This window comes from Malus sylvestris, chromosome 14 (genome assembly GCF_916048215.2).
Source record: "Malus sylvestris chromosome 14, drMalSylv7.2, whole genome shotgun sequence".
In the NCBI taxonomy this organism is placed as follows: Eukaryota; Viridiplantae; Streptophyta; class Magnoliopsida; order Rosales; family Rosaceae; genus Malus; species Malus sylvestris.
Window position 1 is genome coordinate 6,880,767 of NC_062273.1, and position 58,378 is coordinate 6,939,144.

The 58,378-nt window shown below is 35.8% G+C and overlaps 3 protein-coding genes, 1 long non-coding RNA gene and 2 pseudogenes across 4 annotated transcripts; 2 read left to right on the forward strand and 4 right to left on the reverse strand.

Annotated features, from left to right (window-relative positions):
- Positions 1-588: 588 nt before the first annotated feature.
- On the reverse strand, positions 589-5,970 carry LOC126598977 (AP2-like ethylene-responsive transcription factor PLT2). Its single transcript, XM_050265372.1, has 6 exons — positions 5,678-5,970; positions 5,462-5,578; positions 3,014-3,089; positions 2,838-2,911; positions 1,659-1,714; positions 589-1,424 (listed from the first exon to the last, which is right to left on the reverse strand). Exons 1-6 carry the CDS (start codon positions 5,968-5,970, stop codon positions 589-591), a joined length of 1,452 nt encoding a protein of 483 aa, XP_050121329.1.
- Positions 5,971-17,635: 11,665 nt separating this feature from the next.
- LOC126598978 (uncharacterized) lies at positions 17,636-19,021 on the reverse strand (annotated as a pseudogene).
- Positions 19,022-29,371: 10,350 nt separating this feature from the next.
- LOC126600630 (probably inactive leucine-rich repeat receptor-like protein kinase At5g06940) lies at positions 29,372-33,059 on the reverse strand. The gene is made up of 3 exons (XM_050267230.1): positions 32,341-33,059; positions 30,294-32,042; positions 29,372-29,966 (listed from the first exon to the last, which is right to left on the reverse strand). Exons 1-3 carry the CDS (start codon positions 32,882-32,884, stop codon positions 29,608-29,610), a joined length of 2,652 nt encoding a protein of 883 aa, XP_050123187.1. The 5' UTR covers positions 32,885-33,059; the 3' UTR covers positions 29,372-29,607.
- Positions 33,060-43,253: 10,194 nt separating this feature from the next.
- LOC126599351 (uncharacterized) lies at positions 43,254-44,220 on the forward strand. Its single transcript, XR_007615075.1, has 2 exons — positions 43,254-43,677; positions 43,816-44,220. It is a non-coding gene; the product is annotated as an uncharacterized LOC126599351 (long non-coding RNA).
- A 2,477-nt stretch (positions 44,221-46,697) lies between these two features.
- LOC126599349 (zinc finger A20 and AN1 domain-containing stress-associated protein 8-like) lies at positions 46,698-48,930 on the reverse strand (annotated as a pseudogene).
- A 3,122-nt stretch (positions 48,931-52,052) lies between these two features.
- LOC126599346 (chaperone protein dnaJ 6-like) lies at positions 52,053-55,063 on the forward strand. Its single transcript, XM_050265712.1, has 8 exons — positions 52,053-52,397; positions 52,557-52,655; positions 52,739-52,840; positions 53,100-53,159; positions 53,252-53,358; positions 53,445-53,527; positions 54,369-54,459; positions 54,557-55,063. The coding sequence occupies exons 1-8, from the start codon at positions 52,257-52,259 to the stop codon at positions 54,759-54,761; spliced, it is 888 nt and encodes a 295-aa protein (XP_050121669.1). The 5' UTR covers positions 52,053-52,256; the 3' UTR covers positions 54,762-55,063.
- The last annotated feature ends 3,315 nt before the right edge of the window (positions 55,064-58,378 follow it).

The window sequence follows — 58,378 nt, forward strand, 5'->3', positions numbered from 1 at the left end:
TATCTGTTACAAAGAGCTTTCATGGCTTCATCATCGTCATCTAGTGCTGCAGGTATGTATTTTACTTCATCTTTACAGTTACAAAATTATTCTTGACTTTTGTAGTTCAATGGCATCTCTATGATCTATAACATGATATGTGAATATACATCATACAAACAAATCCCCATCAACTTGATAACAAATCGACTATAATTGACAAAAAAAAAAGAAGGCATATAGCTCGAATGGTTGAGTAAGAGCGGAACCAATCATTTAGTGGCAAAATTGACCTACCTTTTATGGGGAGGCAATATCATTATTTGTATACAAATTCCAATGTAATTAAGCAATATAATTTCATAAATAAAAAATTGAATCAATTCCAAGGATCCACGTAGGTGGAATATGGAACTGAGTTCAACTGACATACAATGCAAACCCTATCTTTTTCTTCGCAATCACAAGTTAAATATCAAAAATTGAGTTGCATTGACACACAATGGAAACTAAAATGCAGTTTGTAATCCAATGTTTAGATTGAAACTAAAGTTTCCGCAAAAGCAACAGAGAGTGATTTCTAAGTTGCTTTTGTTTATGCACCTAATTTCATGCATTACATTTAGAACCTTCAAAGTTCATCAAGAACACCTCCAGCGTAGAAGAAAAACTACTCTCTGATCCACCTGACGCGTCTTCCATTCCAAAGTCTTCAAAAACATTTCCATTTGCTGCATTTCCTGGTATAATGGTTGAGTTTCCATTTCCTACATTACCAGTTACTGGAATCATTTCATTGATGATGTCATTGCCAAGACTCTCGTCCAAACTCACCTCAGGAACCTGACTACCCAGGCTCTCGTTTGTCTCCGCTAATATTGTTTCCAAGTCCCAAGAAACCACTTGACTGCCATGGTTCTCGCTAATCTCTGCCAGCATCGTGTCCAAGCTCACCTCAGGAACTTGACTGGCCGAGGATTCTCCAATATAGCTAGGGCCTGGATCAACGTTAGTCAATCCAGGAAGGAAAGTAGGGTTAATTGTTTGAGGATAAATAGGAAATTGGGTGTTTTGAAGACTATAGGAGGAGCTAAAGTTTGGGAAATTATCAGTATTCTCGAAGGCATGGAGGAAGGGGTCTACATATTGGTTGGCGTTCGAATTATTAGCAAATGGTGATATGGTATGATAACTTCTTGGTTCGAATGACGGTGATGGTTGTACCATAGGAGTTTTCTGTTCAGTATTGTTTCTTCTGCTTTCCAGGACATCATCAGCTGAAGACCACCTTAACATCTTTGAAGCACCCTTTCCAATAGGAATCATTGGGCTCTCAAGAATTCTTTTCACATCATACTGATTTCGATCAAAATTTGTAACAGATTTTGTGCCTTTCGTCTTTATCAGTGCAACATCATAAGCTCTGGCTGCTTCCTCTTCAGTATCTGGATATAATTAGTTCAATGTGAGACAAATAATTAAGTTCTTCAAGTAGTTTGTATAAACTGAGGCATAAAGGATCTTAGGACTTACCAAATGTGCCTAGATAAAAGCCTTTGAACCCTGCACCTTTCCCTATTTTAGCTTGCCATTTCTTACTATTCGAGTTCCTGTTTCAACGGTTGACTATGAGAGAGAGAGAGAGAGAGAGAGAGAGATGGAAGGGGCTTGGTGGTTACAATACCTTGAAACTCCACGATAAATTGACACGCCCTTGCCGAAGCTAGCACTGCCTCTGAAATTTGACAAGGTATAGATACAAGAAATCAATGGATCTGGGATGACAAAATTGATTTGTTTTATTTCTATTTTACATTTTTATATAATTGTTAATAAAAAAATTTCAAAAAGACTAAAAAATGGTAATAATTAGGTACTCACTAGTGAGTTTTTTTTTTTTTTTTTTTTTTTTTTTTTTTTTTTTTTTTTTTTGAGGAAACAACATTATTTACACTAAGGGGGTGAGCTTAGCTTCGCAATAAGCTAGTAATAATGTAGTTTAAATTCATTTTTGGAGAGCGAATTTGAACCATATTATTATGGCTAGCCCAGTATGAGGCTTAGGGCTGGTTTGGTATTGCTGTGCTTTGAAAAAAAGCTGCTGTGAGAATAAGCGGCTGTGCTGTGAGAATAAGAGGCTGTGAAATAAAGCCAGTAGAGTGTTTGGTAAACTTTTTTGTGAAAGTGCTTTTGGAAAAAAAGCAGGATGATAGTGTGTCTTTTCATTAAAGGAGCACTGTAGCTCCGTGTGCTTTGAAAAAACTGGCTTTTTTTCAAAGCAGCAAATAGCAGCTTCAGCTTTTCCTTTGATTTTCAGCTTATTCTCACAGCAGCTTCCAAAATAAGCCCTTTTTTTTCAGTTTACCAAACACAAAAATGACCCTCAGCTTTTTTTCACAGTGGCTTTTTTTAAAATCACCTCAATCCCAAACGGGGCCTTAACCCACTCTTTCACCTCCTTAGTATAAGTTTGCTAAAAAAAATGTAAATACTCATACTAAGTACTCAAGTATTTTCTAAAGATAAAAAGTAAGCAGCCCTGTTGTGGGTATAATTTTTTGCTAACATGGCATAAATGTTTGCAGCCATGTTAGCAAAAAAATGGGAGCCATGTGGATAACTATCATCATTTAACATGAGTTATGTGGCATTCTGCTACGTAGAGAAAAGTTCAGGAGCTTCAATGCATAAACATTCATTTGTTCAAGGTAACCATGCACATTTATAGAAGTCTAAGTGGTATATGTGCAAATTTCTCTACAATATGCCAGATCACTAGCAAGTACCAAAACATTATAAGAAGAACAATTCTCTTTCTATGGAATATATGAGTTCAATTTGTTAATTAACATTGTTACCTTCTAAGCCGCAGCAAATAGTCATCATAGGTCATGTTCTTCATCTCCTCCAAATCTTTGGTGTACATCTCCAACTACGATATATAAAGATATGCAAGATTAGTTCCGTAAGTCCCTGTACGGGGGAATATATATAATCTTAAAGTAACGATAAGCAAATCATAATTTTAACATACTGGGAAGTTCAATCCAGCAGACTTTCCCCATAACTTTAAAGCAAGAAGATCATGAGCTCTAGCCGCATCCTCTTCTCTATCAAATCCACCTGCCAATATTGAGAACTCCACACATAACTTCTCTTTTTCATTGCAATATATTTTTTTATTACAAATGATTTCACTACTCTAAATACCACATTAAAGGGACAAAATATGTAGCTATTACTCTAAATATACACTACACTAACAGATATCATTCACCTACCATTTTTTTTTTAATATAACGACATATTTATACTAATGAGTGGCACTTAGGCTATTCCAATCAACCATAATAATTTGGCTTGAACTCACTATCTACGAAAGTCGAACTTAAGATTTATCATTCAAAAGGGGCGAGAATACTACTAGCTTGTAATATTAAATAGCTTAATTGCAGTAATTTTTATGATTCAATAGTTATCTCCTTTTTATAAGGTTGAGGATCATAAAAATTTAGTTTATCTTTAATATAGGCTATGAATTATTAAAATTATCTATATCCTTTTTTATTTTTCGCTGTGTGCCTCATTAAAAATGTAATTTCAAGTTCAAAACGAAAGAGTTATACAAGAAATTCACTCACCAACATAAACTGCCGAACGTGCGTTGATGGAAGGAACAACAAGAGAAAACCAAAGATTAAGTTAGCGAATAATTAAAATGTTGCATCATTAGTTACAAAAGAAGGGAAATGGAAAATAAAATAATTTTACCTGTTTTTTTGTTTTCTTGTATAGTGCTATCCCATATGAATGCTTCAAAACGTCCGTTTGGGTACCTATAATATAGCAAGTTCATCTTTTTTATTTTTCTTTTTATTTTTCTTTTTAAAGGACCAGTTGGTGGCTTCGCCACGATAATCTATACTTCCAGAGGCCGGAAGAGTCACATAGGCATTTCAGCATATTATCTACATTAAGATAAAATTTTGTAATGAATGCTAAAATTGTGCAATAAATGTTGGGAAAAGGGTTTGGGGGGTAAGGGAATATTTTTGCTCACCACATGGTGATGTTCACCACTTTATTTATCAATATAAGATAAATTTAAATTTCGAGATCTGTGTATTGGATATACACAAATTTCAAAATTTAAACTCATCTAACGGTGATAAATAGCTACATAGATCTCGAAATTTAAACTCATTTTACAGTAATAAATAGGGTGGTGAACATCACCATCACTTAAGAATGGTGAACAAAAGTGCACCCGGGAACAAACCGTCCATCCTTCATGGGTTTGGTTTTCCCATCTCTAAGATCTATCACAAATTTTGTTTTAAAAAAAATTATTACATTTTTTTCCCCACAATTTCAAATTTTGGATTAACCAAACATGGGTAAGAAATGATTTATCATTCCCAAGTCTCATTTTGCACATATCAAACACAACCTAAAAAGTGGGGGAGTGAGCTAAACCTCATAATTGGCTAATTATAATAATGGGGTGTGATATCCACACACCCCTTTTTACTTCTCACACACCCTTTGTTAATTTCTGTCTGTTGATCTTCTTCAATTCATTCGATTTGAATGCCGAAAATTAGAAGGGTGTGTGAGAAGTAAAAAAGGGTGTGTGGATATCACATCCCATAATAATTTGGTATGAATTCGCCTTTATTGAAAATCGAATTTAATATCTCTCGCTTACAAGTAAAAGAATAATACCATCAAATCGTAGTACTAAGTGACAATATAAGTAGTTTATTTGAATGATGGGATTGTATGTTATAAAATTCGTGAAATTTCCTTTGTGGCTAACTTGAGAATTAGGATTAATAATGTTAGAACCTAGCTCCACATCTTCTACAATTGCACAGAGAGATAGTAACAGAACAACAATATCATTTCATTCCCCCCCTTCCTTCTCTTACAATGTACTATTTATACTCGTGCTCAACTCTAACTATCACCACAAGATGATGCCATCTGGCATCCTAACAAATAAGAACGAAATTTAATGTTTATCTTCTTAGAGTCATCAATCTATAAATAAGTGATGTGTTGCTGGTGTCATGTGCACATTGCATGCGCATAACTTTTCATGAACAATACATAACCATACATATTTGAAAGTTCAAATTTCCCTGTGCAATTTTTGGACAATAAATGGTCAAAAATTAGCCTTTAGGTAGCACATTGGAACAAAATTCTTATAGAGGTCGCAATCTTCACTTATTTTTATTATTGTGTCTTTGATGTAGTTGAAATATGGGCCTTGAGTGATTCAATACAATCTTGTAATCTATTAATTCCTTTGTGTCGATACAAAATCTTGTTAGAGATTTAGGAATCAAGTAAACTCATTGGGGCATTGAATTGTGGGGAGGGAAAATGAATTTAGGTGCAAAGGAAGATGACACTAATCTAGCTAATTAGACATTGAATGTATTTATTTATTTATAACAATACAAGAAAGGCATACCTTGAAACTCCGCGAAAATGAGAGCTTCTCTCAGAAAATTTGCGTTCAGAGATTTTGCGACGCCGTTTACATTTCTTCAGACTTTTTCCACTCAAACTATCATTCTCTTCTTGATTGCTGTAATGGGAAACAATCATAGTTAAACAATACTTAAATAGTAACACAACTCTTTGATGTATAGTACTGACGTTAAAAAAAAAAGTAAGTTTTGGTTACCTCAAAGATTTCTCTTCAGAAACGTTTACACAACTCTTGATATTATTGTTGTCACCAACAAACCCCTTAACACTTTCTACAGGCAGTGATGATAACGATGGATCGTTCGAAAAGAGAGAAGTATTCTGAGTAGGCACTTCAAATGAGTTCCCAACTGTTGATATTTGAGTATTGGGTTGCAAAGGGTGCTGATTTGCTTCTGAAGTGTTGTTTTCATAATTAGTGAATGTCTCGTCTAGTTCATTAGCAAAAATATGTGACTGCTGAGAAAGTGATAGACCATCACTTTGCATTTGATGAAGGAACGAGCTCCTCAGTTTAGAGCTACTTGAATGACTTGAAAAGTGATAAGGAAAAAGAAAGTTATCACTTGAGTGCATAGTGCACACTCGATGGTGAAATAGCTGAGAATATTGTCCTGCATAAACAATACTTAAGAATTGATGAGAACTAGCTTAGCATATCTAATAAAAATTACTAAATAATAACAAGCACAACAAATGATTGAACAACTACGTTTATAATAGTTCTTGAATAGGTAGGAAACAACAAGAGGATCAAGATTATATCCAAAGACTTGACTCGAATTGGAGAATGCAATGAAATAAGGAAATAATGGAAACCAAAAATATACATATACATAAACAAAGTAGATATCAAGCATGACTTGTAATGCAACTCTACAAAAGTTTAAATAAAACTTGCTATCAAACAATGAGAGGATCACTTTAGGCCTAAAAATGAAATATAAAAAAAAAAAAACAAAACAATAGCTAGATTGGGGCCGTGAGAATTCTTGAACGAAGTTGGTCGGGTTTCACAATTATGTTATTCCACTCCAACAGAAGTTACTACATAAACAAATCCAACAAGAACCACTCGTTTGGACCCGCTCCATAAACTGATCTCATGATTTGAATCCTTTGTTTTAAGTCATCGTTATAAAATCACCCGTTGCAAAATTCTCCAGAATCAAATCTCGTATAAGCCATTTGACTATTATTGTAAACCAAACGTTCAATAACTATTAGAACATTAAACAATTTATATGATTAATTTGATTGAGTTTTAAAGAAGAATGATTTTTCGACGACCTAAATATTGATCATCCAAATCATGAGAAATGTTGTTGAGTGGACTCAAATGTTGACTTACTGATTGGTTAGATCTTGAAAACTACCTACTCAAATTCAGAGACATTTTGATATATAACCATACATAATAAATATAAGTAGACTGAAAACATGTAAAACGAAAACATTAAGCTGAATGAAATACCACAAATTCTGATTGAACAAAACTTACCCGCGATCGGAGTTTGTAAATATCAACGTGATAATGCGAGATTGTTACTCGTTCTCTTCTGTAACTTATTACTTCAGTGTTTTTTAGTTTTTTGATCAATTTTCAAGGAGAGGAAATAATTGATTATAGCTTTTTCTCATTTCTATGCAAAATGCATTGTGAACTTTTAGATATGGATAGTAATCAAGTGAAATAATAAGCACCCAAAACCAAATTATCAAACAGTTGGTAGGACATCACAAGTTAGGAAATATATCTAAATGAATGCAACAAATTAGGGAAAATATTCAACTACGAAAACAAGCAAGAGCGCAATTGATATCTATACTATATACAAATATCATAAGTTTTCTATGTGGATGATCTTTGAGTAAGACCTAAAAAATAGATGATTTACATCATTGAAATATAACATATAGAATGTGTGCTACATCCTAACTCATAATCAACCCTAGTGTGTCTGCACACCCAAATAAAAGGTTGTTCACGTCTCCTGATTCTTTTTTTATTTATTCATTCCAAATACTACAAGTGAGGAAGGCAAAATGGGACAGTGAAAATCATTTTCTTTCAACGATGTGGTCATGGTTAATGAAGAGTGACCAATTAAAAAGAAAACAGCACTCTAGCTATCACCTTAGTTTGTTAAAGAGGGAGTGAATTGTAGGTAATATAGATTTGGAAATGCTTTCATACATTAAATCAAAAATTAGTGATTGTAGGACACCACATAATAAATATCATTGAGCAAAAATGAAGGCAATGCTGATAATTTTTCATTGTCCTCAAAAGAGCTAACTTAAAAGCAGCTAATCTGATTTAAGATGATGAAAATGTATATAGACAATGCATCATCTAAAGGAAACAAGATACATATCACATTAAGTAATAAACTACTTGTTCTTCGTACGTGACCTGAATGTTTATGAAAAGTACCTGAGTTTCTTCTTTTGTGGCTGAGATCTCTTCAAAGCAAACTAAAACGTTCACAATCCTATACAGATATATTGTAATTAAACCCAAATCTAGAATTTTGATAAATGTTTCGCCGAGATGGATAGTGATGGATAGCGTACATGAAGAACAAAACGGAGAAGGGAAAGTGAACCAAGACAAGATAGAAAAGAGGAAAGTGAAGCAAAATTTAAAGGCATTACCACCAACTTACAAGTGTAAGCGTTTTAGTCCCAAATTGCTTTGCATGCGCAACAGGGTTTTAAGCATATGTCTTAAAAGGGGCTACGTTTTATGGTCTCTAAATTGCAATCCTTAGTGATAATATTAGTAGAAGTTGATGAGATATTGGCTACTATATTTAATAAAATTAAATTCTAAAATCATATATTTTTGCAAAATTAAGGTGGATGTCCAGATGCATTAACACTCAAGCTTGTCAACTTTTTGTAGAAAACATGGGTCTCGTGTCAAGAAGATGCTCATTAGTCATCTGCTACCACTTTTAAAAATTGCTTACAGCTATATTCAAAATCGTTTCATTTTGGATTCCTTTCTCTGTCGAAGTATCGTTTTTAGATAATTATCAAGATTTTAGTAATTAAATGGAAATTAAGTTAATTAATCTGTTGAGATGACTGTATTAAGATTTAGAAACTGCCTCGTATCAAATGCACAAATATCTGCAAATTAATAGTGGTTTTACAATGAAGCATGCCACTTGTCTAATTTGGAAGAGATAATGTTGTCACTGTATGCATGAAAGAAAATTTGGCTGTGTTGCCTTGAATGCTTGGAATTTATTGTCCGATGGCGCCAACAAATTTGTATTATTCACAAAACTCCAGCAACTTTTTTTTTTCTTTTGAAAAGCATGAACATAAGATATATTGGACGAAAATATTATTGAAAGTATAGAAATACTTTGTCGTACTTTTTTTTATTTGTTAACCATTCTGTTTTTTATTTTTAGTAAATTACCGATTTAGTTCATGAATTATTATCTGAGTGAAAATCAAGTCCATAATATTATTATTTTGGTAAAATAATTTCAAAAAAAAATATCAATTCATTCCTACTAAAAAATTCAAAGTTGTTTTATCCAATTTGCGGTCAAGCTATGTCACGTAACTCACTCGCGACACACTTTAAGGAGTAATATGGTCATTTTCTTGCCCTTAAGCCTATAAAGATGCATATAGCTAGGTTGCAAATCTAACGGCCAATTTACTCTTTAAAAATAACTCAATACATTTTTTTTTCTTTTGAGTTTAGAATATATAAGTTCTTAAACCTGTTAAAAAATCTTAATCATTCCTCAAGATATTATCTAGCTATTTGGTAGCATTCTTGCCTCCAAAAAAACGTTTTAAGAAAAATTAATAAAAAAAAAGGGTTTCTGTTGTAGGCATAATTTACTGAACAATTATAGAAGCTAGAGAGAGGAAAGGTGCGGCATAGAGAGAGAAGAGAGAGATGTGTAATTGTGGAGGTGTGTTCTATTCCACTCCATTGTGCCTTTATTTATAGTAATAGGGAAGGTTAATTCCTTACCCTTTTAGGATTACAACTCTAATAGGAATATAAGAGATATTCCAAGATATACTAGGATTTACACAATCACATTCCTAATCTAATAGGACTGCAATACTCCCCCTTGAGTGTGTAAATACTCAAGTAAATGGCGCATCAGGTCTTCAGTGATGAAGTAAGTACAGTTGATGAAGTCTTTGGCACAATGAGCAAATGCGGTCTCAAATCAACGGAAGAATGCATAAAAAGTAAAACTCACAAAACCTCGCTATGGTAAAACCCAAGGTGGGAGAAAAACCCATAGACTAAGGAGAAAAGTGAAAAGTTGCATTAAGTCAAAACTATACGTCTTTTGGATGCAAGTAAAAGAGCTCCCAAGTGTATGATCATCCTAGGATAGGTGCCTCGTTAAAACCTAGTTAGGTAGCAAAAACCCAGTGAGAAAAATGCTCCTAATCGTAAGGAAAAAGAGTACATTAAGATCAAGTGAGTATACTTCTGGATACTCTCTCTGAGTTTGACATAACTTCCAAATAAGAACTACAAGCATTGTATATGATAGTTAGGCATACCAATTCCTCGGACAAGCTTCTGGAAGGTTGACTTCGGTAGTGACGTCATGCAGAGGTCGGCAAGGTTGTCTGGGATCGGCTTGCATGACTTCAATCTCCTGATGCTTTGCTGATGTAGACGCAATATGTCTTGGCGTTGACTTTGTTGATGTATTGTGTCTTGGTCGGGTGAATAAATGCGGCATAATCTTCATGGATCGTCATTGGGACTCAACGATGGATGAAAATAGCAAGTACTTTGAATATGCTCAACAAGAACTCCTAACCATGTCTCACTTGTGGTGTAGTGAAGTAAGGTGAATCTTGGAACGACTCAAAGATTTCGCAACTAAGTTCATGATGTGATAAAAGTTAAGCACACAAATTAAACCCTCTTTTTATCAATTGTAGTAAGGAATGTAAGTATGGATCGTTCTAGGCCGGGGATTAGGAGGGATTGCTAAATCACTTAAAAACTGACTCAAAAACGTAAAAACAAAGTTTAAAACACTAAACTAGACTCCAAGAATGCAAAACTAAACTATAAAACACCAAAACAAACCAAAAGACTCAAAACAGCACCTAAACACTCAAAACTGCCTTAAAAACACAATCTGGGCAGTTTTGAACACCTAACACAAATTTGGACAAAATTAAGTTATTACTTGACTCAAGACACTTAAAAACTCAAACTAAATTGATTTCTAACTAATCTAACACTTCAAAGTAAAAGGGGATTGGGTTTTGGATGAAAATAAAGTAAAACAAACAAATTAAAGACTAAAACAGATTTTGGACGAAAATTGGGAAATTGGATGGGTGGAAGGCTAGCTAAGGGGTTCTTCTCCACACATGCCACACTTGCATACAAAACGATTTCCAATTGCTTTTCGATAAACCATGAATTCCCAACACCCCAGATTAACCGTGAATTGCACTAATTAACCCTCAGATTTTCCTTAAGTTATTGAATTGGATGAATTGCATACGACAACCCAAAGCATTCCCCACAAGTTCCCTACATGAATTGCATAATAGAGATACAAGCAAGAATCATTAAGTTCTATGAAAATCATAAGCATTGGCGAAGCACTCGTTACTATGAATTGCATGAAACTTATGCCAAGAATTTACTTAACACGATTGTGATCAACAACCTTTACTACTTGTGAATTTAAGTTCATAACGATTAGGTGAAACTCCCTTATATCCTAGCATCAAACTTATGCATGAAAATTAAGCGTGCACTCTCAACCAACATACACAAATCAGTTTTAATTCATGTAGATAAGTAAATTGAATTCACAACTTATGAAACGCAATTAGAAGTAATCAAATCATATAGCAAGCATAAACATGGTTTCGAATCCCCTCTAGCCAAGGGGGGTTTAGTTCCTCATACGTACAAAACAAAGAGTATAGAATTTAAACATTGAAATCAAAGGAAAGGAAACACCTAAAACTTCCAACAACTCGGACTTGAAGGGCATGCACGTTCCAAGGTTCCTCCTCCTCCTCTTTGTCACGGCTCAAGGACTAAGGTCAGGTTTAGGGACTTAGGTATATGGATGAATGAGTATGGAAGGGGGTAATACTGTTTATGGTGGATGGGAGGGTGCAGCAATGGTGTTTTAGGGTCAGGAATTATGGACTTTGGTGATGAATGGGTGCGGCAATGGACAAGGATGAATTTCTGATGTGAATTGTGAATTATGGTGAGTGGTGTGTGCGGCAAAGGCTGAAAACATGTATATATAGGCCCCAAAAACCCTAGCAAATCAGATTAGGACTTGTATAATTAAAACCCATCAGGAAAAGGCTTAAAACAATCAGATTTTGAATGGGAAAAGGCCTCCTAGGTGCGGCAGGTAAGGGATAGGGTGGATAAGGCTTCTAGAAAGCCTTGCAAGGCAAGGAAATCAGATTTTCTAGAAGGCTAGGTGCGGCAAGGAGAGGATAAGGCTGATTGTGAAGGGATAGGGCTTCTAGAAGGAATAAGGTGTCCTAAAGTGTTTAGGACTCCTCTTTGGAGCTGAAATCTTTGTACATTAGGATTAGGAAAGTTTGTCTTTGTCAATTCTTTTTCATCTTGGATTCCTTTTCCTTCTTGGACTTGGAAAACTTCTTTGTTGCTGAAACTTGATGCCATTTGGATTTAACTTTCCTACTTCAAGTAGGAAACCTTGTTTGAGTAGGAATCTTCATCTTCTAGGAATCCCAATTCCACTAGGAAACCTATTTCAACTAGGAATCCTAATTCAACTAGGATTCCATCTTCAATTAGGGACTTTCCTACTTCAACTAGGAAACCTTGTTCAAGTAGGAAACATCATCTTCAAATCTTCAATTTCGTCCATCCTCTTGGCTCCAAGCATATGATGTCCATTCCAAGCTCTAATTTGCTCCAAAAGGCTCCAAAATGCATCCTTTTGCATACTTTGCCCTTAGAACCTGAAAACACATAAAACTAGCTTAAAAGACTACTTTAACTAAGGAAAAACAATGTAAATGCACAAGAACAAGCTAACTACGGTGCATAAATATGCCCCTATCAGTTCATACCGTGGACCTCCAAGATATTGCAATATCCCTTAACGGTAAAGACATAACCATTTGGGGATTTTTCCTTGTGTGGGTTTGATAAGTAACCAGCGTCAGAATAACAAGCAAGGCAAGCATCATTCCGAGGATCAGGGGGTTGGATCCGCTTGAGATGCGTTTGGGATTTGCCCACGTAGTACCTTCATGGTACGTCTTTAATACCAATTCAGTGGTTGCGTGTAGGCGTGGTGCTGCATCTTTACCAAGATCAACAGCGAATGAGATGTCTTGTCTAAAAATAATGAGCTAAGTACAACGAAGTGCAAAGTTGAACTTAGATATGGAATTTTGGATTCCATAACCTCTTCAGGGTCTCATTTGCATATAACGTATGGAAGATCATAGGTAAACTCAAAGGTGACACATTCGAGGTGTAGTTCGACTGGTAGACCGAAATACCGTCAGAACAATGCTTTGAACTTCAGGTCAAGGCATAAACGAGTTTTCCCAAGATCCTTCATCTCAAATTCCATCTTTATGTGCGAGGTAGTTTTCTCAAGCTCTTCCGAAGTCTTAGTGAGATTCGTGTTAATGATATAAACTGTAACTCTAGTAATTTGGAATAAAACTTCATAGTTTAAAACACAAGGGCATAATTCATCCCTGACTGATCAAATAATCACTTAGACGGGTATACCACATCCGTCGGATTGTAAGTGAACGCCTCAAATAAATTAAGAGGGTGTTCAATGGTTTGGAACTATTTGAACCAGTCCATGTAATTCTTCGAGAACATATATGTAAATCTCCGTATCTATTTCCCTATGGAGAAAACACTAACCACATTTCATAATGCTACTATCAATCACAGGACGTTTTGAGAGAAACCTTACACCGTAAAGCGTGCATCATATCGCACTATTTCATTCATCTCATAACACTTCCTTTCCCACTTGTAACACAACAAGGTTACCTTGGGCAGTGTAGGAACGACAGGTCCAATACACACTTTGGTAAGAAATTTCACCTGGATTGTTATTTTAGTTGTCCAATTAGCTCTACATTGTCACTTAATCAACGAAACACGGTTCGATATTGTCACTTTTCATTTATGTTGGTAGCTACCATATAAGTGAAAACATCATCAATGGTAATCTCATTTCAATTCCATTTAGCTCATCCAAACTAGTATACTGGACCAAGAATTTCAAGTCTTGGGAGTAATCCCGATTAATCTCATGAGATGGAAATGATTTGAGACAGCGATTGAGTTAAGATTCTTTATTGTGTCGTGTCTTCCTCTTCTAGGGAAGTGAATCCTACGAACATAGTGATATGTTGTGCTCCAGGCCAGGATAGATTGAATGGCTATTCGCCAATGTACCAGACCGTCCAATAGGGGTGTCCAAATCGTCCAACAGGGGTGGCACACCTTCCAGGGATGTTGACTAGACATTCGTTAAGTACATCTATCCTTGCAGGCATGTTTGCAACTGGTATATAATCTCGTCACTTTAGCTAGATCAGAGGAATGCATCTGGAGCAACATTTTGAAAGCTAGAATTCATTGCATTTGCTTATCATACTTGTGCAGTATGGAGATCAAGATGAGACATAGTGGGCAACGTCCACGCAAATTCGCGCCATTCTCCAGGAACGTTGACGTTCTTATCTCCCCCTAACGGCGGGAAAACTGTCTCATTAAAATGACAATCCATAAATGAGCGGTAAAGAGATCGCGTGCAAGGGCTCAAAGAGAGCTAGTGTGAAGGAGAATCATGATCGACAAAGATTCATATCCTTCTTTGAGGACCCATATTGGTACGTTACGGCGGCACAACTTGAAATATGGAATGCTTACCCAAATGCGTAAATACGAAAATCGTCAAGTTCGTACCCAGTAACCAACTGTAACTCATATAGGTTGGGTGGCAATGGGCCTCAAGGCGGACCAACATAGTTGTGTACAAGATTGCATAGCCTTAGGCAAAAATCGAAAACTTGGTACGTTTACCAAAATTCGGGTGATCATTTAAATTGCACTTTATGATAACTAGGCAAGGCTATTTGGGGTGAACATGGGAATTCGATGTTCAATTATAAACCCAAAATACATGCAATACTTTATCGAAAACCATCAATATAAACTCTCCGACATTATCCAGTCTTTCGGACCTTAAAGGATAAGTAAAATGGTGAACCCTTAATCGGCCAGGGGGTTTAACAATAATGTGTGTGGACAAACATGTGACCAGTTTGTCGATTCATCAACCAAAATCATAAGTATTTATAATTTTGGATGGATTAGTCCACATATATTCCCTTGAATCCACTGTGAAAAGAGAGTCGTTTCGTATCTTTGCGAGGGATGATATAAAAATCAAACTTCCCAAACGAGCGGGCTTTGGCAAGTGTGATTATAGGCACAAGATCCTTGCTTCGAGTAAGGAGATGCTTCGTAGCATCATTGTTCGACCTAAGTATCCCAAAAGTTCATGCCAAAGCAAGTAAATGGCTCAATCACCAGGCTCCAGGCCGGCCACATGTGGTGTATTCCCAGTTGGGAGACAACCCATTGGTTCCAAATCAAAGCTTCAGGCTCATTTTTGGAGGTGGTGCAAAGATATTTCACTTTATTTTCTTTAGTGATTTCATTAATGATCATTGTTCTCTCGAATATCCTTACAAACTCAACGACATGGAGAATTTAAAGTCCCTTAAATGGTAATTCAATACCATTCATACAACGAGGAGCGTGCCAAATGCTCTTAATCAGGTTAGATAGACCTGAAGTGGTTGTTAGAGATGTGATTTAGGTGTAAAGTTAGTGTGCGTAGTACACATTCATCGAGACAACTAACTTTCCCACAATTCTACCTAATCACATGTTTAATTGAATTGAGTCACATGTATTAAGAAACATGATTCAATTAACTCATATTCAAGGACAATATCAATAAGATTATCTATAAGTTAAACACACACCAAACTTAAATCCAAGAACATGGAAAAATGTTCACAAAGTAAATGGTTTACTAAGGGGATTCGGCCATCAAGGCCATTCATGTCAATATTCTGCTCTTCCAACGATGTTCGGTGAAGCAAAATCAATCTGACATATTGACTACTAGAATGGTACTCCTCAACGACATTGGTAGGGGCACGAACAGGTGCATAACCAATGATTTATTCCATCAAGACGGAAGTAGATTCTACAGGGTTAAGGTTTGGAAATATTATCCCTTATTCTTGAAGTTTTAGGTCTTAAGTGCCAAAGATCATGCTTCAAGCATGATGCCACAACTTGGCAGACCCTGATTCTACCATATGTTTGTGGTAGTAATCAGATCCAATAATTTGGTAAACTTTTGCTTTCTACACTGCTGCTTCAGGGGCGAGTTAGAAACATGGAAGGAAAAGAAAAGTATTCTCCAGTCAAAATTTGATCGGATTTATGAACTTCAGAATTGTACTTATTTATGGACATAATCATAGTGTGTTTCAAGCAATGTCTTTCATGATCAGACGGTCCATAGGAGTGAGCCAAAGAGCCATGGAATCCACGTTCGGGAGGTATTTCCGTTTGTAATGCTTCAGGCATAAGTCTTTGAATGAAGATCATGGCGAAGGCTTATTCAGCTCTTCCTTACTATTGTTGGCTACAATGGTTTCTCATCTTCTTGATAGTCAAGTGGAGATTCACGTCCTGTATCCCACATAAAATGGTTTCTATAAGAAACGTCCAAATCAGGAAAATCGGACTTGTGACAGTTCGACAATCCACTACTACAAAAGGGGACATCATTGGCGCTTTAAAATCGACAAGAAACACCAGTTAATGTCAGATATTTGGCAAAAATTCAACATTAAATCGTACAATGTCAGATATAGTAACCGACACCAATACTACCATCACAAAAGGGTAATGACGTCGGTTAGACCCCCTTAATTCGCCACCAAGAAGTCAAGTAATATAAAATTAAAATAAACAGCAGCGTCGCTTAAAAGCGACATATGTTCTTATGTCGCTTTTAAGCGACATTAAAATGTGACATTATGTCGGTTAAAATCGACATTACATAACAAATAAATAATTAAAAATCACACTTACTGTCAGTCCAAACCGACATCATGTGAATTAAAAAAATAAAATACTCTAGTTACTGTTGTCCATAAAGCGACACCACCTATATTATAAATAATAAAATTTAACGTTCTCCCTCAATTTTCAGTTAATACAATTACAACAAATTATAGGAAAATAATTTCAACTATATTTCATTTATAAGCCAAGGCAACCATTAACAAAAACTCATAACAAATATTTTATATTGCACATAACATACAAAAACTTATCCGTCATAACAAACATTAAATCCAACATTACAAATTCAACATACAAAAAAAAGAAGTAGACTATAAATGCTTGCACAAGTGTCATACATATCCGACAAGAAAGCGAACCACATAAACTACTCAGCAGAAGCGAAGCCCGAATGTGACCCAGTTCCTTGCCTAGATCCTTCTTTAGATCCTCCTTGTGATCCAAAAACGCTCCCCATGCCAACATCTAAAGGAGCACCTGCAAGCATTCCCGAAAACCCTCTTATTGGAATATCATCAGAAGAAGGCATCTCAAGTCGATATGCAGGCATTTGATATGGCAGCTGTTGAATGTATGGCATGGGTTGTGTCGGATACATCGGATGTGAAGGAGGTTGCTGATGATAGCATGTATACGGATATACAGGTGCAGCAAGAGGCTGACTTTGGGCTGACTATTGGGTTCTTTGTGGGCATGAATATGGAGGAGGCTGACTTTGGACTGACTACTGGGTTCCCGGGCTATATGGTGGTGGCAGCTGAAATTTTTGCGAAAATGCCGCAAACAACTGATTATTTACCTATTGCTGGCTGTGTGTTTCTTCAAGCTTAACCTCTAGGTCTACCACCCGTTTAGCAATAACTTCTTCATTCCTTCTCAATTCATTATTCTCAGTCATCAACACTGCCACTGAACTCCTGGATGATCTTCTAGAAGTTGAAGAAGATGCATATGACACCATATCTGGAGTCACACCATGTCCATACCCTCGTACTCTATTATAACGCTCAGGACCCATAGTCTCTACATAAACCCGGGTCCTAAGGTCATCATTATCCTCTTACCCAGACTCAATCATAGTTTGAATATGCCTCTCCATAGTTGCCTTGCAATAAAAATTTTAAAAATAAAAATTCAACTACATATAATAACAATAATATACTGCCACAAAAAAAAAAAAATTACCCCAGTAAGCTCAGATGTTTCATCAATCCAAGAGTTATCCTTCCAAGTATGACAATAACGAAAAAACGAAACTGGATCCGCCTCCTTCCCATGCTTTTTCAGCTATAATTATAAGTCAATAAAAAAAAAAACCAATTTTCAGCAACCATCAAAATAAAAATAAATTTCTACCAATTATATACTAAATTTAAAATTATCTACAATTCTTCAAAATGTACAACCCTTACAAGTTCTGCCCGTATTCTTGCATAAGATTTTGCACCCGTTATGTGATTCATTGTTTTCAATTGTCAATTATGCTTATTTTTTTAGGCAATCTCCTGAAGAAAAAAAAAATTATTAATCAAATTTTTATGCCACCAAAGTTTTTGAAGCAATCTCCTAAAAAAAAATTATTAAACATTTACCTTTGTTTTTTCCTTATTCCAATATGTCACCAAATTAGCCCACTGTTGTGGATCCACATTAGAAGAAGTCTTCTGGTGCTCCTCAACTGGTTTATAAGTATAATATTTTTTTAATTTATTTCTATATTCTTTATGTGCATGCTCCGCAATATGAAGTGTTATATGACGGATCACTGGCATTTTCACAATATCTTCTTCTTGAAAAATAATAGTTTCCTACACTCATCATAAAACTCAGACAAATTAACAATTACTATAAATATTGACTTATTCTACTCTCTTCAAGTAACAAAAAAAAATTATACCTTTATTCTATTCCAAAAAGCTTCCCTGCCATCTTCCTTGATCTTACGCCAATCACTCACCAATGGCATATTTCTATAATCTCTAACATTTGCCGCTATATGTTTTGAAAAAGCACTAGAATCTTCCTAATGCATTTCCCAGAAGCATCAAAAGAACAAGGTTGTTCCTTCCAATTGGGAATTGAAGGTCCCCGACCTCCTTGAGTTGTTCCTTATAAATACCAAGGAACAAAAATCATTTTTCAATGTAGGTAACATACTAGCCAGAATACAAAACCAAAAACAAAAATTAATAACAATAATAAATTAAAAATGAACCACCTTCAACTTCTTCCCTGTCAGCATGTTCATCTTCAAAATGATAATCCATAGCAACAGCTTCTGGAAGGGGAAATACAAAAACTGAAAAGGGAGAAGAAATGGAGGTAAAAACGAAATTGTGAAGGAGAAGGGGAGAAAGAAATTAGGGAAGAAACGAGAGCACGTATGAAATGGGGAAACAAGCGGTTTAAATATGGAAACTGAGTTGGCGTCGGTTAAAACCAACATTAAGTCACTGACGTCGAATTAAAAAACACGGGTGTCGAAATAACTTGGCCTTGGTGTCGGTTAAACACCAATAATTGACACACATCTAATCAAACCACTTCTGACAAAATTAATTAAGCTGAAAGAGGTGTCGCTTTAATTGAACTATGTGTCAGTTTAAACCGACAGCAACTTCTGACAAAATTTATTAAGTGTGAATGAGGCGTCGCTTTAATTGCACTTAGTGTCGGTTTAAACCGACACCAACTTCTAACATCTTTACTGACATACGCCCTTAGCCAACTACTTCTGCCAAAATTTATTAACATTCAAGTGGCGTCGGTTTAATTGCACTTGGTGTCGGTTGAAACCGACACTACCTTCTGACATACTATACTGACACACGTTGCATTAAACAAACCACACGTCGCATTAAATCAAACCACCAGACACAGTTTCACAAACTCATGTGGCGTTAGTTTAGTTAACCTTGGTGTCGATTATAACCGACACCAAGTTCTGCTTAGCTTTCCTGACATGCACGTTGCGTCGAATTAAATGTAATTGGCACCGGTGAAAACCGACACTGACTCGTGCAAAACCAGCGGGAAAGTTCCCGCCTAGTGCATTTCAAATTATTTGCCCAGTACCGTCGCCTAAAACCGACAGGAAAATAGTTTTTAAAAAAATGTTTAACCCATACAAAAAAAAATAACAATTTTTTTTTTGTTATCTCATATAACATTTTAAGATTTTAATAAATAAAATTCGTAATAAAAAAAAAAAAAATAGTCTAATTAATACTTAAAACACATAAAACAATTAATATATTTATTTCATATCTTCATCTGCTGTGTCGTCATCAACATTGGCATAACTAGCGAACTGTGTAGGCCATGGTAATAATTCATGAAAAGAAGTCTCTTCCAGGGCAACCCTTGTATGGAAATTTTCATGATCGAGTATCTGATCATCCAAATTTGGTATGGCATAATCATCAATTGCATCATTATCCTTTAATACGTCAAACAAATCCCTTGGTTGCGTTCGAACAACTACGTGCCAATCTTTTTCAATTGTGTCCTCGACGTAAAATGCTTGTAATGCTTGTGATGCTAATATGAAAGGATCATCTTTAAATCCTAATCGATTGAAGTTCACCATAGTAAATCCATATTGATCAGTCTTCATTCCTCGAGGACTTTCACTATGAACCCATTTGCACTTAAATAACATCACAGCACGACCACTATCTCCCGCCTTAGCATGACCACAATATTTAACCTCAAACATATCTACAACTCTGGCATAACAATTCACTTGCCCAATTTCACCAGGAACATTTGCAAGTACAAAGACACCACAATTTTGATTCTTATACTTATCATCCGCAGATTTTATACGAAATCTGAACCCATGAACAATGTGACTTTTATATCTAACCACAACCCTGCTAGGATAATTAGCTAGCCAATGCAAGTCTTGAGATATCAATGTGTTATTAGGATGACATCTTGAATTCATCTGTAATAAGAATGAAGATAAAAGTTGACATGATAACTATAAACATGTAATAATTAAAATATAAAAATATAAATAAATAATGTGACTGTTGTATCAACTCATATGTTGCTTGAACCATTCTGGAAATTCTTTCTTGCTTAGCTCCTTGATTTGTCGCATAGTTAACCTCTCTCGATGATGTTTAGTTTTCAAGAATTCCTCATGCTGCCTGGCATTTATGTCCAAATTTAGATAATTAATTTTTCAAAGTTAAGCAAACCAATAAAACATTAAGGCATATGATTAAACGTTATTACCTTCTAAATGGGTTAACTTCATCACAATTATTTAGAATATATCTATGGCACTGATCAATAACATTTAGATCGAGCTCCACATTTTGTCTTGAACCCATATAACATCCTTTGGAGTCAAAAATTGATAACCCACCAGACACTCCACGTCCAATACCATCTTCATTTCGGCCTCTACGGGTGCGACTAGACTCGACATCTCTAAGATAAATGGAACAGAAGGACAAGCACTCATCCACCAAATATGCTTCAACAATAGAACCTTCAAGACGACCCTTATTACGAACATAGTGCTTCAATTTTTGCAAATACCTATAATTATAAACAAAACACAAATTATTATAATTATAAATTAAAGTTATGACTACAATTGTAAAAAATTTATAAAAAAATTATTAATTACCGTTCAATTGGATACATCCATATATATTGAACAGGCCCTGCAAGAGCTGCTTCATCTTCCAAGTGAACTGGAAGGTGCACCATTATATCAAAAAATGCAGGAGGGAATATTTTTCAAGTTGACATAATGTCAAGGCAATTCTTGAATTTAGTTGCTTGAATCCTTCCTCAGACTCCTTACTACACAACTGTCTAAAAATTGCACTCAACTCTAATAATACCATAGTAACAGCTTTAGGCAAAATCGGGCGTATTGCAAGCAGGAGTAACTGTTGCATTAAAACATGGAAATCATGACTTTTCAACCCATGTATTTTTCTTTCATTCACGTGCACACATCGCAATAAATTTGATGAATATCCATCGGAGACTCGAATAGTAGACAACACTTTGCAAAACACAGTTTTTTCTTCTCTTTTCAACATGAACAAAGCTGGAGGTAGAAATGTTCTATTTCCTTCCCTACGTGGGTGTTGACTACGTCTTATGTTCAAGACTTCAACATCTGCACGTGCAGCCAATCCATCTTTAGACTTTTCTATATCTAGCAATGTCCCCACCACACTGTCACATATATTCTTCTCGATATGCATAACATCAAGATTGTGTCTAATCAACAGAAGCCTCCAATAAGGTAGTTCATAAAAAATAGATTTCCTTTTCCACGGACTATTACTACCTGTACTATTAGAAATTCTTTTTCTGCGTTGCCCAACTGAAGCATTTTTCTTTAGTTTTCCAAAAGTAAATCTCAATGTAGAAAGTTCTTCGAGGCATTGTAAACCAGTCCACTGATGCTCTCGACGACCATTAAAAGTTGTGGTTTGCCATCGAAACCTATGATTATCTTCAAGAAAGCGTCGATGCCCCACACAACAAATCATACGACTCGCCGGCAAGTAAATAGATTCTTTATCATGCATGCAATGTGGACAGGCTTTATAGCCATGTGTACTCCATCCTGACAACATTCCATAAGTCGGAAAATCACTTATAGTCCATAAGACGGCAGCCTTCATCGTAAAACTTCAGTTGAAATACACATCATAAGTGGGAGTGCCCACCTCCCACAACTCATTCAACTCGTTAATCAGTGGACGCATGTATACATCAATCTTTTTACCAAGACTGCGTGGTCCTGGTATTAATAGAGACAACAACAAATTTGGTTGCTTCATGCACATCCAGGGCGGCAAATTGTAAACAGAAAGCACCACAAGCCATGTGCTATGGTCATTCCTCATTTTCCCAAAAGGATTAAATCCATCACTGGCTAACCCTAATCGAACATTTCAAATTTCTGATGCAAAATCCAGATATAAATTATCCAAATGCTTCCATGCTGAAGAATCTAAAGGATGTCTTATAAACTCATCCTTAGAACATTCAGTTGCGTGCCACCTCATAGGTTCAGCTGTATGCTTCGACATAAAAAAATCGTTGCAATCGTGGTTTTAAAGGAAAATACCACATAACCTTAGCTGCAATCTTTTTTCTCGACCTATCCTCTGCGTTGGTAATTTTATATCTTAATTCACCACAAATCGAGCACACAGTCAAATTCAAAGTATCTTTCCAATAAATCATGCAATCATTGGGACATGCATCAATTTTCACATATGTCAGACCCAAGTCATTTATAAATTTTTTTGTCTTGTAACTGGATTCACGCAAACAATCTCCTTCAGGCAACATTCTTTTAATTAACTCCAGTAAAGTGGTGAAGATCTCGTCTAACATTCTCGCTAAACACTTGATTTGATACAGTTTTACAACTGCTTCCAATTTCTTAAACTCCTTACAACCTAGCCACAAATCTTGATCTGCCTCTTCAAGCAACCTAAAAAAAGTCTCCACCTCTTATGGACGCCTTTCCCCAATAGGGGGTTCATTAGACGGCCCAACACCTTCTTCTATTAATGGTTGGACAAATACATCATTAAGAAAATCATGCATACCAGCCACCTCATCTCCTGTTTCTCTTCTCCGATTGCCACATTTTGCTCTCCAATGTTTTTCTCACCATGATGTCGCCACCAAACGTTTTTATAATCTTTATCTATATCATACAATATGAGATGTTCAACAACAGTGTTCCTAACAAAAGTATATCGATTACAACATCTTTTGCAAGGACATCTAAACTTATCAGGGCCAACACCATTTGCAACTGCTTGGTCGAAAAACAAATTAATTCTAGTTGTATAAGCTTCCAAATTTCGAGCTATCGTCAACCAACTCATGTCCATGTTTTACCACTTTACGAGGGCAAAATATTACGTTGACACTAAGACGCCTACAATCTTTCAATCCCTATCATGTAGTCATAACTATTAGAATTTTCAATTTCTATCTTTCAACCCTCAAACTCTATCATGATTGCAATCTTTTAATTTTCAACACCTATTATAGTAAAAACAAATTAAAATAACAATAAACAGTTATCAAAATTATGCTCATCGAATCCATTCTAGTAAATAACAACCAAAAGTTATCAAAGTTATCAAAATAACAACAAAAACAAATTAAAATAACAATTAGAGTGCAAAACAAATTAATTTAACATAATATATTCTTATATTACTAAATATTATAAGTTTATGTTATATTTAATATGTCAATTTCAAATAAATGCTTATAAATATTATTCATTTCCATTTTCTCAAACAATTCAAGTGACAAAATTAATTAATTCGACTAAATATTTATTAATTTAATAAAAATAGTAAAAATTTATCTAAGTACTTAAATTAGAACTTTTAAATAAATAAACTTGTGTATTATACAATTTAAAAATTAAAGAATTTAGTGATAGTAACCTGAATTATGGAAGAATTCCGTCGTCGATCAAATCTTTATGTAGTTAACCAGCTCAAATAAATTCCCTACAAAAATAAATTATAAATAAAAATTAAACATAAGTGGAGAAAATAAAAATATTAGAAACAAAGAAGCAAGAAAAACTTACTGTTGTGAAGAAGGAACAAATGAAGTAGGAAGAACAAATAAGAAAGGTGCAAGAGAGTAAACACGGGGAGGGTTTGAAATTGGAAGAACGAATAAGAAAAATGCAAGAGAGGAAGAAGAAAACACGGGGGAGGAAGAAGAAAACACGAGGGAAAGTATATAAAGACCATTATTCTGTCCCTTACAACCGACACCGAGTTTTAAAATATTTAAAAAAAAAACTAAAATTTATGTCGCTCAAAACCGACGCAGGCTTTAAAATATTAAAAACAATAAGGACAAGTTTGTGTGGCGTCGAAATAAGGACAAGTTTGCGTCAGTTAAAACCGACGTGTCCCTAACAATCTTGACAGTCGTAGCAGTGGCCTCGAAATAGGACAAGTTTGCGTCGGTTCAAACTGACGTTATGCCTCTACACTAATACTTTATGTCGCTTAAAAGTGACACCAGTGTTTAAAAATATTAAAATGTATGTTTACGTCGGTTTAAAAGCGACACCATTATTTAAAAATATTAAAATGTATGTTTACGTCGGTTTAAAAGTGACACCAGTATTTTATGACGCTTATAAGCGACAGTAAATCCGACGTCATGTTCAGTTAGTGTCGCAACTGTCTTATCCGCCATTATATTAGATTAAACCGACACCACCCACTAACACTATAAGACCATTTTGTAGTAGTGATCCACTGAATTGGAGGGAACAAGATTGTGATTGGTACTATGGGAATGAATCATCCATAAGCATCAAAGTTAGAACATTCGAGTTCTAAGACATGGTTTTCATGGGTGTATTGTTTTATGAAAACTTCGGGTTTCAAAGGCACTAAATTTGAAACTACAGGTTCAATTTAGTTTATGAATGTTTAGTTCATAAAAGAGAGGTTCCTGAAAGAACACATAATGCAATATGCTGATTTAAGTGTAGTGGATTTGAGGTTCTTCGAGAACTCAAGTGTGAGAGCTTCGTTACTACGAAAGTATGTCAACAGTTCAAAGTATAAAAATAAATTATTCAATCGTTAATGTCCAAAAGTGATCTTCTAGTCAATAATTTTGGATTCATTATCAGATTAACGGATTGCATGTCACTTTTAATTAATTCAATAAATTGGGCTATACAGGGTCGATTGTAGAAGCAAAGATAATAATAACATTCGAGTTCAAATTATTTGAAGTGCCAAAACAAAATAGCATTGGGTCGAAAAAGAATGCAGCCCAACACACTTTGGTTGGTTGCAATATACGACCCTGAAAAAATTGGAAGCCTTTAGGCTCGGGGTAGGCTGCACAAGGGCCAGCCTATGCAAAAAGGCAAGCTGCAATTACAGCAGGAGGGGGGCCGAGACTTGGGCATGACCCAACAAGCAGCACGGGGTGGGCTCGGGTAAAGTTGCGGCAGGCAGCCCAACATCCTGCAAAAAACAAGTTAGCAGACTTGCTTACTGTCACGGGCCGAGAAAGAAAATTCACAAGCAGGAGCCTAGAAAAGGGAGTCGGGCCATGCTTGTCATGGACTCGGGGGTGGACCGAGGGCTGAAAGCCCTTGGGTTAGTCAACCCAGGGTGGGTTTCGAGAAAATATGAAGCCCAACGTGTGGGTTTTGGTTTTGTGCATAGAAAAAACCCAAAAATGAGTTACTATGCAACGGCCAAGGTTCTAAAAAACGCTAGGCGCTAGTCGGGCGGTGAGCTGGGGCATAGGCGGATTGAAGTATATTTATTATAAATTAATTAAATTTACCATATGATATAAAAACAAACATGAAAAATATGTTATTTCTTTTAAAAAAATGGTATATGTGATGTAAGAGTTTTAAGCATAGTACGGTGTGGTCTTAAAGAGAGGAAAGTCTCAAAAAATCCCCCTCTCTATTTAGGATTTCCAAAACAAAACAATTTAATTTTCAAGAATAAAATAATAAAATAAGATATTTTGAATAAAATTAGTATTTATTGTTTTTTTAAATCCCTCCACCCAACCTCCTCCACATCATCCAAGGTTCCAATCCGTGGAACCACACCAAAAGATTCATCCCATGGTTCCCAACCTCTCTCACATAACCTAACCCCCAATCTATGTCAGACATAATGTGAAAAAATTAAAAGCAATTGAATGATAAGTGTCAGGACACACACACCAACACATTTGATGCATTAGAAAGCTGAAAGCCTTTTTTTTTCTTTTTTTTTTTTAGCCTTTCTTCTTCCTCCTCTCTCACTTCTTCATCTTCTATCTTTCTTTTGCTATGTAAATTCCCTCCTCCGATGTGGTGCAAGTTTTCACCTTAACTGTTCTCTCTCTCCCATCCTCCCTCTTCTCTTTAGATCTTTCATTTTCTGCTAAAGATACAACATCGATTGGAAACGAAAGATACGACGCCGACAACCATCGAAGACCAGAGAGTCAATTCACTAGAAAAAAAAAAAAAAAAAAACTACTGCCTTGGCCACCGCCTAGGTCGCCGTCTAGGCCACCTAGACCGCTTAGAGAGCGTCTAGGCGGGCGCCTAATTCCTACCCGATTTAGCTGGACGATTTGGCCCAAATCCCAGCGGCACTCCATCGCCTAGGTCGATTTTTATAACATTGGCAGCGGCTCACAGTTTCGGCGCAAGCACGAGCGCAGCTTCAAGCCGTGGCTTTTTTTACAAACCCTAGATTTGGTTCTAATTTATTTTATATACATTGACTCACAATTCCACATAGCAAAAATTGCGTAATGCATGAATCAAATATATATATATATATATTGACAAAATATATGAAACATATACAATATATATATCGGAAGGTAAATATAAATGTAGGGGGTTCATGCATCATGGGGAATGTTTTCATGCTTCAAGGTCGTTTCAAATATCTTACTTTATTTTAAGCGTACCTGATTGGCAGAAAACAACAAAGCCTTTGAATTTGTAGAAGATCCTTCTCATAAAGCCAGAATTGCATCTCCAATGCGTTGTATCACGTTCAACACTTAAATTGAATCAATATCATGTAGATCAATTCAATAAAATAATTAAATTAATCATAAAAAGAATGATTAAAACGTAATACTCCCCTGATTGAAGAATAAACTCTTGTTAATGCAGCGTCAAGAGCGTGTTGATAACGTGTTGTGGGCATAATTTATTGAACAATTATGGAGGCCAGAGAGAGAGGGAAGGTGCAGCATAGAGAGAGAAGAGAGAGATGTGTAATTGTGGGTGTGTATTCTATTCCACCTCATTGTGCCTTTATTTATAGTAGTAGTAAAGGTTAATTACTTACCCTTTTAGGATTACAACTCTAATAGAATATTAACTACTAATAGGAATATAAGAGATATTCCAATATATACTATGATTTACACAATCACATTTCTAATCTAATAGGACTGAAACAGTTTCAACATTTTGAATCATAACAAAACACATCCTAATAATTTTATTTAATTGTTAGGACAAAACCAAACATTAAATAGCCCAATAAAACTGACCCAATAAGAACATCTCTAAAGAAGATGTCAATTTTTAAACATAAGATTTAAATTTGAAGTCTTATGTGGCACATTGATTTTTTTTTATAAAAAAAAATGTTCTCAAACCGATATGTTAAATTTAAACTATTATTTATTACCTTATTTACTTTTATAATTTTAATTAGTATTTTTAAAACAAAAAATAAAAATAAAAATTATGAAAGACATTTATTAACTACTAAAAATAGATTTGAAGCTGCTGTCAAATTTGACAACAACTTTCACCATTTCATATCATTCCACATAAAAATTGATATTTCGGTTGAAAAACACAGATGATGCCTTTGAATATGCTCTAAGACTGTCATTTTCTTCTCTCTACCTCTCTCATTTTCCACCCGACCCCATCCCCTCTCTCTTTCTCTCTCTCCTCCTCTCCTCCTCTCCTCATCTCCTCCCATCCATCTTTTTTTTTTTCTCTCTCCCCTCTATCCTCTTCCACCCGGCCTCACCCCCTCTTTCTCTCGCTCCTCTCTCTTTCCGTCCACCTCTATCTTCCCTCTCCTTTTCCATATAGCCTCACCCCTCTTTTTCTTTCTCTCTTCTTTCCTCCCGTCGACTTCCTCTCTCCTTACACACACACACATATATATATCTTAAATGATTTTTCATAAAATTTTATTCATGAAAACATTTAATTGTTTTTTTTTAAAGAACAATTTTGTAAATTATTTAAAAAAATAATAATGTCACTGTCTAAAAATGATGACATGATGGTGGTAGCTTCTTATTCGGATTCAGCGATTAAGCTAAAGATGAGAGAGTCCCATTCACAAAAAAAATAAAAATAAAAAGGAAAAGATTATGAAAAAGGTAGAAAAGAGAGAGAGAGAGAGAGAGAGAGAGAGAGAGAGAGAGAGATAGGTGAGGCGAGGGAGAGAATGCAAATTGCAATTTGCTTATTTAGATTTTCGTTCTTTTACGAACAGGTAATGCTAAGAAAATCAAAATTTTAAATCAAATTGTGTAAATTAAATGATGTGATTGTTGATGATTTGATTATTAACCAAGTGTCGATTAACGTGTTTATTTCTTATTGGTGATACATCATTTGGTTTGCAAATTTGATTAAAAAATTTGATCTCTGTAGCATTATCCTTTACGAAATAATGAATCTCTAGCCGCTATACGTGGATGCTATTAGCTAATTAGGAATGTGTCATAGCAGTCAGCGATCCGTTGTTAGTGATAGTGGCCGGCATTGTTTGAGGTGTGGTGGGGGTGGTGTTGGTCGTGCGAGTTGGTGGGTGCGGTGTGTTGTGTTTAGGGCAGTTTGAAAATAAATATGGTATTCTTAGAAAAAAAAAGTTGAAAATTATATATTCAGCTATGTGTACATAGAAATTATGGTGAACTTAGACAGCAAGTGGTGTTCAAATGTCAAAAATAAAAATGAACATGGATGTGCACGAGGAGAAAATGGGCCTCGGATAACACTTTACTTGATTATTGAAGGTTTGGTTTAATGGAGTGTAATTGACAATCCATGATTGTCCATAGAATTAGGAACCCATCTTTAATTTGTCCAGGGGTTGGATTTGGTTACCATCTACAACAAAACTCAAGCCTCTCTCAAACCAGAACACATATTTATGGCATTCATATTATACTGTAAAAATCCCTTTACTGTTAACCAAATCCCAAATCCCAAATCATCTTCTGTTGATCAACAGACACAAAAAACCATGCCCAACCCTATCTTTTTTCCCCCATCACACGTGAATCCGTGAAGTTTAATTTAATTTTCATACAAAGCAACTAAAAATTGCAGCATTTGTAACTCAATGTTCAGACTGAAGCAGCGAAGCTCAATGTTCCTCAAAGGAAGAGAAGTCGATAACTGCCCCGTGGGTCCTCGAGTCCAGGGACTGAAGTGATCTCACGACTTCAGACATGGAAGGTCTTTTCTCCGGCATCACAGAAGTGCAACAGAGAGCGATTTCTAAAGCTCCTAGTATCTCTTGCTGGGAAGAATTTTTTATTTTGGGATCGAGAACTTGGACAGCGCCATTTGTAATGTTGACCTTCCGTCGCACCCACTTTACAATGTCAAGAGACTCGGATGGCTCCGCTTGCTCAGCTGGCCGGCCTGTCACGAGCTCCAATAGTACAACACCGTAGCTGTAAACATCCATTTGTTCAGTTACTTTCTTAGTGTACTTGCATTCTGCAATCAACAAATATATGTCATAAGAGAGTGAACAAATCTTTCGGTATATATTTGGCAACATGTCAGCATGTCACGAGTCTTTAGCAAATTTTGATTACTATCAGAATAATTCAATGATCAAGAAAATATTCAAAGACCACATATATGATGTTAATCTAAGACACATTTCTATGCAACATAAGATGCAGAAGAGTAGCTAGCAATGGTTCCAGCGAAAACATTAGTACGAGGATAACCAAATTTTTGCAATGGTTCCAGCGAAAACAATATCACGAGTCTTTAGAATTTTTGCATGCAGTTCGTTTCAGTTCGCAATTCTCTTACCTGGCGCATTGTAACAGGATAAAGTAGATTCTGAAGCCAAGGTTGATTGAAAGGCAGCTTCTCCCACAATTCTGTCGAGAGCAAAATCTGTGAGCTTTGGTTCAAACTCTGCATCCAGAAGGATATTGTTTGACTTGAGATTTCTATGAAGCAAATGAGGAACATAATCCTTGTGGAGGTATGCCAGTCCTTGCGCAATGCCAATGGCAATTCTCAATCTAACACTCCACTGCAAATTAAAATCAGGTCTGCAGATCAAGTCCCCCAAGCTCCCTTTCTGTTGGAACTCATATATCAGAAATATTGAATCATCGGAATAGCAGAATCCCAGAACTTTTACAATGTTCTTATGCCTTATCTTGGCCAAGGTCTTGATCTCAGCCTTCAAAGTTTTCGAAGACTGGATCCCGAAATTCACAAGCTTCTTCACAGCAACAAGTTCACCACTTGGTAAACTTACAATGTAAACTCTACCAAACACCCCACCACACCCTGCAGCAGATTTCTCATCCATTCCCATCATCAAGTCATGCTCAGTGACTCTGAGAGGATAAAAGAACACCGAACGCCAAAGGCCAACTTGAGCTCGCTGCTTATAATATCGATGATAAAAAATAAATCCACCAGCAATAATCAGAGCTCCAACAGCAAAAGCTAAAGATATCAAGGCACTTGTCAATGTCGTAAGATCAGAAGAATGGTGTCTTGGCTGGTCATCAGAACAAGAGTCGAGTAATCCTGGACCGCAAAGGTCAGGATTTCCTTGAAGAAATGAAGCTGGGAGGCCTGCGATAAGAGAGTAGGGGACTCTACCAGATAGCTGATTAAAGGAAACATTGAAGAGTGCAAGCTTCAAGTTCTGAAGCGCCTGTGGAAGGGGACCGGTTAGCTTATTGTCAGAAAGATCAAGGTAAGTTAGCACTGGTAATTCACCAAGAGATTCTGGGATACTCCCACTAAGATTGTTGTCTGCCAAAGACAATGACACTAGCTTCCTGCAATTCTTAACCTCCGGAATTTGACCCAAGAGCGCATTGTGGGAGAGATTCACTATACTCATAACAGGGGAGTCACAGAAGTTTGTTGGGAGTTCACCATATAAACCATTAAGAGAAGCCGAGAATCTATATAAACTCTTGACTAACCCAAGACCATGAGGAATTTTGCCAGTGAAGCTGTTGTTATCTATTTGAACCTGCTCCAACTGACCAGCCATTGATACTGAATCAGGTATTTCTCCCGAAAACCGGTTATTCTCAGCTCTTAAGAGCTTAATTTTGGGCAATGACCATAGCCCAACTGGGAAATCCCCAGAAAACAAATTGTTTTGAACTTCAAACACCTCAAGCCTTGAGCATTCACTAATGGAGTTCGGTATTGTACCATTGAACACATTTGTGTGAAGGCTGAGGTTTATAAGGTATTTTCCGTTACAGATGCCATTTGGGAAAAACCCAGAAAGCCTATTCTCTGAAACATCAAAGGACACCAAGTTTTTGAGAGAAAACCCTAGTATCTGAGGAACCCTACCTGTTAAGTTATTTTGGGAAAAGTCCAAAACACTCAAACTTTGTAGACCCACCAAAGAATTAGGAATTACACCATGAAAACCAGAGCTTTGCAAGAACAACTTCTCAAGCTTCACAAGCTTCCCAATGTCTGTAGGAATCTCACTCACCAAGTACGTATTTTGGGACAGATCAAGAACAACTAGCTCAGTCAAATTCGCAAAAATAGAGGGCACACTACCTGAAAATAAAAAATTCGCTTTTGATCAATAAATAATTTCATATTCCGTCATGACACTTTATTTTCTAATTAACATAGTCAATAGAAAAAAATTTCCTCTTCAATTAAGGTCAATATCCAAAGCAAAAAATATATTGATTGATTTAATTCTAATAGCAATTTTTTTTAACCTCAAACGAAATACTCTACTTGAAAGCAAGTTGCTTTCCAACCAAGATCAAATATCGAAAGCATATAATGTTGATTGACTTAATCCTAATATCGAAAATACTTTGTGACCGCAAACGAAATACCCTACCCGTAAGCAAGTTGCTTCCCAAGTTGAGAAATTGGAGGCTGTGGAGTGCACCAATGGCTTGCGGGATGTTTCCTTCAACACGGTTTTTGCTCAAGTCGAGAACTTTCAAGTTACCAAACTGAGAAATCTGGTTCAAGATTGTACCCCAGATTAAATTGTTGCTGAGATTCAAAGTCTCCAGAGAAGTGCACTGAGAGAGGTGGAGAGGGATGGGCTGGTTGAAGAAGTTGCCTGCAAGGTTGAGCTCTGACAGATAAGGGAGCCCACAGATTGCGGGTGAGATGTCACCTGAAAGATTGAAGCTTTGGAGGTTGAGGGAGGTGACGGAGAGTGTGGTGGTGGTGGTGGCAGTGCAGTTGATTCCAGCCCATTGGCAGTGGTGGGTGCCCGAGGTGTTGGACCAGGTTGAGAGTGAGTTTTGGGGGTCTTTAATGGAGGCCTTGAAGGTGAGAAGAATGTCTGGTTCTGATAATAATGCTGAAGTGAGAAGGAAAAATGTGGAGATTAGAGAGAGAAGTAAAGGATGTTTGCAGGAAGTAGCCATTGGAGGAGGAGAAGGAAGAAATCTGAGAGAGAGAGCTATCAGTGAAGTGGGGAGAGACAGAGTGAGAGTCAGAAGTGAGAGGAGTTGGGGATTTGCTGGGTTTGTTTGATGAGATCAAGGGCATATCAGCAAAAAGATATAACATCAGAACTTTTGACGATTGCAAAAGGTTGAGGTACAAACAGTGCATTCATTTAAAATTCCATTAAACTAATATATATTTTTGTACCCTTTGATCCGAAACTGAATGAGCAGTCCAACTGACATGCACAAGAATAAAAAAATGGAAATTTACTTAATTCCAGAATATAATATATATATATATATGTATGTATGTATTATTCAAAAAAATAAGAATAATGTTGATTAAACAAAAATGTTTAAAATGTTAAAAAAGACGTGTGAAATTACATCTTTAATAACGTTTATAGAATCAAACATTCAATTAATTAGTTTATTATAGAAGTTTACCATTTTTATGGGCCATTGTTAACATTATTATGATCAGCAAGCATATCTTGTAGAAAATTGCCCCTGCATATTCAGCACTGCACATAACAAATACTTTTTAATTTTTTTTTCTTTTTAGTCAAATATACAGGAGTTATTATTTTTCACACAAACATATGTATCCACTTCTTTGGACTACAAATAAATACATATGTTCTGATAACTCAATAACTTGTGATTCTTTTTAACATCATGTATTTTCTATACTAATACAGAAAAGTCTTTCAAGATCAATTTCATGGTTTACAATTATTTAGGTTTGTGCGACTCATATCTCGTGACCACGAAAAAACTTCAATGGGGCAGCATCCCCTTCTCTAATCCTACACTTGCTCACACATCATCTTCTATGTTGTGTTGTAGCAACTTTTAATTAATTTGCCCTGCATATCTGACCACATCTCATATAATCAAAGCTCTCATAGAGTTCAACTACAACCGGTGAAATTAGCATTTCAATAGAAATCAGCTACCAAATTAGGCTAAAAAAGATTAATCATGACCACATCAAACTTAATCATGAACTGACTAATATTTTAATTAATTCCTGCATTGTAGTCTTTTTGCTTTTCTTTTCTTTTTTTTTTTAACTGCATTGCAGTCACGGGTAATAGTTATTGTAATATTCAAAATTTCTAACACAGAAAAGCCCAAAAAGCTAGAACGTTTTAATAACTTGTAAAGTTGAAATTTAGCAAGAAAATGCTGTCTCCAATCTCAGCACCACCTCCACCTATATTTTCTGTGTTTTTTTCCTTTACAAAATTATCAGTAGATTGTTTCAAAAAAAAAAATATCAGTGGATGAAAAGAATCCTAAGAAACATATATTATATATATAATACACAATGAGGACAAGATTTGACCTTCCACCAACCACACAGAAACCCTTGTTGGAACGGAAATCTTCATTCATTATCGCATGCATTTTACCTTTTTCTCGTGTAACTAGAAAAAATCTTACATACACTGATATATGCATCCAAAATGATATCGTAAAATCTCGTACTTATAAATAGTAGCTCGAGTCTGTGTTTTAGTTTAGAGGCAATTTGAACAGGTGTAGGTAAGTTGTTTCTCTGTAAATAGTATCTCCAGTAAATAGTAACCTAAAAACAGGAATGTGAAGTGTGATGTGAAGTTGTGAACTATCCAATCCAAATACTGGAGCTTTTTCTTGCTGTATACTTCGAAGGGTATATGAGGTAAATAAAACTGTGAACTGTAAAAAGGGTGTTAAAAGTCAGAGGGAAGTAAACAAGAAAGAAGAGCAGCGGTCAGCGGGCCTTTTGTTGTTTGGTTTGGTTTGGCCCTCGTGAACTTGGAGTGCGGAACTTGGAATCTCAAAGTGACGACAAATTGGGACAGAGAGCAAGAAACAAAAGTCCACTTCGCACGTGACAACCGGGAGCTTGGATTAGATCATAGATGCCGCACGGCACACGACACATTTCTATTCTCTTTTTAATAGAATTCTACGGTGTATTAATGTATTGTGTACATTGTATATTATAAAGTGGATCAGTACACTAATATGATGACGTTACATGTCATTGTCTATTAACATGAGACGTCGTTGAGAGAGTGTAGTATCATACAAGTTCATCTCCTCTTTGAGAGTTTAGGATTTAATTACTAAGTGTTTAGGGTTAAAGGAGTGGGTTTAAGATTAATTTTTAGAGTTTAATATCATAATTAGTAGTGGAATGCGGTATATATTTTTACATATCTCTAGCTTTACATGTACCATGTACCACTCGATGACCACTATAGTTTAAGCCTAGTAGGTGATAATTTAACCAAACTCGATTAATATTAAAAACGCTTTAAAAAAACACTGTTTGGTTCCTTATATTCGGTAATTTAACCAAACTCGATGATCACTTGTTGCCTTCTACATTATTTTCAAACCCGCCCTTTTAATTCAAGAAAAGTCTTCGTATTACATACTAAGAAGCCTACAAAACCATAATACGTATTGCAAGACTAGAGTCTGCAGCAAAAGGTCGTCCTCCCTGGTAAAATTTCAATGGTCTGTAAAAAGGTGAGAAATCACTGAGGTGGTCGGTGAAAAAACAGTCCCCAGCAGGTGAAAACGTCAATGTGAAGCTCCATTTCATCGCAAGTTGACTTTTCAGATTGAAGGCGAAAGGAAGTAAAAGGTTGAAGGAAGGACGAGTACCATAATTGCACTGCTCTGGCAAAATTCTAGTGCAAATTTCCTTGTCGTTTGTCAGCTGTAAGAATACCAGGAAACGACGGAGTACAAAGCCATGGGCTTTAGCCGGAGCCAGTTTCTATTCCTGGCTACGTTTTTGGACGGATGGAAAGTTTGGACTGAGACCAGAAAATATAAGAAATAAAAATGGCACTGTGTAACGTGTGCTTCTTAATTCAGCGTGTGGCTTGTTATTTTGATCGTATTTGTTATCAACGTTTTTTCGTTAAACCAACTTTGTAGCAGACGCTTTTGCTTTATTGAGACATAATTTAGATAAGAGTCCAAGTTTGGTTACACACCTTCCCTCATGATTTGAAAAATACCTCATAGCTTTCATTGATAACTACAAAATCAGATATAACCACAGAAGCACGGGGACCAAACCCATTAACTAAAACATTTGCCAACAAGTAAATTTGATGTGAGGTTCGAAGGTTTCTCAAACTCGGTACAACAGTTCTTAGAAAAAAAAAAAAAAAAGAGAAGCGAGATATACAATATGCAAAATCATTAACTTGACAACACACATGGGTAGCAGTTAGTGATCACACTAAACAGTATCTTCTATAGTAATCTCAACTAAGGTTCTAAAAGACGCTAGGCGCTAGTCCGACGGCGGGTTGGAGCCAAGCACCTAGGCGGCTAGACGGAGCTTAGGCGGATTTAAGTAAATCTATTGTATTTCGTGTAAATAAGTGTCTGTTTATACTTAAAATATATATAATTTCATCATAAACTAGAAAATAGAATGACATATATATTATGAAGTATTGGAACATAATGAAAACATGGAAAGCAAACATATAATGTGTGTTTATTTAAGTGATCAATAAGTCTGTGTTTATTTAAGTGATCAATAAGTCTCTTACAATTTATTGGAAGCAATAAAATGCAAAAGAAAAATTATCTATTTTCTATCTAAGTAAGTTGTCATCTAGGCAGGTCTAGGCGAGCTAGGCGGGTTGCCTAGGCAATCTAGATGGTCTAGACGGGGTCATCAGCAGGTCTAGGCGCTATTTTTAATTTTCAAACGCCTAGGCATTAATTAGGACGGTGGTCAGTCGCCTAGCGCCTAGACGGGGCCTAAGCGGCACTAGGTGGGGATTTTAAAACAGTGATCCCAACAGTAGACCAATTAATAGAAATGGGTTTTTCTTTGTAATTTCTTCTTTTTGCAGTTTTTTTTAAATAAAAAAAAAACTATTTTGAATATCACATTTTTTTTTCTAGTCAATAGTGTCCACACATGCAATTAATTCCACATCAACCATTTAAATTTGAAAGGAAAGACAATAAAATAAACACAATAATTCGGGCTAGGTAAAGTAAAGACCTAAATTCAAGCAAAATGAATTAGCGCACTCTTGTACCATGTCAAGATTTCAAGCACCCTACTACTAATCGCACCAATATAAACATACCTACATATACTGTTAAGGGGAAAAAAACATCGAATGACATCTATTCAAAAGTTAACAAATTTTTACCAAATTGTAAAGTCCAACTCTGAAAATTCCTAGATAACATCAATTTCGAAAATTCTAAGAACTCTGAACATTCCGAAATTATTTGGAAATTGGAAGGAAAACTGGATTTCGAAATTTTTTTAATGTTAAAATTTGATCTAATGAAATTGACTTATTTTGGTTGAAAAATGGCCTCTTTCCTCCCTTCTGGTGGTGCTCTTTCTAGTTTCTATGTATTTGGTATTGCCTTCTCAATCAACAACAATAAAAAGTAAATTTAAGGAAACTTTAACGAAAAGCTCCTGGTACTGTTCACTTTAACGAAAAACCACATTTTTACACTAAAAAGTCAATCCTGGTACTATTCACTTTACCCTTTATTTTGTCCTTATCATTAAAACTCAAAGTTTTCAAACCCTTTTCATTAGTTTTCCTTAAATTTAATTGGTTCCATTAACAACTACTAACAATGTCCAATCGATTACTTACTTCGAACATCCAGCTGTAAGACAAAAAAAACAAAAAACATAATTATTAATGCATTTGAAGCAAATACAACCTGCAGCTTGTAAGATAAGTTTGATGGAAACATTGAGTTGAGGGGAGGACATTACCTCACTAATGTTTCATCATAAGAGATGCCTCCCGATGTGCACTAAATTCAGCATTCTCATTATTTTGCCTTTTGACACTGACTAGGAAAAGAAAAAGAAAGGCCATCACTCATACTTTTGAATTATGTAGATATATTTTCAGGATTTTCTACGTAAACATTATATTCATGATTTTGTTATGCTTTATATAGTTTCATCATACCTTCTTCTTTTTTTTAATGAAAAGGTGATAATGAATTAGGTGAGTCGAACTACATATAAGGTTTTGTCATTAGACTATAATGGTAGCCTGATTCTCTTAATCTGCACAAGACTGTTAGAAAGCCAGGATTACTTATCATTTACAAAGTAGGCTACTTCCTTTCCGATCAAAGTGATTAGAAAGAGTTAGTTCCCCAATAGAACGATGCCACCCTCCCCTTGAGAGCGGCATACTTGTTAGTTGGTGGAGCAAGTCGTTAAAGTTCAGTTGTATGTTATTTCCTATTTAAGAGGTTTGTAACTTAAGTCGTAAGAGCATTCCTTGATCTAAGGTTTTAGGTATGAATCCTCCATCCCCCAATATAAAAGAAAAACCATGTGATTGTATTTCTATTGCTACAAAGAAAATAAGAAACTTGGCCACAGGGTAAATAGACCTAGCTTCTCCCAGTTTGTTTAAATAAGATTACTAATCTAAATGACTATCTTTTTACCCATGAAACAAGATTTGAACTCAAAATCTCATTTAACATTAGGAAAAAAATATTACTAGACCATACTATTTTGAGTGCAATGGTAAGATTACAAACCACTAACATTTCAAGTAAAATATAATCAAAAGAAGGGTAGGAAAAGCATGCAAAAATGGCTAGAAAACATTATGCCAAAATAGTAGAACTAGGTGGATGCTACTAATAATTCTGCATTAAAATGGTCAATGTGCCATGATACAAACCACGAGGAGATCCAAAAAAGTGGTGGCACATATTGCCATTCCTAATCATCCAATCCTAACCTTCCCCCACACACAATCATACCTAGAAACTGAGATCCAGAACTACTACAAACTTAAAAGCAAGCAAACAGCTGTAAATTCTACTGTTTGGTATATTACCATTTTATTTATCCTCAACCTCTCGTTCCACTCCAAACCATGGATAATGACTTGCACGAAACAGTCATATCATTACGTGACATTTTAGTTTGATAATATCGTATCGTGTAAAAAAATACATATAATATGTCATTATTAGAGTGAGATATTGCAGTGACGGTGAACCTACAAATTCAAACCATCAATCTGTGTTATCTACGTATATACATAGATCATGGTGTTCGAACTCATGAATTCCTCTATATTGAGGGCCTAAAATCTTATTTCATAACATATTTTAATCAAGAAATTTACCATTTTGCATTGGCTTGTGACTCGGAGCTGAGAACGTCAATCAATAAAAAGATGTCTGTCTGACTATTCACTCTTCTTCCATGAAAAAAGATCGCAACCTAATCTTATGAATTGACTAATAAATAGTATATTGAGATGCGGATTAAACAATAATGCATGTTCTCCTCCTAAAAAGCGTCTTAGCTTTTTGAGCATCCAAAGATCGACAATAACACAGATGCTATGTAATTATTTTCATTTGGTACATAAATGTGAGAGTTGGAGCAAAATATTACCCTTGACTGCAGAGACAGAAAGAAGCGGATATATTACCGTTACACGGTCGAATATCTTAAAAAAAAAATGATAGAATTTTGCACTCAAGTGACGATAGAGTTACAGAAATGAGATTATATACGAATATATACTATCACGATTTCAAAGTGGGTCACTGATCCACTACTAAACACACAAGTATTATTCTAACTTACCACCTCCACACTTCCGTCAAGTGTTAAATTTTAGGAAATTGTTAGTAACACTCCAAAAATCTCATTCTACACTCCTCACAAGTGTATTTTTCTTTCTAATTATAGAAAGTTTGGAGTGCTAATTGAAATTTTTGGAGTGCTAATAGAAATTCTCAAATTTTATTACAAAAATTCTTGATACAATTTTGCGTGGAACCATTCAACAATAAGGTAAAATTTATTCTGTAAATATTTTTTTGTCGAACTCTATTCTCCTACAATCGATTGCAGAGTAAAATTCCATGGCAGAGAAAGGGGCTACTTGCATGTAGTTTTCCCTAAACAGAAACCCCAAGTCCCAAAAAAGGATTTGAACCTTGGAGGGTGGCCCTTTTGTCTTTGATGAAGAAAACAACGGAACAAGCATGGGGGTGGTGGGGAGAGTGAAAGCTAAAGCTATTAGGAGCCACGGGTAAAAACCAAGCAATAATGCACACTACTCCATAGCCTATACTATTGCTTTTCAGCAGACGGTGGAAAGTAAGTACAATTTTCACCAAAATATTGTTTGCTTATATAAACACAAGGAGAACAACTTATATGACATTATGTATATTGTTACGTTGTGTATGTGTTTTTATTTTATTAACATAAGAAGGTATCGTAATTGTATACTCATGTCATATAAGTCTTCAAATTATAGGCCTACAATCAACAAAATACTATAATTTTTTCTTTTTATTTAATATTGAAACGACAATTAGTTACCTGTCACACACCCTCTTAATTTTCGACCCTTGAATCAAATGTGTTCAACAATGTGATTAATTTTGGGTCTATACAACTTTTTTTTTTTTTTTTGTCAATAACATTTCTATTCATAAAAACATGAAGAACGAGATGGGCGCGAGCCAACAACAGGAACATTGACACTCTCAATCACTATCTCATCACATAGCAATTGTTCATTTGAACATGCACTTATTAAACACATGACGAGCGGTTGTTTGATACTAATGCCAATATAACACTAAAACTCGATTGCATGAGATAACCTCTCCTAGAGGACTGGTGACTAATGCTATCATGAGCACAATTGCTTTTATCTTCGTCTAATGGACTGAAAAAATCCTGTCAAAAATTTATGCCAGCAGACCAACCTAATGTCTGGTTAACATTTGAGAAATAATTTCCAAACGCTCATTTTCTTCCTTATAAGCCCGTATTTATTTTGTCCTTTTTTTTTTACGAAGCCCTCTGTAGTCAATATGGTATAACTGGTAACCACACCATCCAGGATTATTTGGTACCGATTTTTCCAAGGAATAAGAATACTGGAAGCACAAGGACTCCAATAAATCCATAAACTCTAGATAGCAGCTATTGTTAGAGGATCCATATCCAAAAAATAGACGCCAATATTGAGGACCTTAAGGGTATGTTCGGGCTAAGGAATTCAAACCGCATTACTGAAAAATGTAGTACAAAATAGACCTGGGCAAAAAATACTGAGAATCGAACCGAATCTGGTCGGTTTGGTTTTTTTTTTCTTTAGTTTATCCAGTATGGGTACAAGATCGGTTCAGTTCGGTGCTTAGTTGTTCGGTTTCAGTTCTATGTTCGATACCAAACCATACCGAATCAGTTTTTCAATTAAAATCATCGTCCACATGGTTTGTTTTTATTAGTGCTTATCCGAGTTCACAAGGACTTGGTCACACCAGAATGGATAATCTGTTTGAATGTTTTAATCAGGTTGTGTGAATATAGGAGAAGTAGTCTATGTATGCTTTAATCAAGTTGTGTGAATATAGGATAATCTGTGGAACATATTCAGTGCTTCTATGAATGTTATTGTGTATGCTAGATTGACTTGTAATTGTAATCGTAATTGATATTTTTGTACTGCTTGGATGTAGGCTTTGAACCGTGTAAATTCTGTAGAGGATGCAATTGATTTGGAATATGAATCAGAGAGAAGCAAAAGTGAGACCGAAAGTGAAGGAGATCAGGAGGAGGTAAGTGGCTCCCAACTCCTACAAGGTAAATTTAGTAAGGTTTGGGAGCACTTTAGGCCTTATCAAGTTAAGACCCTAGTAACCCTCAAGGATCGAGAGGGGAATGTTGTAAAAGATGGAAATAATAAACTGGTATTGGTTCCATGTAAGACTTAGGGTTAAATGTGTCTATTGCTCGGACATACAAATGATGGTGACTATGATGCCGATTCAAGCATTGGTACATCCGGAATGAGAAAACATCTTAATCGACAATGTAAATTTTATCCGGCCAATTGGAGGAAAAATAAAAAACTTCTTTATGAGGATAAGAAAAGGGGTTAAAACTTTGGTTACTAGGGAGTTCAACCAATCCAATTGTTTGGAAGCATGTGTCGAGATGATTGTTCTTGATGAGGTACCCTTTAGTACCGTTGAGAAGATCGGGTTCAATAGATTTTGTAGTGTTGCATGTCCATTGTTTCGTGTGCCTTCTAGGAGGACTTTTGTTAGAACTTGCTTAGAATGCATGCCCATTCTAGGGATAGTTTGAAAAAGGAATTGCATGCACACCGAATTTCTCTTACCATTGACACTTGGACAAGCACTCAAAATATCAATTATATGGTCCTCACCGCACACTTTATTGAAGATGAATGGAATATGCGTAAGAGGATCATTAATTTTTGTCTTATTGTTAACCACTCGGGAGCCACAATAGCTAAGTTGATTGAAAATTGTTTATTAGAATGTGGCATAGATAAAGTACTCACCATCACGGTAGACAATGCTTCCGCAAATAAAGTTTCATTGGATCAACTTAGGTCAACTATGAATAGGTGGGAAAATTTACAAGCCATTTTGCATGAGGAGTATTTACATGTAAGGTGTACCATTCACATAACCAATTTAATTGTGGGTCAAGGGATGAATAGTCTAACCAATGGCTTCTTAACCATAAGAAATTGTGTGAGACTTGTGAGGAGCTCTCCACAAAGGTTAGAGTATTTCAAGCAAGTTGTGTTTATGGAGAAGTTAACATGCAAAACAAGTGTTTGCTTAGATTGCCCCACAAGGTGGAATTCCACATTTCGTATGATGGAAGTTGCCATAAAGTTTAAGAAGGCCTTTGCTAGGATGGGAGAGGAAAGTGATACTCCTTTTAGCATGTACTTCAAAGAATTTGAAGAAGAAAATGATGAAGATGGAATAGTTGCTATTAAAGGTCAAAGAAGGGTTGGACCACTAACAGGAAAAGATTGGGAAAAGGCGGATGTGTATGTTTGGTTTTTAAGGGTTTTCTATGAGGTGACATTGTGGGTGAGTCATTCTTTGATCCCTACGGTTCATACCGCTCACCATGATGTCATCAAAATAAAGATGGCTATCAAGAATTTGGTTCCCCTACCCAATGTGCAAACCAGTTCACCAACAGAGGTACTTTTGAATCAAATGGCAAACGACATGAGAGCAAAGTATGACAAATATTCTGGCTCTTACCTTCAATTGAACAATTTGCTAGTGGTTGCTTTTATTTTAGATCCAAGGTTCAAGTTAAGGCATGTCACTCATCTTCTTAGAAAGCAATTATTGGAAGTTGATGCTCATTTAAAAACTAAGGAGATAAGAGATGTGTTGGACGCCCTTTACAAGAAATATGCCCCAAATGTTGATGGGGGGAAGCACATGAAGGTCCACACACCTCGAGAGTCTTCTTCTACTTCACTTATTGTTGAATTTTTAAAGATGATTGTGTAGATGATTGGATTGATTTTGTAGAAGAGAGTGAGAAGCAAGTAGTGGGAGATGAGGTGGATTCATATTGGTTGGATCCTTTAGAGAAGGTGGACAAAGAAACCAATGGTGCTTTTAAAATTCTCTCATGGTGGAAGACTAATGCTTGCAAGTATCCTATATTGGCAGCCATTGTAAAAGACATATTTGCCATTCAAGCATCTACCCTAGTTTCAGAGAGTGCTTTTAGTACCGGGGGGAGAGTAATTTTGGATTTTAGGAGTTCTTTAACTCCTAAATCGGTGGAGGCCTTAATTTGCTTGCATAATTGGATGATGGGTGATGGTATTATCACCTTAGAAGATGATGCACCTTCGTTGAGCACTTAGAGTTTTATGAAAGTATTGAAACGAGTAATTTCTTATTTCTCTTCTTAGTTCTTGTTTGTTATAATTTTTTAGATTTTATTTTGTTGTATTTGCAAGTTGTGTATATTTTTGTATTATGTAGAGTTGTTGACATCAAGCATCTCCTCTCTATTAATAATCCAGAACAACAAGCGTCGTCTTCACAACCTTGTGCTTGGCTTTCTCAAGCATTCGCTTCACAAGCTCCTACCTGACCTCCTCGAGCTTCAAAAGGTGCTGAATCAAGGGCCCCTTCAAAGCCTCACAAACCTCTAACCACCAAGGGTGTCAAGTGTAAGGCCCCTAAAGGGTAATCGCTTTTATTTTATATGAATTGAACTTATTAGTTATTAATGCATTTAGTTTGACGTTTGCTATTACATTTGGATTGTATTAATGCCATAATGCTTTGACTTGAACTTTGATTTTTCATTTTGGTTTGCACTAATGCCATAAGGCATTTACTTGAACTTTGTTGTTGGATTGAATTTGTTTATTTTTGATGTTGTTGGATTGAATTTGTTGATGTTTAATGTTGTTGGGATTGAATTTGTACTAATGCCTCAATAGATATATCATATTCCCAACTATTCATGTAGCAAAAATAGGAAGATATGTGTGCACTGTGCACTGAAATCTGGGCCAAAAATTGATTTGTGTGAACTTTGTTAATTTTGGGCCAAAAACTGATTTAGGCGTTTTTTTTTTTACAAAAACTGAAAAATAGGCCTTGTTCCTTAAATGCTCAGAACCAAACCGAACCTATACTTAGACCGAACTGAATCTATTAGGTTCGGTACTAAGTCTGTACAACTATTCATACAGTACCAAAATTTTGCTACGTGTTCGGATTTGTTACCACTCCAGTACCAAACCTTGCCCAGGCCTAGAACAAAATGTTATTGGAGATTAGGAATGTCCTCTATGAGCAATACAAAGGCACGTGATAGGAGTTTGCAACTAACACATTCCAACAGACTTGGAAATATCGTACCCAAACATAGCCTAGAGGAACCTGGAACAAAATAGAAAATACGAGTTCCTAACTAAAAATAACTAAATGAATTCCATTTTCAAAGGTGCTCAACCTTTGATCAATATATAACCAACCAGCCTGCTACTAACTCGGCAGTTTCTTGTAAAATAGGAAGTCACACATGAAACAGAACAACTCCACCTCCAGCCGAGTAGCGGTTTACTAAATTCAAATATCTAACACATATAAACATATCATCCGACCGACGATATCTACGACCACCACATTTTTCTTTCTGTAAACCAATACTAATATATATCGACCAAGGGATATACATATGTCTCACGGTTCTGTCATTCATCACTTCTAAGTTCAAAGCCTCAAATATTCACCCTTTCTTTTGTGAGGGAAAATATCGTAACATATTATATGGTAAAATAGAATGTAAAATAAAACTAACAAACGAAGTGAATCTTGCACCTAGCAATCACATAATTTGTGCTTCTTTGGGCTTTTTGAGGTCCAAGATGATGTCTTCTGGGTTCAAGGCCTTCTACAATTATTTTCGGAACATCTCAAGCTTTAATTCTAGCCATTTTGGGCCTGTTTTGTAGTACTAAAGATCTAGAAACGTGGCTGTTTTGAGACTATGCAAATTTTTGGCAAATTTTACTAGTCAATTTAGGATTATGTTTCCTAATTTATTTTAATTTATTTGGTTAGTTTTATTCTAAGACATTTTCTAGGTAGGGTTTTATTTTCTAGTAGTATAAATAAGGATTTTTAGCCATTAGGGTTTTTTGGGAGAGAAATAGAGAAGATAGGGGGAAAGAAGAGAATGCACACACACTTTATAGAGCTTTTGGATTCAAGTTTATTTTTAAGGTGTTTTCTATCTTTATTTTTAATAATACTTTGTGTATAATTGTTAATAATTAATTTCCGTTTGCTAGGGCGATGCCACGAGCCTTGACAAGAATATGTAATTTCTTTTCAATTTGCTTATGATATTATGCATGCAGGTTTTGAATTATTAATCACCGGTTCATACTGTCTAATTGTCTTAATGCTTAGCTACCATTAGTATCTTTAGAAAAGTAAATTGATGCAATTTTGGTCGGAGGTCGGTCCCTGAAATTGACGAAGGCTTCTTGTGATTAATATATGCAAGTTCCCTTAGGATGAATACCACGTCTTAAGAGTTGTATGGTTTTTCAAAAGGTTTCACAAAGCTTAATGAGTCATGCATGTTTAGATTTGATCTAAATACTACAGACGGGTTGCATGTTTAATATACGCTCTATGTTGGGGTCCAAGTAGACATATTTTAGGAAAACCTAACCTTCAAAATATGCATGTGTAATTCATAAGTAATTAAAAGAACTATATAGGATTGTTAAGATGACGACGAAACCCTAGACTTTTACAATTTAATTTTCAAAAACCGTTTTTCTTTTAGTTTATTTTATTTTGTCACTTTATTTAATTATTTAATTATTAAATTCATTTTTATTATTTAAATCACAAAATCACCTTTTTTTTCTCAAACTTTGTTTTAAATAATTAATTAAAATTTGATTTCACATAAATTATGCATTCAATCCATGAAGAGAACAACCATGCTAGAACCATCCATACTATAATTACTTTGTACTCTTGCAAGTATATTAGTATTTTTATCCCTACTTGTGCAGGCGATAAAATCCCTATCAATCATGTTCAAGAAAAACATAAACTACCGAGTCATCTACTCATTATTATTTACTCAACCGTGAGGTGGTTACGCAACAACGCATGAATGAGTTGGCTAAGCAACAACGCATGAAGGGAGGGGTTCCAAGTTCCAACCCAACATGTACATAAACACTACCATAAAGAAAATTGGGAAGGTAAAAGAAACCAAACAAGTCCTAATCGAGAATTCATTACCGTTTACCCACTCAATAATCCCCTACTATTTAAGCTTAATAAGTGTGTTTTTAACACTATCCTTTCTAATCTCAAACTAAGCTAAGCACACAGATACAGTATCTAAATGCAGAACAAACAATTTAAGGAAATTTTAATTGCATTGCATAGCCTAATTGTACAGTATGCTGAAATTTTCATACTATCATTTACTGCCATAAAGAAATGCATACCAAGCATACATGACACTAAAATAACTCCAAACATGTCCATCAAACCACAATAGTAAAAACTTACACACACGGAGCCAGCAAAGAAATATTTCACAAACAAGGAATAGACTCCCTTAAATGATGTCCTCATTATCATGACTTTAAGCCATTTTACCATTACGAGACGTAGCAAGAAAAGATGCCAAGAAAGAGAACCATATGCCTTCACTTCGTCCTGTGACTCCTAGATTTTATCAAGTTTGTCTGCCTTCACAATAGGATTGGCTTTCGCAATAGCATCCTGACCAGCAGTCTTATAATCAAAAGGACAATCATGTTTGTCGGAATAACGATGGCTTGCACAGAAGGTGTTTCCACATTTGCAATTGAACCCAGTTAAACCAACGCGCTTTCGGCAAGTAGTGCATTTGCTTGGTCCCTTTTTTTCTTTCACCTCAATTTTCATGCTTGAGGATGAGTCACTGGATGGTTCTGTTAAAACAATACTGGTCCCCACTTGAACAGCTTGCACATCGACAACACTTGCAACAACGGGGTCAATGACGATGTTGTTGCTGCCATCGACGCCATTCACAATACTGTCAATGGATGATGCAGCCAAATTAGCTTGGTCCTGCTTTAAGAGCGTGTCCTTGTAACACTAGGAACACATGTTCATTGTTGCAACCCTTCCAAAGAATCCACAGTTGTTAACACAAAGTATCGGGCGGTCTGGTGCTTGGCATCCAGTTTCATCATGAGATTCCATCTTTTCTATTTATCTGAACCAAGAAAAAAAAAAGCAAGAAAACCTTGCCGTTTAAATATCATCAACTGCAGAAATACCAAACCAGCAAAATACATGCATAAAGAGAGACAAAATTCTATAACGATAGATAATCAAATTTGGAGATACCAAATAACCAAATGCCCAACATAATGAATACATATAAGCAATTTAGAAATGCCACACCACAAGTGCCAAACAACCAAAGAGGAAAACAGAACTCATAAGCACTTAAACACATTGAATCATGCAAGTTAGTTATGATTGGGGGCTATTTATCTCCTTCCGCCAAACATCTCAGATTTTCAACTCCGGCAAAACATCAATTATACAAATCGAATGCCCTGAGTTGAACAATCCAAGCCAACGTTTACAATTCAAACCACTTAACTCTAACAAATGCCGAAAACCCACAAAAGTTCAAAATTTTCCCCATAACGCCGGGAACTTCAACAAAATCCGATAGAATTTAAACAAGCTCAGTTCTAACCTATACCAATACCCATAAAACTCCTACAAGTTCCTTTACACATGCCAAAATCTTCCATACTCCGATAAAACCCGAACAATTGCAGTCAGGCAACAAAAAAATCCAAACTTTCAACCGTAAATGTTTTCAATTACAGACGATTGAACCCCTACACACATAATTCACCAAAAAAACCGAAAAATTATACGGAACCCGCCACAAGCACAACAAATTGACCCATACAATCCAATCCGAGAATTCATAAATTTCAAAGACCAAAATCAAACTCTAACCTGTTTGTTTCGGTCGATCCAAGTCCCAAAATCGAACCAGGCAATTCCTGCTCCTCGTTCAAAATTTTCAAAAAGCAACACATTAATAACCAAATCAAAGAAAAACATGGAAATAAAAAATAAATAAAAAATAAAAACGCAGACAGATAGAAGGGAAGGGACCACGAGTTTCATACCCTGGTCGAGGAGATTATTGCTTTGAAATAATTATTGAAAAATGAAAATAAATAAATGGAGGGCGAAAAATATAATATAAATAAAAAATAAAAAATAAAAAAGAGGAAGAGATAATTGGTAGTGCTTGCTGGGTTTTAGGTTTGAGGCTTTTCTTGTGGGGTCTCTTTATTATAAACCTTTCCCCTTTGCCAACGACCGCTTTCCACTAAGTCGGTGGTAATGACGTAACCGCCTCTGGATGCCGACGTTCTTGCGGCGTTGCCATTGCAACGTTGTACGAGTCCGACTCGGGGAGTTGAATATTGGGCTGGGCTGTGGTGGTTGGACCCATAATTGCGTTAGGTTGGGACTCGACATATAATCGAACAATTATTTTGTGCAAACCAAACGTTGTATAATAATTCATCTAAATTACGAGGAGGTCAACTTGGTTGAACCAGTGTTTATTACGAGAACGTTGTTTAAGCGTTGTATAGTAGGTTGGAAAAGTGAGTATAATATTAACTAGCATTTCTGCATGCACCTTGTGTGTGTGAAGTATCTTTCTTACATCACGGCACGCTAAGTGCGGCATACATAATTTTTCCCCTTCCATATTTTGTGCATGCATAAAGACATCTTTAGTTAAAAAAAAAAACATTTCATACGTGTTATACATGCATTGGTTTTATATGTCCATAATTTCTCATATTTAGGGACTGATAAAATTAGTTTTCATGAGATACAAAAATTGTTAGAGAAAATATAACAAATATCAATTTGAACAAAGCAATAAACATATAAAGCTAATTATCCTTCCTTCCAAAAGACCATAGATAAAGTTGATAAGAACTTATCTTCGAATCCAAGAAGCTCCTTGACCCGAAAAGCAATCCAGGGGCGCATACCTATAACACATCTTTCATGCACAATTAACCACAACAATTGGTCACACCTGATTTCATCAACTCTTAAAGCAATACCCAATTCTCAAAAACATAATAAAATTTATTTGGTAATTGAAATTTCGATTAAATTTGAACAAAAAAAATTAGGGGAAAGAGACGAACCAAATGTTCCAATTCAGGTGCAATTTATGAGATTTCAATAGCTTCACTTACTTATTGAATTAGAGTTTCCGAATTAAAAGATCTGGGTTAGGTGTTAATGGAGTCTTTGATACAACTTAACCTAAAAAACATGCCTGATATTTTTTAGCGTTTGCGATGAATGCTCAAGGATTTTGGCGATTGAAGCAGAGCGATGAGCATGTAGTTTGAGCTTTACACCATGTGTGTGTGGGCAGTGGGAAAACTTAATCTCAAGGTCGGTAGTAGAGATTAGCACCATAGTGGCTCTCTCCATCATTCAAAATTTGGCACCCTTAGTCTGGAAATAAGAGTTAAACAGCAACTACATATGAAATGGTAGTGAAAGTGAAACATGTTGTGTTTAGTAACTGCCATTTTGAAATGGAAGTAAGATGATCCAAAACTGATTAATCTCAAAGGTAAGAAATCATGTATTTAAATCAATAACCAAAAAGAACCTACCTGTAACTTTTTGCAATTTCCCTCATGTATAATCTTCTAGTGATTTCAATTTGTCCTTGAGATATTGCAGAATAGCTTTGGTTCCCCCATCTAAAACTGCCCTCCACATTTTATCAAGTATAAATCCATACAATGAGAAGGTCAATGATGCATAGGATAAGCAAGGGATTTAGAACTCCGACAATCATACAAATGAAGTATATTCAACAGGTATCATTTTAGTATCATGGGATTGACTCTGCAGTAGAAAATCTGACAGATTAGCATGCAATTAGAGAAAGTGTTATGCCTCATTGACATTTTTTCTTTATTCTATGAATAAAGGAATTGATAGCAAGAAACTATCTAGGGTGCATCACTATAAGAACTCAAAGCGGTCATATTTTGAGCTTGGGATCAAGCCCCAAGTTTTGTAAATCCTAATATGTGTAATTTTGCCTTGCATTTCCAAGTTTTGAGCTTGGGATCAAACCCCAAGTATAGGTATCACACTCATTCAAACTATTGTGAAAGACCTTAGGATTTAGAACATAAATGTTTATGACCACCTTGTCATGACGACTATCATCACCTATACATACTTCCACCACTTTGTCATGACTCATGACCACATTGTTGTCCGCGGCCTAGTGACACCATGACCGTCGTCTCAACTACCGTCATCTTATGTTGTGCATCAAGACCATCGTTGCCACCATCACATCTTCTATATATGACGAGTTCGATACCAAATTATCATGATTAGCGCATTGAGTCATGTAGCCCAATTTCACAACCCTTTAGTATAAATGTATCGCTTTATTAAAAAGAAAAGCACCTACTTAATTACTCGTTGTAATGTAAGATTCTGGAAAATCTTTTCGAGGTAATCCAATATACAATTAAATTGGCTGCAATGACTCATAAACTTGAACAAATAGTAGGTATAAGTTGAATGATAGCTTAAAGGGCTGCACAACATACAGTTAAAGATAAGCAATTGTCAAAAATACAGAGTCCCATTACCTATGAAACCATCACCTATTCACCTTGATATATATTGGATTGAAATGTCACAAGTAAAAGGTTAGGCCACCCAAGGTACACTCTTCACAGCGTGCTAGTTCTTCACGCCTAACACATCCAACCACCTTGACACATAGACAGTGGCGGAACTTGGATTTTGAGTTAGGAGGGACCTCTTACAAATGTAAAGAAAACGTAGCAACACTGCCAACAACACCATCTCTGCAACAACACTGCAACATGCTCGCAAATCCCTCTAATGCTTGTGAATCCATCTCTTAACTATCCCCCATCCATCATTTGGTCATGTCTTAGCCATTACTTTGTTGCTCTAGATTTTTGGTCTGATTCTAATGTTTGTTTGCTATGTGATGATGGTGTTGATTTTTCACTTCCACTCTATTTCATCAGTATGTTCTGACTAGATGGGAGTTGTGTTAAATGGCGAAGAAAACAACCTAATAGAAAGGCTAACGAGAACATGAAAATTGCACATGGATGGAAGCATAATTGAAGCCTGTCAGTAACCAGCAACACCATGCGAAAAAGGTTTAAACTCTGGTAGAACTAGCTCTCTCGCCTACTTCCTTTCTCTCCCTTTAGTGATGCCCTAATCCTCAGAAAAATCTTTGGTAATTAGAAGGATCACTCTTTTTTTTTTTTTTCTGTGAAAAGAATGTCAGGGTAGGCCTGGGACCATTATGGTCCCTTCATGACTCTGCCCCTGCACACATATGACTCTATCGTGAAGAGTTAGAAGGAGAAGACTTCTACTTTCCTAGTACGTAGTATTAAATATTACAAGTATTTGCTGATTTGGAATTATGGGACCATAATAAAAGCAATAATCCAAACTGATATCCAATGCTTGTAGCATATATATGAGAAGAGCATGAATTGTAAAATACAAAAAAACAATGAGAAATATATATGAGACACATTAAGAAAATTGGTTAGTCCATGGGATTAAACCAAGAAATTGGTTTAGTGGTACATATCCTCCACTGGAGTATAAGTCCAAACCAGGACACTTGGTCCGGTCCAGTTAGCAAAGCGAACTGTAAACCCGACCGAAGCAATCCCTCCAAACCACCGCGGCGGGAAAATGGTAAATTGGATAGCTAATTGGCGGGAACAAATCGAAGCTCAAAAAATTCACATATAAATGCAAGTCCTCACTACCTAGACCATTTTCCCAAATTTCAAAACTACCGACTCGAAGAAAAATGGGGAAGAGAAAGAAAGCTAGGGTTTCTGAGCAGAAGCAGCAACCACCACCACAAGTCGAAGACGAAGAAGAAGAGCACGAACGGAGCGACGAAGATCGCGACCCCCCGACTTCCACCAACGAGAAGAGCCTCTATGAGGTGCGTAAAATCCGTTCAAAATTCAAAATTTTCTTGATGCGATTCGATTAGCGTTTGATTTCGATCGGAAAGGTGGAAATTTTGATTTGTACAGTGCTTTTTGCCCTAATTTGGGAAATTGGGGTTTTTGATGGATTAGGTTTTGTTTTTGTTTCGTAGGTTCTTGGCGTGGAGAGAAGCGCTACTCAGCAGGAAATAAAGAAAGCGTACCATAAATTAGCATTGCGATTGCATCCGGATAAGAATCCCGGTGATGAGGTGAGAAAGTTTGATATAATTTAGGGGTTTTCTGTGAATTGTGGTGTTTCTGTGAGTGTAAATTTCTGGTATTGTTCGTGTAGGAAGCTAAAGAAAAGTTTCAGCAATTGCAAAAGGTGATATCGATTCTCGGGGATGAGGAGAAACGAGCACTCTATGACGAGACGGGTTGCCTTGATGATGATGTGAGTGTCTGATGTTATTTTCTTTGCTTTTTGATTCATTCACTTTAATGCATATTGCTGTTCAGTGTGATAAGTAGGATTCTTTACTAGAAATGACAAGTAGAAAGTTGGGGTGGATGTTTCTCGACTAGAATAATTGTAATCTTCATACTTGCGCAACTGCTTTGGAAGATCAAATTGGAGGGTTTTAGAGACTTAGGGAAATCAAATGTTGGCTTTGTTCAAGTGGTGCTTATTTTTGTTTCATTGTCATGAGCAGGACCTTGCTGGTGATGTTGTTCAGAATCTGCATGAATATTTCCGGGTCATATATAAAAAGGTCATGATGTTTTCATCTTTTTATGCTGTCTTGATATAACAGTGTCGTTTGTACTTTCGGCATATTGCTGACAACATGCACATCCATTGCAGGTCACCGAAGCTGATATCGAAGAATTTGAAGCAAACTACAGGGGATCTGATTCCGAGAAGAAAGATTTGATTGATCTGTATAGCCAGTGCAAGGGGAATATGAACAGGTATTAGCTTTATTTATCACTGTGTTTATCCTTTTTGTCATTTGGTTTGCTGTTTTTGTTTGATATTACAGTTCATTCCCTTGCAGACTATTCTGTTCGATGATATGTTCTGATCCTAAACTCGATTCACACCGCTTCAAGGATATCCTTGATGAGGCAATAGCTGCAGGTGTGTTATGTTTATTAAGCTCTAGTTTCATAGTGAATTTCTGGGATTTTGGTTCATATTTTCTTTTAGGTGTTTGAATATAATGTTTATATTTATGTGATTGAAGGATTACAAGGATTTCAAATGATTCATTGGACATAGTCATTTCAGATTCAGTTATTACATTATATCTGGTCATTTCACGGATTATATCTTTGCGTTATAACGAACCATTATTTTGAATCCTTATATCCAAATGAAGTCTTTGCCTCTTTGTCTTTAAGAAAAAGAGTAAAAATTCCAGTCCTACCACAAATTTAAGTGTCAATATTACTAGGAATTATCTTTTTCTGAGCTCAGGCCTGGCTTGCAAACCATGGCCACTTGGTTCTTAAAGATATCTAAAATACAACCATAAGTGATAAGATTCACTACGAATGTTAGTCAGATGGCCCTAGTTCGCTTCTTAGAGTTAGAGGGGCCTTATCAGTTGCTTGATTCTTTCTTTTTGACACTGCTTAAGGTTTTTGGGTTCAACAAATGATCCTCTATACAACATTATTAGAGCCTTTTTCTAATTATCTAGAGTAATTTCATTCAAGTCACATGCCATCTTATATTTTCTAATTACTCGTACTCTTAAATCACTCTTTCACATTGGTTGTTGAACATGTTGAAACCATCATAGTCGGTTCTCTCTCATTTTAAGTCAATGAATGTTATTGACGAATAAACCTTTATATTTAAGTAACAGAAATCATTAATGGATTCTTGTTGTACTGAAATGTCCCGCAATTGAGGGTGTTTTTAGTAACCTCGTATGTTTCTCACACAGACCCTCTCCGTTTCTGTCTCTTAACAGGAGAACTGAAATCAACCAAAGCCTACATGAAATGGGCAAAGAAAGTATCTGAAACAAAACCTCCTACCAGCCCTTTAAGGAGAAAGACCAAGTGAGTACTTCTCAACAAGTTTATTTAATTGCTTATACTTAGTTTTAGCTCAACCGAGAAACGGAAAAGGTTTATGCTTAAATCTAATCTTTTACAGGGCAAAGAAACAGACAGAAGATCTGTATGCAATCATATCTCAGCGCCGCAGTGAGAGGAAAAACCAGTTTGATTCGATGTTTTCTTCTCTAGTTTCCAGATACGGGGGGAACACTTCTTCTTCAGAACCCACGGAAGAAGAATTTGAGGCTACACAGAAAAAACTTGAAAGAAAAAGGTCCTCCACGAAATCAAAGCGCAAGTAATTCAAGCTGCCAGAGCGAGAACTTTACTCTATCAGACCGATGTTGTGCACGTTGAAAACACTAGCGCCTTTTGTTCAACTGTTTAAACGTACCTGCAAAATTGTGTTCGAGCTCTGTTCATGGATTTAAGTGCGTTTGCCTGACCTAATGTGCTCGTGATCAGTTAATCGATCCTTTTCTTTTTGGAAACTTATTCCCCCGTATCAACTATCAACTATCAACCATTGTTAGTTGATACGGGATGTACAAAGAAGCCTTTGCTGTTTTATCGCGCTATTGAGCTTTGGACTTTTCAGTGTTCACTACTGGTCATTGTTAGGTTATCTTACCTTTATGATCCAACAAAAAAATTATGGTGCTTCAAGTTCAAAATATGAGATATTTTGAGTTTGTTAACCGTTGAATCTTAATTTTTGTATTTTTAAACAAAGATCTACAGTATCTTATGCTTCGGACCATGTAGAAAATCTCATGATGCAAAACTTGTGTTATTCACTTGGGTTTCTGGTGTTGGAAAAGGTGGCCAATTATACCTTTTTCCGAGCACACTTTGCCAGTTTGCCCTTGAAAATCACTTTGAGTTAACTTGCTCCATAGATTAATCTTTTTAGTTTTTGCATCTCATTTTTACCATCCACTGTAAAGTTCGTAAAAAACCTTTCAAATTTACTGACATGGCATAAAAGGGACCCACGATTTTCTTGATGGGTATGCCATTTGGATAAAGGAAAATGATAAGCACACATTCTATTTAGTTTTTTGCACATTTTTGTTTAATTTTGACCGTTGGCTCCATTTGATTAATTCAATCTAGTGATTTAAAATAAAGATGTGTGTGAGAAGCTTAATTTTTTTTTTTTTGGTAGAAACTACTCTTCCCAAACCGTGTTTGTGCAGACTAATAATGTTTAGAAAAAGCCCATGCTCAAGGGAGGAAAACTGAACTAAGCCATACCCATAAGTTTACCAATCAAGTCAATGAATTAATAAATTAATGGAGAATTAACGAATATAATTAAGACAAACAGGTCATAAGGTGAAACAAAGAGTACAAAACTCATTCTCGAATTCTTGTTGTCTTAGGGCCACTTTTCCAATCAAGAATTTGTTCAACTAACCCACAACTTAACAGACTAATTTAGTTCACTTTTTGGGCTTAATTTACTCAATTTGAATTTGCCTTTCTAAGTTGGATTTTCGAAGTTGTGCTAGCTTTAGTTTAAGGATATTGAATAACTGGGCCTTCAAAAAGTTGTGCTGGCTCTAGTGAATGAATGTTGACTAGGCTTCTCGATAATTTGTGTAAACCGGTATAAGGACTTGATCAATTCTCTATGTGGGAATTGGTTTCCCGTGTGATCCCGTGTAGGGTCACTCATGAGAAAACATGTTGGAGAATAGGATCTCAAAAAAGTATATATACAATTAATATATGGGGTATTGTAGAGGTCTTTGTGGTAAAATCATGCACCTAACAGTATGTCACTAAGTTTATCATGATGGACCGTAATGTGCCTATAAAGTTTATCATGATGTCAGAGTAGGTTGTCCCATGTGTGATGTAATGCCCCGATCTCGATATACGTTCAAGATCAACACGTGACGTTACCAAATACCCGTATCTTAAACATATCCCACCTCCGGGATATGGGCAAAGCACAACTCGAGATCCAAATGTATAATAATTTTTCGTATACTTTATGGCTGCATATAACCTCCTCGTTAGACTACCTACGTACCCTAAATAAGGATCAAGCCATTCGTAATTTGTCCTTCACTACACTCAAACAATCATCACATAAATCACTATGTCTCAACATAATACCACACAACAAACATGCAACATCACGAGGAAAATTCGACGAAGCGCAACATAATCTCTAGCCATATTCGTCAACAAGTCTGATCATAATGACAACAATACAACCAACATCATTCCACAATCACATCAATCATTAACACATATCATACATCGAAATGCAGGGGTAGAGCGACACAGTTTAGTTGAAGCCTACATCTCTGAAGTTGAAATCAAATCCAAGGAACCAACAAGTCAAATGATGCGATTTCGGACCACTCAATGAAATCCATCAACATCGGGTTCCGGACCACTCAACGGAACCAAAACACCAAAGGGGATTTAATTGGATTAAAAGCAAACCACAAAGTAGCTCACGAATGTCCTATTGATTTTCCTTATTAACACTAAGATTTGTCAATTGTAGCATATGAAAATAAGGGTCTTTCCCACATAAGATTGTTTAATCTAACTACTTAAAATGTCACAAAAGCTGGGTTGTTGTCCCTACTGACCAGCCACCGAAAAATAATTATTAGACCGACTTACACTTATCTAAAGTCTACAAAATTTTATATGAACACACTAGACACACAGAGCTACACTCACACAAATTTTTGGGATTTTTGGAGTTGATTTGTTATTTAAATTAAATCAAACAAAAATAGGATAGAAACAAATTTTAAATAGTTTTCAAATTAAGAAAAACGATTTAGGGGAATTTCTATCCACCACCAAATAATCATGCAAACATATTATGGTTCATTCAAATTCCTTTTATTTCCCAATGAAGATGCTCAAGTTAGCTTAATGTTAGAACTCAACCTATTACTCTTTCTTATGTAGTATGTTAAGAGAATAACGTTTTCAACTTAACTTAGTCCCTAGTGATGAGCCCATATTGTATCATATATTTTACCCTATTCTTATTATTAATTTATTGGTTATTTAGGTAGAATTTTGATAATTTGTTATATATTTTCAATGTAGGATATTCGACTTTCTCTTGAGCAAAAAGTGATCAAACTGATGAATTTTGGAGTGATTCTAATTGGAGGATGTTCTTGTGCCTTTCAAGATGATTGTATCAAAATTCCAGATTTTTCTATGAAGCCGTTTGACGGTTTCGATGAAATTAAGGTCCAGCGCGCAGCTTTCCCAGATTGATGTTTCTGGACGTTTTGGGTATTTTGGAGGTCAAGATGATATATTTTGAGGAAGATTCCTTCTGAGGATTTGTAGGGGACATCTTAAGATTTCAAAAGAGACCTTTTGGGACCAAATCAAAGTTGATTTGGTGGGTCAAAAGATGGATTTTCTAAGGACTCCGAATTCTAGTTCAAATAGGAAACCTTTTATTTTCTGTTTTACCATTTAATTATGTTTCCTAGTTTTATTCTAAGACATTTTCAAGGTAGAGTTTTATTTTCTAGTAGTATAAATAAAGGGGAGGAGAAAAACGCACGCACACTTTAGAGAGCTTTTGGATTCAAGTTTATTTTCAAGGTGTTTTCTATTTTTGTTTTTAATAATATTTCGTTTTATGGTTGTTTGTAACTAATTTTCCTTTTGCTAGAGTGATGCCTTGAGCCTTAGCATGAATATGTAGTCCTTATTTAATTACTTATGATATTATGCATGTTTACTTTGAGTTATTAATCACTGTGCTTTAAACTATCTTTATATCTTAATGCTTAGCTACCATTAGGATGTTTAGATAAGTAATCGGATGCAATTCGGTCAGAATACCACCGGGTAATTAAGTATTTCTTTTTGTGATTGATATTTGTAATTTCACCTAGGATGAATACCATGTCTT

Excerpts from the sequence above, each read along its gene's own strand:
- LOC126598977 (XM_050265372.1), bottom strand. The coding sequence starts at position 5,970 with ATGCAAAGTGATGGTCTATCACTTTCTCAGCAGTCACATATTTTTGCT. Across the intron at positions 5,579-5,677 it reads TCTGAAGAGAAATCTTTGAG|CAATCAAGAAGAGAATGATA; the intron begins GTAACCAAAACT and ends TTCCCATTACAG. Across the intron at positions 3,090-5,461 it reads CATTTTCGCGGAGTTTCAAG|AGAAGAGGATGCGGCTAGAG; the intron begins GTATGCCTTTCT and ends TGGATTTGATAG.
- LOC126600630 (XM_050267230.1), bottom strand. The coding sequence starts at position 32,884 with ATGGCTACTTCCTGCAAACATCCTTTACTTCTCTCTCTAATCTCCACA. Across the intron at positions 32,043-32,340 it reads GGGAAGCAACTTGCTTACGG|GTAGTGTGCCCTCTATTTTT; the intron begins GTAGGGTATTTC and ends TTTTATTTTCAG. Across the intron at positions 29,967-30,293 it reads ATCCTGTTACAATGCGCCAG|AATGCAAGTACACTAAGAAA; the intron begins GTAAGAGAATTG and ends TGTTGATTGCAG.
- LOC126599346 (XM_050265712.1), top strand. The coding sequence starts at position 52,257 with ATGGGGAAGAGAAAGAAAGCTAGGGTTTCTGAGCAGAAGCAGCAACCA. Across the intron at positions 53,160-53,251 it reads TCCGGGTCATATATAAAAAG|GTCACCGAAGCTGATATCGA; the intron begins GTCATGATGTTT and ends CATCCATTGCAG. Across the intron at positions 53,528-54,368 it reads TGATGAGGCAATAGCTGCAG|GAGAACTGAAATCAACCAAA; the intron begins GTGTGTTATGTT and ends GTCTCTTAACAG.